The 72,089-nt window shown below is 39.2% G+C and overlaps 1 protein-coding gene across 1 annotated transcript; it reads right to left on the minus strand.

Moving 5' to 3' along the window:
- Positions 1-13,034: 13,034 nt before the first annotated feature.
- Positions 13,035-30,538, minus strand: LOC128524394 (protein FAM171B-like). The gene is made up of 8 exons (XM_053496961.1): positions 30,269-30,538; positions 19,000-19,233; positions 18,046-18,138; positions 17,794-17,949; positions 17,524-17,694; positions 16,835-16,951; positions 16,592-16,715; positions 13,035-14,871 (listed from the first exon to the last, which is right to left on the minus strand). The coding sequence occupies exons 1-8, from the start codon at positions 30,450-30,452 to the stop codon at positions 13,665-13,667; spliced, it is 2,286 nt and encodes a 761-aa protein (XP_053352936.1). The 5' UTR covers positions 30,453-30,538; the 3' UTR covers positions 13,035-13,664.
- Between the last annotated feature and the right edge of the window lie 41,551 nt (positions 30,539-72,089).

The raw sequence follows: 72,089 nt of genomic DNA on the forward strand, positions 1-72,089 counted from the left end.
AGTCTCCATGCATACAGTACAGTATGAGACACGTTCGCAGACACACAAACTCTCTGTGCACACACACACACACACACACACACACAAACTCTCCGTGCACACACACACACAAACTCTTCGGGCACACACACACACAAATTCTCTGTGCAGATACACACACACACACACACACACACACACACACACACACACACACACACACACACAAACTCTCAGTGCAGATACACCTTACAGTTTTTGCCTACTTGCAGACAGGCAAGTTTTCAACAACATAAACCATGTGAGCATCACCACCATCAGACGCATCTTGGGAAAACACAGCATCACCATGAAGCAGCTCTACAGAGTCCCATTTGAGAGGAACAGTGACAGGGTCAAAGGACTTCGAGCTGAATATGTACGGGTAAGTGTAACTGTCCTTTACATTTACAATACAGTATTGGTGAAATCCAGTAGCAGCTGAAAATGTACCATATCAGTACCACATGGATCCATTCTGAGAGCTACACAGGTACCTGTGTGATGGGGTGAGGGTTCTGTATGTGTAGCACTGTAGTACAGTAATATGTTCTCTTTTTTTTTTTTTTTTACAGAGAATCTTGGCCATGGATGGAGCTGCACAGCCTCATGAATTAATTTTCATTGATGAAGCACCTGTGCAAAACAAGACGACGGGGTCGTAATGTAATTGGCCAAGGGGCAATTGTGCACGTCCCAGGGCAGCGCGGGGGAAATATCACATTGTGTGCCGCCATAAGCCTTCGAGGGCTTCCGCATCATCATGCAAAACTAGGTCCATACAATAGCCAACATACTGTATACTCACATTTCTAGATGCTCTCCATAATATAGTTGTACAGAACAGACCAGATCATCCCAGGTTTGTGGTGATATGGGAGAGCCCACGTATGCACAATTGTTATGATTTTTTGTGTTTACAGTATAGTGTTTTTTCTATTACTGTATTAAGTTTTTTTTTTTTTTTTTGCTTTATCTGAATTCATGGTACTGCAATGTACAGTGCTGCAATGTACAATATTGAGTAGGCCTATTTGCTTTTTTGGTTATTTGAAAATGTGTCTCCTGAAAATATGCCTTCTGAATAAACAATGAAAATCGAAGACTGCAGTGTTTTATATAAAGTAGTGTGTTCCCCCTGATCTGAAAGTGTTTGCATATGATGCAAGTATGTGTCATTTTGTCAATAGAGTTACATTTTGACAAAGGAATGTTAGGTTTTGATAGCAGAGTTTAGGTTTTGAGAGTAGAGTTTCAATTTGGCACAGATGTGAATGGTATATTTTCCAGTGTTGTGTCATGTTTACTTGTGTTTAGAGTTTTGGCACAATAAGCGAAGTTTTGCAAAATGTGTTAAAGCAACGGGCAAAAACTGTAAAAAAAAAAAAAAAAAAGGTGCTTTAAAATCCATCTAAAATTCATTTTTCAGCGTGTATAAACCCGCGGTTAGCACTTTCACTTAACAAAAGGCAGCGTTTTGATCCAAAGGATGATAAACGCGTGCATCAATACCCCCCCCCCCCCCCCCCACACACACACACCCAGAGAAAAACAACAAATACAACCATATAGGCTACTCGTTAGATAAATGCTGGCTACTCCAACATGCCAGCACGCTCCGATGTGAGCCGATTTATTAGTCATAATTAGAGAACATATAGAGAGATAAATAACAAAGAGAAGGCATAATACGAATGTCTATACAGTACATAAAAAAAAGTATCAAATCCAACTATTAGGTCTGATTCTATTGCTACTATTTTTATTTATTTATTTTTTATCTATTTTAAACAGAGACGTCCGCTCTCTTCTTAATTCATCTAAACCCCCTACAGTATTTGCCAACAGCACACTGTAGCAATAACGGGGCTCCCACAGAGAGAGCAATCAACGGATCACATTCCAGAGACCGTCTCCCCGCATGCATTGTTGCCATCCCAATGATCTTATCTGGTCCGCGATCAGAAAGGAGTGTCTGCGAAACTAAGCTGCAAGAAACTTCACAAGACAAGATGCTTTGAAGTTGACCCGAAATCCGAGGGTGTAAATTGGCGATCCGGGAAACTAGCAGACAGTTTTACAGGGTTCTCACCCCGAGCTGGGGGGAGAACCTATTACACCTGGACACTCTCTTGACCTGCGGAAGACATGCCTTTCAATGAACAAAGGCATAGGGCACGGACACTATTTTAAACATCTTTAAAGTGTGCCAGTAGGGCAAAATGTATTTACATATATTTACTCAGTATCTTTCATTCCTGTGTATATGTTTGATTATTCTGCATACCTTTAAAGGTGTAATCAGAATTTACAAACCTCTTTTATTAGATAAAGGCAGGAGTGAGTGGGTAAAATATATAATGTTTGATGTCAATATAAGGCTGGCTTTATTCCAAGAATGTTGGTGAACACGGGAAATTGGTAGCATGGACCGAGCTCATGCAAAATTACTTTATAAAAGGTATTAAAAACTCCAACCGGATGAGCCCCACGTGACAGCCTAAAAACCCTAAGGAGTTTAAAAAAAGTCGGGAGGTTAACATCACAACTGCAACCTACAACATCTTCGAAGCAACTCGGGCTTCCGCCCTTGCGGGTGCCTCGCTACTGCTGCTGGCGTCATCTGCTCTTCAAGAACTCTCAACAAGACTTTGTGCCAGAACTCCAAAGTCCAGCAACGAAGAAACCCTCAGGAGAAGTTCCAGAGCACAGCCATCGGTAACCAGGCAACCAACGCCTCACCGAAGGGCTTTCCCGACAGACGTCATCTCTACAACAGCGCACCAACCAATCAGCAATGCTGTGATTCCCTTTGCTGGAGGCAAACCAACATTTTGGATGAGAACAAAACATACCGCAAGTAAACAAACAAAGCTGCATACCTGGCTGAAGTTGGTGCTCGTTTCATAACTAAACCGTAAGATTAAACCCAAGACTCTGCTCTTGTGACTTTCGTTAATCTAGTAAATAGTACTAGAATAACTTCATTCATTTTCACCTTCCAAACTATGTGTGTCTGTTTGTATGTGTGTGTGTGTGTGTGTGTGTGTGTGTAGTAGTGTAGTTTCATTTATCATAGATTAGTCAAATAAATTTTCGTTTCTTTACAAAGATCTGTTGTCTTGGTCATGTATTTTAAAGTCTAAACATTTGCCCAGATCTTGTTACCTTGCTCATAATTACTAAATACTAGATTTTGTGTTATCTTCGTTGGCAACGTGATAAGCAGAATACACTAAATTGTGCTAAGCAATGGACAGGTAGTCGATAAACTGTACATTATAAATTTTGTTTCAGTTAATCAAATTAACCCAAATCGTTAAAGATTCGATACAACTCTTCTTGAACCAAATCTCAATGGTGAAGGATGCGTTGGCATTGTGTCTACATTAAAATGTCTACATTTATTGGTGGACAATGCGACCGTCATTTGTTGTCTTTATTATGTAAACCCTACATATAATGGTGGAGAATGCCCACAGTCCTTCATTGTCATTATAACGTTAAAACCCTACAGCACACAGTTTGATAAATTCACACCTATCGTGAATGAAAGGTAAGAAGAGATTCCGCAGAATCATCTGACACAATGCTTGCTCTGAAGGACTATACTTGACACGAATATAAAGAATAAGAATTATATTTATAATAAGATATAAAATTAAATAATACAATTATATCAAATAAGAACTTTATCTAAAAGCCAGACCGACCAAATTTCTCATTCACTACTGAAGTAGTTAAATATGCTTATACTGTAGATACGGAGTTTACATTTAAAAAGTACAATCGCAAGTAAATTACAAACTGCATGTAATGTTATAAAATGTAAATAAAACAGTATTGGACACAAATATATGATATATATATTATCTTTAATACAGATTTGTTAATGTTATTTAGCCCAAATAAGCATTTAAAAAGAGGAGGTGTAAGGGTTAACCCCTAGAGGGCGCCAAAGCGTCTGGTTTGTGTTATGTTGATTTATGTTTGTAGTTTTGTTTTAGTCGGACTTCAAGTCCCAGACTGCACCTCGGTCAGGTGACGTAAGCATTAACCAAGGAAAAGTAATTAGGTTGATTATAAATAGCCTGACTGAAGCTCAGTCAGGCGTCTAGCTTTTGTTGTTGTACTTATTATTATGATTTATGTCTGTGTGGTTTTCGTTAAGTGTTTTTAGTAAAGCGTCATATGTGCTCTAAGAAAAGAGCTTAGGTTTTGCTTTATGTTTTGACTTGAAAATAAAGGATAAGTTTGAACCAACATCTTGCCTCCTGCAATTATGCCACGACCACACACACGCCAATTGAGGAATCATGACAGAAAGCTAGACCGTAAAAGTAGCATAGCGGAGGTCTCCCCCCAGATGTTTTTTGGGGGGGAGCTATTACCAGCTGGCGGAATGGCTGGACGGCAGCGAGGAGGAAGGAGAGAGAGAGCTGTGGCAGAGCTGGAAAGGCTGCAGGCTTGCCGAACCGGCGGACTGGCTGGAAGACAGTGAGGAGCAGAGAGAGATAAGGGCGTGACAGAGCTGGGGAGGCTGCAGGCTCGCCATTCGGCGGACGCCGTTTAAAGGTGAGGCAGCGGGGAGATACGTGGTCCCAAGCACCGACCAAGAGGCACGGGCCGAGGAGGTCTGGCAGGACGGTGGCGAGGATCAAATGGGAGACGTCTACACGTTGTTGGCGCAGCAAAATAGGGAGCGCAAAAGCTCCAAAAGCTGCTCGTCCAGGTTCGGGAAAGCCAGGCTGTAGTCCCGGATATTCTCCCTCTCTCTGATCTGGACGACGCGCTCCCTCTCCCGCCTCCGCCTCACGGCGACAAGGACCTTGCACTACCGCTGTAGGGTTTTGCGATCCGATATGGCACAATTCCCAAACCAGACAGTGATGCAGCCGCTCAGAATGCTCTCGATAGTTCCTCTATAGAAGGTGGTCAGGATCAGTGGTGGAAGCTGGGCCTTTCTCAGTCTTCTCAGAATGAAGAGACGCTGTTGAGCTTTCTTGTGTAGGGAGCTGGTGGAGGGACCAGCTGAGGTGCTGCTGCATGGCGACAAGGACCTTCCTCCACCACCGCCGCCCCTCTTCCTCATTGAGGACAACGTGCCGCTGCTGAACGGTGAGGGCGACACACTCCCTCTGCTCGAAAGCAAGGGTGGCGAGCCGTGGAGCGACTGGGAGAGCATCGTCCTTCCTCCACCTCCAGGCTTCGCAGGCGTCGCTTCAGCTCCTCAGCCGCCGAGTGCAGCGGACGTTGCTTTGGCTCCTCAGCCGCCGAGTGCAGCGGACGTCGCCGAGTGCAGCGGACGTCGCTTCGGCTCCTCAGCCGCCGAGTGCAGCGGACGTCACTTCGGCTCCTCAGCCGCTCAGCGCCACGGATGCTGCTTCTGCTCCGCCGCCGCCCAGCGCCGCGGATGTCGCTTCAGCTTTGCCGCCGCTCAGCTCTGCCGCCGCCCAGCTTAGCAGGCGTCGCTTCAGCTCCGCCGCCGCTCAGCTCCGCCCAGGCCAGAGAGTGATACACAAGATGAAGCAGCTGTGGAGGAGGACACTGCTTGCCATGGAGTTGAAATGGATAGACCTTATGCAGAAGCTGCTGAGCCAATGTTCACTAAAGAGAGCCATGAAGACGTAACAGATCTGAGTCAAGAGGAACAGGGAGACACAGGTTTAGGAGGAGTAGATACTCAAAATGATCTCAAAAAATTAGCATATTTCATCCGACCAATAAAAGAAAAGTGTTTTTAATACAAAAAAAGTCAACCTTCAAATAATTATGTTCGGTTATGCACTTCAAGTTCAAGTTCAAGTAGGCTTTATTGTCATTACAACCATATACAGTTAGTACACAGTGAAACGAAACAACGTTCCTCCAGGACCAAGGTGCTACATGCAACATAAATTTACAACATAAATTAACAGAGACACTAAACTAGCTAACCAAGAGGCCTAGTTAACTGGCTAGCAGAGACAGGACAGAGAGACCTAACATAAATTACAACATAAATTAACAAAAACTAACTAGCTAAGTATAACTATTTTAACAGACAACATAAAGTGCACGTGCAAATGTGCAAACAAGAGCAACAACAAAGTGACAGTGCGCAACCACAACATAACAGAACATAAAATATGGTGTTGAGGTAGTGGGTAAACGTAACAGTTACAGAACATAAAATATGGTGTTGAGGTAGTGGGTAAACGTAAACATTCTTTAAAAACAGCAGCAAGAATTGAGGAATTAGTGCAAAAAGTAGTCCAGTAATGATCATTGTGCAAAAGATAAACAGTGAAGCATTTACAGGTTGGTGTGTACGATAATTTGGTGGTGTAGGTCAGTGTGTCTGCACTTGTGTTGATTAGTCAGTCCAGTCCCAATATTTTGAGGTAGTTGAGTTAAGCTGTGTGATAATGTTTGTGTTAGTGTGTCTGTGTGTGTGTGTGTGTGTGTGTGTGTGTTTGTCAGTCCAGTCCCTTTTTGTTGAGGAGACGGATGGCTTGTGGAAAAAAGCTGTTGCACAGTCTGGATGTGTGTGCCCTAATGCTTCTGTACCTTTTTCCAGATGGCAGGAGTGTGAAGTGTGTGTGAGAGGGGTGTGTCCGATCAGCCACAATGCTGGTGGCTTTGCGGATGCAGCGTGTGGTGTAGATGTCTTCAATAGAGGGGAGAGAGACCCCGATGATCTTCTCCGCTGTCCTCACTATCCGCTGTAGGGTTTTGCGATCCGATATGGCACAATTCCCAAACCAGAATTGCAGCCGCTCAGAATGCTCTCGATAGTTCCTCTATAGAAGGTGGTCAGGATCAGTGGTGGAAGCTGGGCCTTTCTTAGTCTTCTCAGAATGAAGAGACGCTGTTGAGCTTTCTTGTGTAGGGAGCTGGTGGAGGGACCAGCTGAGGTCCTTCTCTAGGTGGACACCCAGGAATTTGTGTTTTCGACGATTCCCACAAAGGCGCCGTTGATGCTCAGCGGAGAATGGTCGCCTCGTGTCCTCCTAAAGTCAACAACCATCTCCTTTGTCTTGTCAACATTTAAAAACAGGTTGTTGTCTTTACACCAGTCCGATAGCCTCTGCACTTCCTCTCTGTACGCTGACTCGTCGTTCTTGCTAATGAGACCCACCACGGTCGTGTCATCAGTGAACTTAATGATGTGGTTCGAACTGTGTGTTGCTACACAGTCGTGAGTCAGCAGTGTGAACAGCAGGGGACTGAGCACGCAGCCTTGTGGGGCCCCAGTGCTCAGTGTGTAGGTGCTGGAGGTGCAGTTTCTGATCCGTACTGACTGAGGCCTACCGGTCAGAAAGTCCAGGATCCAGTTGCAGAGGGATGTGTTCAGGCCCAACAGGTTCAGCTTCCCAATCAGTTGTTGGGGGATGATAGTGTTGAATGCTGAGCTGAAATCTATGTACAGCATTCGAACATATGTGTCTTTCTTGTCCAAGTGTGTGAGGGCAAGATGTAGTGTAGTGGAGATGGCATCGTCCGTTGAGCGGTTAGGACGATACGCAAACTGCAGTGGGTCCAGTGAGGAGGGCAGCAGGGTCTTGATGTGTCTCATGACGAGCCGCTCAAAGCACTTCATGATGGTGGGTGTGAGTGCAACAGGACGGTAGTCATTGAGACAGGACACAGTAGACTTCTTGGGCACGGGGACGATGGTGGTGGCCTTGAAGCACGTGGGAACGACGGCGCTGCTCAGAGAGATGTTAAAGATGTCGGTGAGAACATCTGCCAGCTGTTCAGCACATTCTCTGAGCACTCTGCCTGGGATGTTGTCTGGTCCAGCAGCTTTACGTGAGTTGACTCTGCGTAGAGTTTTCCTCACCTCAGCTGTAGTGAGACACAGCACCTGGTCGTTCGGAGAAGGGGTGGTCTTTCTCGCCGCCACGTCGTTCTGCCTGTCAAACCGAGCATAGAAGTTATTCAGCGCATCTGGAAGGGAGCCGTCACTGTCACAGGCAGTTGATGTCGTCCTGTAGTGAGTGATGGCTTGTAAACCCTGCCACATGCGCCGTGTGTCGCCGCTGTCCCTGAAGTGATTGTGGATTCTCTGGGCGTGTGCGCGCTTTGCCTCTCTGATGGCCCGAGAAAGTTTGGCCCTTGCTGTTCTGAGGGCCACCTTGTCTCCCGCTTTGAAGGCAGAGTCTCTGGTCCTCAGAAGTGCACGCACTTCCGCAGTAATCCACGGTTTCTGGTTGGGTCGTGAGATGATGCTCTTGGAGACAGTGACGTCATCGGTGCACTTGTTGATGTAGCTGGTCACTGATGACGTGTACTCCTCCAAGTCAGTGAAGTCGCCGTAAGTTGCAGCCTCCCTAAACATGTTCCAGTCAGTGCTCGCGAAACAGTCCTGAAGAGCAGAGGTGGCTCCTGCTGGCCAGGTTCTCACCTGCTTCAGAACCGGTTTTGAGCGCCTGACGAGTGGTCTGTATGCTGGAATTAGCATAACAGAGATGTGGTCTGAGTAGCCGAGGTGGGGGCGGGGCTCTGCCCGATATGCGCCAGGGATGTTTGTGTAAACAAGATCCAGCGTGTTTTTCCCTCTCGTTGCAAAGTCCACATATTGATGGAATCTAGGAAGCACTGACTTGAGATTTGCATGGTTGAAATCTCCAGCAACAATAAACAGTCCATCCTGGTGTGTATTTTGCAGTTCACTGATCTTTGTATACAGTTCCCATAGCGCTTCCTTAGCATTAGCGCTAGGTGGAATGTACACTCCGATAATGAAAACAGTGGTGAATTCTCGTGGTAAATAAAAAGGTCTGCATCTAACAATCACAAACTCCACTAGCAATGAGCAATAACTAGAAACTAGCACAGAGTTCTTGCACCATTTCGTGTTGATGTAAACACATAAGCACACCGCGAGTCTTACCGCACAGAGCTGCATTTCTGTCGGCGCGAAACGAGGCTAGCCCGTCTAGCTGAATAGCGGCGTCCGGTACTCTGTCGCTGAGCCATGTCTCCGTGAAAACAAAGACACAGCAGTCTCTAACCTCACGCTGTGCAGCCTGCTGGAATCGGACGTATCCAGTTTATTGTCCAGGGAGCAGACGTTGGATAAGATGATGGACGGGAGAGCTGCCCGGCTAGGGTTCGTTTTTAGCCTAGCACAGACTCCGGCCCTCTTGCCGCGCTTCGGCTTCCTCGCGCACCGCTTCCGATGACCCTTCCTCCGGCCTCCGGCATCAGGCAACGCCGAGGCTTCAAGGCCAGGTTCACGCAGCAAGCCGAGGTCGCGTAGCTTTTCCCACAGCTCATCGTCGATATCATTAACCGGGTTATTTAGGTTGAAAAGTGTCTGGCTGTTGTATGTACGGACACCAGTTGCGAAGATATACATACACATAGAAAAATAAACGCGCTACACACAAAACGTAAACAACGTAGCACCATTTTGGCTCCGGAGCGGCCGCTGCGTGCTACTGCCGCGCCGCCATCTTGGATCACTTAATACTTGGTCGGGAATCCTTTTGCAGAAATGACTGCTTCAATGGAGGCAATCAGCCTGTGGCACTGCTGAGGTGTTATGGAGGCCCAGGATGCTTTGATAGCAGCCTTAAGCTCATCCAGAGTGTTGGGTCTTGCGTCTCTCAACTTTTTCCTCACAATATCCCACAGATTCTCTATGGGGTTCAGGTCAGGAGAGTTTGCAGGCCAATTGAGCACAGTAATAACATGGTCAGTAAACAATTTACCAGTGGTTTTGGCACTGTGAGCAGGTCTGGCACTGTGAGTACAGTGTCTACTGGTAAATTATCGCTCTCTTATCGGATTTGCTAAAATGAGAAGAACTGACTGAAGTTCACACCATCTTCCATGACTTTTGACTTGGCACACAACTTACTAGTATAAAAATATAACGCAATACAGAAATAAATGCTTTTTAAGTATATTATTTAAAGTTATTTAAAGGGGTCACTTTCTAACTTCATGATCCTTCCTGATTTTTATTTCTTTCCACATCGTAAAGGAATGCTGAAGGCTTCCAAATAATGCATTAATCTCCTTTGAACAGTTATTGGTGAGATGTTTCTGCTACTTATGCTCTGTAAAGACTTCATAACGCCTCTAATCGGAGGTGCTGTTAAATGGTCATTTTTCAGGCTGATAACTCTAAATGAACTTCTCGTCTGCGGCAGCGGTAGGTTTCGGTCTCGCCCTCCTGGAATGGCCTTCATAAGAGCCAGTTTCATTATGGTGCTTGACGGATTTTGCAAATGCACTTGACAATACTGTTCTTGCAAGAACTATTACAGAAAGGCTGACCTCTGTGTCTTAAAATAAAGTAAAAGTCAACTTTATTTTCAATTCTGCTACATGTACAGTGCATACATATAGAGAATCGAAATTACGTTTCTCTCATCCACAATACAAATAACACTTAAGGGAAAAAAAAAACCTTAAATAACACAAACTTAGAAAAACAACAGAGGTGAGGTAATTTAGTTACTTTCTTGCAAAAAGGGACAGTTAACAACACAGACGGCAGATATGGAGAGAAACGAAACAGTGCAATAGGAATTTTGCAAGTGTGCTTATTTTAGTTGATTAAAGTGACAAGTGACATAATAATGAGCAATATAAACCAGTAAACAAAACAGGGTATAAATACAGTATGAACAAGGTATGTACATTTTTTTATGTTATTTCTTGGGTTAAGGTAGTGAAAGTACCAATGGTGCATAAAGCACAAAGTAACAGGTGCAAGAGTGTGATTGAGTGTATGTGTGAGTGTGTGTATGTGTAAGTGTTGTGTGTCTGAGTGTCTTTATGAGTGTGTCCGTGTGTGTGAATTAATGGAGTCAGAGTATGGTGGTGGGAGAGGCCTAAAGAGCACAGGGAAGGCAGAGCTGGAAGGGAGTTGAGCTTCCTGATGGCCTGATGGATGAAGCTGTCCTTCAGTCTGCTTGTCCTGGCTTGGAGACTCCTTAGTCTCCTCCCTGATGGTAGCAGACTAAAGAAGCTCTGAGTCGGCTAGGTAGGGTCACGGGCTAACTGTTGTTTTTGTTGTTGTTACGTAATTACCCAATTCCATATGTGTTATTTTATATTTCTGAAATCCCCAGTATTGTTGTAGAATGTAGAAAATAAATCACTAAACAAAAACAAAGAATTTGCTAAATATATTGGGTCATATTAACAAAGGAAATACCATTAAGACAAACAACATATAACACTATAAAGACAATATTTTATCAAGTCGGGGGTCATCTTGATGCAGTCAGTGTAAGATACACCACTCATCAGTGTAAGCTGCTAGTGACGCAGGGTCAGTGATGATGAACCAGTGCCTGCTGATGATGACCAACACCTCTCCTCTTCTCTACCAGAGTGAAAATGATGCCAATCAAACTGAACAGGTAAACTGGAATAAAATCAGTAGCAGCATCAACTCATGCTAGTAATTATTATTGTACTCAATATTATTTCAAAATAATATTTTCCCAGCCTTATTTGGAATAAATATTGTCTACAATAATAATTAAAATGAGTAAGTTTACTAGCCTAATTTTATTCCAGTTTATCTGTTCAGTTGATTTTTTTACGTCGCTCAGGTACAGAAGGGGAGAGGTGTTGGTCATCATCATCATCACTGACCCTGAGGCTGCTGTATTCAGACTCACTGTCCCTGACCGTAATGTTAGAGCTGTCAGAGCCTGTGGAACTGTAATTTCCCCTCACGCCAAAGGCAAAATCTGTTAATTGGAAGAATTTCACAGAATCTGCTTTTAAAGCTTTTTCTTCTTGACACGTACATTTTCAGCTCCACCTTTTCTTTTTCTTTTTTTCCCCCAATTTTCATCCATGGCAATTAATCACTCTTTGCTGTATCAAGAAAGGATCCAAATCAGGAAGGGGGCGTGGTTTTAGAACACGTATGGAATAGGACTAAAATACATTCCCATGCACACAAACTGTGCCGCTTTGGGCCGGATAGCGGGGAAAAAGAGCTCAGAGCCAACAATAGCGTTCAGCACAAAACCTTTATCAGCCTTTTTCAGCGTCACAAAATTATAATACAAAACATACAATAAAAGTAAAGAAAATAATAAAACAATAGAGCGTCTCGGTGGGGAGCAGCACACCTTAGCTCATGCTCTGTTCTCTCCTCCTCACGCGCACATACAACTTAGCGCAGACCTCCTTACGCGCACACCTCCAGAGCGCACACGCGCAGCAACTCATAAAGAGCAACATACTGTACATACATAATGTGATATACAACATAGTTTTGGCCGTTACAAAACACATGCACTTTATCGGCGGCGCCCGTACGATTAACGCGACATATTATAGTTTCCGTCATTTTTTTAATACATTTACATACTGACTGGGCCGGCCACATTGACCAGCGGCCCACCGGGAGAACGGCCATTCCGACACTGCCTAGCACGTTATTGCTAGCCTTAGCGGCGGTCCGCGGAGCAGGTATCCAGGGAAACTAATCGATGTTAAAGGATCAGCCAATAGGCGCGCAGGTCCAACCCACTGGCGCTGATTGACAGAACGACTCATTCTGCTGAAAGGTCGCAATATGAAAGAAATAGGCCATCGTGAAAAACGGGATTTTGAAATAAAAACTGTTTTCGAAAAATGACATTTTGAAATAAAAACAGCATGAATTAAATAAAATGCCTTTGCAATAATCTGTTATTGGGAAAAATAATGACCATGAAATATTATTTCATAATAATAAGTAAATTTATATAGCAGAGTGCAATATATTTCATAATAATAAGCTTTTTCCAAAAGTTCTATTATTTCACAATATCATTCTCATATTACATATACAGTATGTGTCTTATTTATTCATAGAGTTATTTATTTTATCATGTCCTATTTATTTATTTCATTTTGAACACTTTGGAGTTCCATAAACTATGACTTAACGATTCAGCAATTAGTTAAGTTGCAATTTATTCAAATACAAAAAGCAAAATGTAACACTGACACAGATTTTGTATATACAAACAGTGTTTATTTTTAATATAATTCCATTATTGCAGATTATAGCAAAGTATAACACGAAATGCCACCATAGGTGTTAAGCATGCAGTAGGCCTTTTTATGTATTGATGGCATTAGGAAACATCTTTTCAGAAGTAGCCGCCTTTTACCTACAGTAAGCTGTATACTTAAGATTTCTACACCAAATGGCTACAAACGTCTGAAATGTCAATGTTTTGGCCTGTTTTTTGACATATTAATACAAATAAACCAAAATTGTTATAAAATAGTGCATTTGAAAGTACTGTATATACAATAGAATGAAATAACTTTCATATTTAGACTGCTTTTGAAAATTATTATTGGAACAAATAGGAATGTGTAGAATTAATAGTCTTCGAATAAAAAAAATGAAAGAGGAGCTCAGCATCAGTTGCATGGGTTAAGCTTCTTATAGCTTTTATGGATCGTGAAATGATACATGGCATGGGTACAGACAAAAAGAAAGAAAGCTATTGCAGGTTAAAGAAACAAAAGATTGCATCATTTGCAGGGATAATACGATAAAAGAACAAAAAAAAAATCAAAGTTTAAAAAGAAGAGCTTATAGTATTGTTTTATGTAGATCAATGCAATATTTTAAGTTTTATAATCTTTATAGTCTGATGAGAAACATTTTTAACAATGTGCTTTTAGTTTAGCTTCATAAGTGGTCTTTCCTCCCTCAGGTGCCACATGGTTTTTGGTTTTTCCTTGGTCTTCCTGAGCCTTTGTACTTGAGGACTTGGCACAATTTCACTGCCCTCATATGACAAGTTATCATCATAGTTCTCCTCTGGCAAGTAGGACACTGTTCCACAGCTTTTCTGGTGTGTGTTTTTGAATGAGAGCTCTTCTGGGGTGCAGGCTGTGATTGTACCACTTTCACAGCTGCTCACTTCTGCATCCTGTGTGTAGATTATCTGTGTGTTAGTTGTGTTTCTTTTTGTTTGGCTTTGGCTTTGCTTTCTATGCTGCTCATTGAGGTCGACACCTGAGTCCAGGCTGGTGTCATGACTGTCAGTTAGTAAGAGGTGACATTTCTGAAGGTCTTTGATGGAGTGGCAGACCTGTGCAGCAGGCTTTCCTTCCAGAGAAACAAACCAGGCTTTTGGATGAGGAAAGGGTTTACTTCTAGACAGCTCCAGCAGTGTCTGCTCAGAGCTTCCTTGATGAGTACCATAGGAATTATCCATCAGTGAAGCTTTGTTCAAGGTGTCTGGGACAGACACAGACTCTAACAAGCAGCTCCACCCTTTAGTTTTGGACTCACCATATGGTGCCTCCATAGTTAGCACTTGCTGCTTGCCATCTGAGAGTAGTGCCATTTTTGTCAGTGTTTGCTTGTTAACTGTTTGGTCCAGGTCATTGTACTGGAGTGCCTTCCTAGGTAGCGTGGCGGACCTGCTTCCCGATGCTTGATCTGATGATGTGATGTCGTGTGGAACCTGAATCAATGCTACAGTCTGGTTATACAGAACTAAGCTTTGTGGAAGATGCATATTTTCATGCAGAGATACTGGTATCACAAGCTTACTATTGTTAATGGTTTGTGGTGTCTGTAAGTTTTTAGCAGATTCCTGGACAATATTAACTTTGTTTTCATGATTTCTAACTTCTCCCTGACCAGTTTTCTCATTATTCCTGTTAAATTTCCTTTTTATCTCAGGGTGATCTCGCCTACTTGCTGATGTGCTTTGAAATGCTGCTGAACGATGCTTGTTTTTGCGAGATATTGGAGCCTTTAAAGAAATGTCCAGCTGCTCAAAGCTGTTGTTTCTAGTAGTGGTCTGTTCCTTCTTCTGAGCTGCTGTTTTTCGGCCATGGACTCGCTTTCTTTTTCGCTTACAAAGGGAGTCTCTAAAGGAAAGAAATATATAAAAGCTGAAATAAATACTTAGAAAAACTTGTGTACTATATTTAAAAACCATTACATGCTGCTTAGGTACTCTTAGGTGGCATATGTTGAGAAAAACATCTAGCAGTTTTCAAATTGACACACAAAATGTGATAAGTATTTAATACATTGCAGGCTTCCAAACACACTCCTGCTTAAAGCAAAAAAAATCAGCAAAAGAGTGTTATAATATGGCCCAACACACAGTGGACTTACTGTTACCACCATGGCATTGATTATTTTTTCAGTAACAGCACCGAGCAAATTGATTTTATTCCTCCTATACCACAGCAAATGTATTAAAGCACTACAGGGCAGCATGGTGGTGTAGTGGTTAGCACTGTGGGCTCACACCTTCAGGGTTGAGGGTTCAATTTCCTCTTCAGGTTTGTGTGTGTAGAGTTTTTGTTCTCCCCGTGCCTGGTTGGTTTTCCTCAGGTACTCCGTTTTTCTCTCATAGTCCAAAGCCTTACAGATTAGGCTAATTGGCGTTTTAAAATTGCTCATAGTGTGTTTGCATGCACACGTTTTTGTGCTCTGTGATGGATTGGCATCCTGCCCAGGTTATACCCTGCCTTGTGCCCCAACAATTCTTTATTAGCATTATTAGGGTCAATGGCAGTCGTATAATGCATTTCACTACATTTCGTACTGTGTATGTTTGTGTATGTGACAAATAAAATTTGAATTTGAATTTGAATTTGAATTATTAGAAATCAAATAAATGAATTCTTTGCTGCTCAGGTTCATCACTTTTCATGGTAATGAATTTTTTTTTATTGCAAACTCTTCCTTTTAGTTCTTCCTTTTATTTTTTTTTTACCATAGCTGTCAGAAATGAATCATATTGAAGCAGGGAGCAGACATGAAGAGATCCTGACAGAGAATGCCAAACACGATTAATATTTCTTATGAGTGTGTGTACATTGAATGGGATCAGATTTTTAAAAAATGTCCCGTTGTGTAGGCATGGCAGGGGGTCTCGTTGGCATGACACGTTGTCTCTGTAATATACAGTACTGTATTTAGATCCACTATTTTACTAAATTAACATGAGAACATTGTTGTAAACCTTGCACCTGGCAATATTGTTAGAGCTGATCTTACGAAATACTAAACTCCTTCTGACCAAACAGATGTGAGAATTCAACAGCACTGTGGCATTAAGCCATTATATCAAATCACCATTTAATAACAGATTGTTTTGTTTGGTCAAATTTTGGTCCTTAAAACAAATGTACAGATGTTCCCTGTCTAATGAACGAATTCCATTTTAGTTGGATTTGTTTTTTAGTCCGACAAAGTGAGTCTTATATGGCTTTGACACAAATATACAATGTAATGCATACCAGTTTACTTGACTAAATCTCTGTCCCCTTTCCACACAAAAAATGTAACTGGGCCTAAGGAAAAGAATCTAACACGTCAAATAGAGCAGTGTTGTTGTCACCCAAAAATACAAAAAAAAACATAACATTGGTATCTGGTGCACTGCAGTCTCTATTTTTTGTAAAATACATGTTATTTGTTCACATCTACGATTGTTTGTAGATCTGCGGTCCGTTTGTATCTGCGGAAATTCAAAACTCAAATGTTCGTAAGTCAGGGACTACTTTTATCTGATTTAAGAGTGAGGAAAAGTATGGCAATACACATGGAAAATATATTAAAAAATTACCTTACCTACAATAGCAAGACACCACAGCAAGCAATCCAACAGCAATAACTAACCCTCCTCCTACTACTGGAACAAGAAGGTTTGCATTGTATGAAATGAAGTCCAAAGCATTTCCATGTCCCAGGTAACCTAGATTTTTGAGAAAAAAAAATGTTTATGTAAAAAAAAAATCTAATAATAAGCAACTGAAACCTTACACTATGACTATAAGTGTTCGACAGCAAATGTGGCAGAAACATCACTTCTACCTGCAGATGAGGGGAAAGGAGCAGCAATCCAGTAGTCCAGATGGGGAGCGGTGTAATCCCAAACCAAGTGTCTGTTCTCCATTTTAACTGTTCCCAGACCACGATTCACCCATGCACCTGCATAGACAAAACCACCTATTTTAGTAGCAATTCACAAGGTTTATTGGGGTGCACAATGCCTACATTAACTTTTAAGGACAAAGTCTTATAAAGGTTCAATATAACTGAGGTTAAACAACTGTAATAAGCCTTTAAAATGTTCTTTAGGTTTATGCTAATTTTCATGAAAGGCTCAGGTGAGTGTAATGCAAACGTATTAAGTAAAATGTTACTGTCATTTCATTCACAGCTTCAAACACAAATCGTAATAAAATTTTATTAATAAAAAAAGAAATTGTACATTAGAATAGGAATCTTTTCTGCCTTTACCATATAATGAATGCAAAAATCATAATACATAAACTTACACAATATTATACGCATTAGAATTTAATATTGTATCAGTCTTTATTTATTTGACTTCCATCCTTCCCTGCTTTTAATTCATTCATTCCTTCCTCTTTCACATTTCCTTACTTTGTCTTACTTTCCTTCACAGGCATAAAGACTAGCACTGGTCTCCAGAGTAGTAAAGAAAACAAAGGCAGAATATCATTTACTATCGGCAATCCAGGGAAGATGAAACCTACCAGTTTTTCTGTCAAACGACCAGGCCGGGACATTATAGGAGAGCTGTGATTGGCTGGTTTCAGCAAGAGGCAGTGTGATCTGTACAGGGCCTGAAATCTGCACATCTATTCCATTATACATAAGCTGGACATTAACTGCTGCAATCGGTTTTAACTCAACACTTTTATATCCTGTCAATATAAAACATAGACATATAAAGTATACAGGCTATAAAAACTGTTGTTATACTAAAACTTGCACATTGATGTATAGACCAGTTTATATCACACCTGACTTGCTCATGATGAGGCCTGTGGTGTTGGGGAAGAAATGTTTCTCTGCAGGAAGACGAGGTACAGTCAGGTAGGCTGTTAATGAGGAGATGTTGCTGTCTGGTAGAGAGAGCAGCCTCTTTGGAAACTGCACATTTGCAGGAGGCACAGTGTCTGGTTATAAACACGTAATTTAGATAGATTAACATGTGTAGCTGGTAAGCAACATGATATGCACTACGTCATGGCACAGAAATCATAGCTACACACCAGACAGTTTGCCTGTTATGACGACCAGATCTTCAAACAGCCATATGTTTCCTTGGTTTTGGTAGAAAAGCGGCAGTGTCACTGATGAAAAAACTAAAAAATAGGCACACAAAATCTTATCCATCATTAAATTAATGATCCTGCATGAAGACACTTTAAGCACATTATATCCCAAGAATGAAGAAGAAGTGTGTCGAAATATCCTATTACTTTTGCTGGCCCTGCTTCAAACACTTAAGAATCAAGGAGAATTAAGGAGAACTGCGTGGAAATATCATATAACGTTGGCTGGATCATTACTGGGGCGGGAGTGAGCTGATGATGCAAATAAGCAATAAGGCACAGCTCTCGCTGTTATTACAAATCCACAGTCATTTTTTAAACACTTTAAACCTCATGTTCTGCTTGATACTTAAAACCTGTCACAGGGATCCATGTTATTTTTTATTTATTTATTCACTATTGCAACAGTTATTTGCTAAAAGTAATAATTTTGCGTTTAAATTATTAGTGGGTTACTTTAATTATTTTAAAATATAAATGTACACACTAAACCCTATTAATATGAGCCAAACATATTTAAAAAGCAGGTAAACAATGATTACTCACTCACTCACTCATCATTTATGCTTTTTCCTGTATTTAGGGTCGTGTGGGCCTAAACCTATTCCAGGCGACTTGGGGCATGAGGCGGGGTACACCCTGGACAGGGTGCCAATCCATCGCAGGGCACACACATACACACACTCACACGCTCAATCACACACTATGGGCAATTTGGCAACGACAAACCTAGTTTGCATGTCTTTGGACTGTGGGAGGAAACCGGAGTACCTGGAGGAAACCCACCAAGCACGTGGAGTAAATAATGATTGTCAATTTTTTTTTCATAATTAATCATGCAAATATTCTCATACTACCTTGACAATGTGGTTATGTGTAATTTCTACTTACGTGGTATTTTGGTTGTTTTCCACAGCAGCGGAGTTTGGATGTAACTATCTTTTCTGGCAACCAGTACGAGAGGCTGGCTGTGTGTGTATGGCACCTGGAGCACGGTGACGCCATCCTTGCCGGTCATAGTGGAGTTGATAAGTGTGTAGTTTGCAAACACTTCTACGACTGCATGGCTCAGGGGCTGCTGACTCACTGCATTCTTCACCTGAACCCTGAGGGTGAACGTCCAATCTAGAGCAACAGAATCATGGTTAGAGATTTTAGTTATTTTCCTTGCTTTGTCTACTAATACACACTTATTAATAGTAGGTATGACTTGTTTTCAAATCTATTAAAAACGATTGAATCACAATTTACATGGATGTAATATGTTGCGTGTTGGGAATAAACAAAAGTGTGGAGCCTCGAAAAGCTGATGTTTACAGTACTTAATCCTCTAGTCCATATTGTGACCTAAGCCTTATTTTAAATTTAGTTTTGCTCTTCCTCTGTTAGACTTAGCCGTGCTGTGTATGTGCATGTTCTGAGTTGAATGTTGGTAGAAATGAACCAATTAGCTTTCTAAATGGATTCAGTAGGCACAATAGCCCAAACGCCTAAACGCCATGCTATTAGGCTGAAAGCTGATTTGATACATGATCAACATTACCGCTTCAACAATGCCTCTACCAGCAATTTCACAAAACATCCAAAAATAAATCCATCATGCATTTTTAATGAATACTCCACTTGGACAGTTGATGGAGGGGAAAAAATTACTTCACTGCCCACACAATGAAATCAGATAGGATGACTCAATGTTGTTTTGTCCTTCTCACCCTCAGTAATGCCTCGATTGGTCATCGTCCTTCCTTTTTTATCGTCTTATTTTATTTTATTGCCATAATGAATGTGATACTGTGTTGCTAAATACTTACATTGAAAAGGATGTTTTTTTTTTGTATTACTTTTGCCCTTTGGTTTGCAGATGTGAAATTTTCATTCTTTTATAAATTTAAAGCTGTGGCGCAGTGGTGGATAGTATCAAAGTAAGTGTAATCAGTTACTGTAATTAAGTACTTTTTCAGTGATGGATAAATAAAATCTTTAACTAGTTTTCTATATAGCAAATGATAAAAAAACATTATGAGTATTTCCACAAATTCAGCTTCCACTAGCTGTGATAAAAATCTATTTGAAATGATCCAGACTTTCCATACATCTAATACAAATACATGAAACACTCACTCACCCTTATTTATTCACTCACTATACTCCTTATACTGTATCCATCCCCTGGATGGAGTGTAGTATATTGCAGCGCACACAAGCACACTTACTTACACACTAGGGGCAATTTGAAAATTCCAGTTAACCTACTCTGACGGTCCCTAGACTGTGGGAGGAAACCAGAATACCCAGAGAAAAAAGACTAAACACAGGGAAAACATGCAAATTTTACACACACACACACACACACACACACACACACACACACACACACACACACACACACACACACACACACTGGGTGGGACACTGATAATTCTACGTTCAGTATTTATCAAAGAAAGGAAGACTGATATTTCTGAAAATTCAATATCTTTGGGGAAGTTTTTCATAGAGAAAGCCTTGAAACCAAAAGTGCAAAAACATAAAGTTAATTGACTCACTTACTCATGATGATGTTAACTGACTTCAGTGTCAGACTAATTTAATGATCTTATCGGACCTGAATGCCCAGACTGACATTAGAACCTTCTCACACACTGAGCAGATTAAGCAATAATAAGCCATAATAAATAACTCAATTGTTAATTGAAATATAAAACTTCTACTTTTAGTGAGGTAGTTTTTTTTCTTTAGGTATTTCTAATTTCCTACATGATTTGCATAGCCACAGGGAGAATAAAGAAATGTACTCAATAACATAAGCATTATCTATACAAAATAACATACAATAACACTAAACCGGGTGTCCAGACATGAATATCCATTAAAAAGTGGTGAGGAATAAGTGCATCAGAGTCATGAACTTCTCACTTTGTCTTTTAAATGTTAACATACATTACAACTTACTTATTTTAGTTTTTTAGTTTTTTTAGGTTTACAAAAATTCACTGTATTAGCATTGTACATGACAATGAACTTTCTCATTTAATAACATCATTTGAAAAAATTGTGATCTCCAATACAGTATAAAACACAGCATGTGGTTAAATCTGAGAGATAAATTATAGAATGATAAGCAGGGTAGTAACTTGTATATATCACAGAGTAGAAAAATACTATAAAAGAAACACTGAACTACAGTATTACGCCGGCTTTATTTAAAGGCCATGGCACTCAGTGTAGAACATTTAGTAGTTGCATGACTTCCCACATAGTAACAAATAGCAGTGAATTACTCTTTTCGACACTGCGGTTAATTGTCACTAATGATTAAAGACTATTTCTTGCCAGTTGTCAAAAAAATTCAATACTAGCATTAGTATTGATTTATGTGGATTTCGCATGCTACATGACTTTCATAACGAACCCCAAGTGTAAGTTGTTTATCAGGTCTCCCATAGGAGAGAGAGCAATAACAAATGTTTAATTCATTAGTACTTTAGAGAATGCAAACTCATCATATTCTTTCACAGCCAGCATAAAAAGAAGCTAATGCCTCCGAGTGGCGCACTGGTAAAGCGCTCGCCCTATCATCCGGGGATCGCTTGTTCGAACCCCGAGTGATGCTGTTTTCCTCTCACAGCCGGAGGTCTAGAGAGAGCTGATGGGCCGAGCTCTCTCAGGGGGGAGGGATGAGAGGTACTTGCACTCCCACGTTAATCACGGCTCTACAGCCAATCAGCCGCTTTCCTCCGAGTGTGTTACTCCCTAATGGTGCGTGAGCAAGCAGTTTGAAAAGACGGGATAGTCTTCGCCCTCCCAACTGAGTGGTAGTAGTAGCCTTAATGTGGGAGCCCCCTAGGGGAGGAATTGGCTACGACTAATATTGGGGAGAAAATTGCCCCCCCCCCCCCCCAAAAAAAAAAGAAGCTAATGATCTTATTGTATGTCAATAAAAAGAACACTACAAAACTAATTTAATTAATCTAGTTAGACTATTAAAAGATTGTAAAATCAATCTTCGTATAGATGTACTGTAGTGACAGGACTTGCTAGAACTAATTATGACAGAATTAAAAAAACTGTGCCAACTATGAAATATACAAAAATACACACATACACACATTTATGTAATTTATCTATTTAAATAAAGTGATACTACTACTACTAATAATAATAATAATGATAATTGATTGTTTTAGTTTATAGTCTATTTTATTTCACACAGTTAATTGTTGATACCACTTGAGGTTGTAATGGTCTCAAAAATGTTTTTCTTGTTTTTCTTCTGGACTGCATACACCAAACTGCCATAACATTATCACTTCATAGGCACCCAAGGTTTATTTATGCATGTGTGAAGAAAAGGCTAGCCTACCTCCTACAATCTGACAGAAAAGCAAATGTGCCATCACTAATATTGAAGAGCATAAGCAAAATTTATTGAGTCAGTACACAGTCAGTACACATATACTTACTGTACCATAACAGAAGACAATAATGCCAAACTTGCCATAAAGCAGTTTTTGATCACATAGACTTATGGCTGGGTATCTGTCTTTAACACTTACATACTGGCATCTATAGAGTAAAAGTCTGTTAAAAGGGAAACGTCAGTTGGTTAATATTATACTGGTAGGATTTTATTTTTCAAGTAACATATTTAGTGTACACAAGCTAATTTCATGTTAAACTGACAGCTATAAAATAAATATATACTTACTCATGTTCAACTCATGTGTGCACACACACACACACAACTATAAAATGCTCAGCAATGGCTTTAACTACTGCTTAGCAATGCCACTACTTCCTACCCACAAACTCTGCCAATGCTGAAGAGGTAATAAAAGCAACAGATGGCATAATAAATGTGCCCTGGAGTGAAATCTTGACAGATAAACAATAGTCTAACAAATTTTATGACGCTCCAGTAAAAAACGGTTTGTCATGCATGGTGTAAAGTCTTTGTGTAAAGATTACTGGTTGATTTGTAAGGTGAGATTTCTTTGCTGCACATGTGCTTTGTCTATCTATGGGTTATTGCATCTCTTTTTTTGGTCTGTCTTTTTTTCCTCTATCACACTAAATGTGTCAACCTAACACTACCAAATGTCATCCTTGTTACCTTTCTATGATGTATTTCAGTTATTATCAAGCCATCCTGGTGGTGCTTGAGATAAGCTTTTATGTTTTATTGCATTTGAATGGCCCAGTCCTAAGTGCTAGGTGAAAGTATTCTCTTATTAGATTATCCCAGATCTGTCTCCAGTTTTTCATTTTTTTTTTAATGAGAGCTCTTAATGCTCTTTTGCTTTGTTCCTTTCATAATACAGTCTATACAGTGCATTGGGAAAGTATTCACAGCGCATCACTTTTCCACATTTTGTTATCTTATTCTAAAATTCGTTAAATTCAGACCTTCAAGACAGGATTGTCTATAGGCACAAATCTGGGAAAGGTTACAGGAAAAATTTTGCTGCTTTGAAGTTCCCAATGAGCACAGTGGTCTCCATCATCCGTAAGTGGAAGAGTTTGCCAAAAGGCACCTGAAGGACTCTGACCATGAGAAGCAAAATTCGACAAAAGGTCTAATGAGACTCACTGGCCACTCTACCACATAGGGCTAATTGGTGGATTGCTGCAGAGATGGTTGTTCTTCTGAAAGGTTCTCCTCTCTCCACAGAGGACCTCTGGAGCTCTGACAGAGTGACCACCGGGTTCTTGGTCACCTCCCTGACTAAGGCCCTTCTCCCTCGATCGTTAAGTTTAGATGGCCGTCCAGCTCTAGGAAGAGTCCTGGTGGTTTCAAACTTCTTTCACTTACAGATGATGGAGGCCACTGTGCTTATTGGGACCTTTAAAGTAGCAGAAAAGTTTCTGTAACCTTCCTCAGATTTGTGCCTCGAGACAATTCCTTTGACTTCATGCTTGGTTTGTGCTCTGACATGAACTGTCAACTGTGGGACCTTTTATAGACAGGTGTGCGCCTTTCCAAATGATGTCCAATCAACTGAATTCACCACAGGTGGACTCCAATTACAGTAAGCAGCAGAAACATCTCAAGGATGATCAGGGGAAACAGGATGCGCTTGAGCTCAATTTTGAGCTTAATGGCAAAGCCTGTGAATACTTATGTACATGTGCTCATGTAAACCTTTTCGTGTTGTGTGTAAAATTCTAAGGTGAAAAAAATGAATTTAAGACATTTTAGAATAAGGCTGTGACATAACAAAATGTGGAAAAAGTGATGCGCTGTGAATACTTTACGGATGCATTGAAGGTTAGGTTTTGTTGACATCTCTTTATCTGATCCCTATGTATAGAGAGATTGGGATTAAAAATTGGAAAATTACCTCATATCGTAACAAAACAGGACTGAACACACCAGACTGACTGAGGAAACTGTAGCCAGGGTTTATCCCTGCCAAGATTAGTTTATCTTTTACAACTGGCCTACTTACAGGAACTACAGATAGATTCATTTCCTAATTATTGAAATTATGCGGCATTCTTTAGGCATCATTAAATTATGGCTAGGTTTAGATGGAGTTGGATTAGTTTAATTGAACTATGCAGATCTTACTAGACATCACCTATTTGAACAAAAAAGAAGACAAAGATATGCTACATTATCATGCACTTATTGGTGTAATATATTTTGTACGTATATACTGTATAGAACCACTCTGCTTTAGTGGGTAGTGCTTAAGCTTATAAGGAGCTGAGCTGCTCTTTCCTGCTTTATCACTCCATCATCCTGTAGATCAGCAAATCAATATTCTTAAATTGCTCTCATATCACTGGAGCTCACCTAAGGAAATGGCTAAATCAAGTATAATCCTCTCTGGGATCCGCTTCAGTGGAAAAAGGATACTGAGAGTAATTCAACTAAAAAAACCAAGGCAGCAAAAATGCTATTTTGCCATTATTTGATCCGAAAGAAACAGGGTGGTTTGATCTATCAAAACCCATACTTCCCAAAGTATTCAACCCATACTTCAACCCATACCCAAGTATTCAACCCATACTTGAATTGCTGCAAATGTACATCTAATATGTAGTTTATTAGCATTATATAAAATTACATTTTATATTAATATTTAATTATATTAATTATTTAAAAATATTATTTATCATAATGAGTATTTATACACACAATATATTTATATATATATATAATTATGTTTAATGTACCCAGGAACACATAACATGAATAAATCCTTACCCTTAGCCAGATATCATCACCTTTACAACATAGTCTTGAACACACACACTCTCTTTTTCTCTCACACACACAGAGGGTGGAGATTTAGATGTCAGAAAAGATGAAAGGAGACTAATAACGACTTTATGGTATTTTACAATCCCATTTGCCATGAAGTCACTTGCATTGCTAGAACATGAAAGTGTTGTCTGTATTTTGTACTGACAAGACAGTCCTTTTCGTCAGTCCTTTAAGTTTGACAGAAACCATATTGTTAGTTAAAAAAACCTTGTTAAAAAAAAAGTCTAAACAGGATCTTTTATATCGTGTCAAAATCCAACTCTTACGTGCATAGTAACTTCATATAATCAGTTTATTAACTCTAAAAACAAATTTTGTGAAAACACTTGTAACTGTATTATAAAGAACTACAGCTATAGCGAGCAAAAAGGCATCTCAGTATACACAAGATGTTGAACGGACAACAACAGCAGAAGACTAGATCAAGTTTCATGTCTGTAAGCCAAGAACAAAAAGCTGAGGAAGCAATGGGCACAGACTCACCCAACTGGACTGGTGAAGACTGAAACAGATTTGATGAACCTTAATTTTTGAGGTACATATAAGGTAGGGTACGAATTTGGCTCTAACAGCATGACTTCATGGACCAAGTATTTAATAATTATTCCAGACCATGTGAATGACTTCATGGTAGAAATTTCTAATTTCTGAAATTTTCTGATGTCTATTTAAGCATAATAATGGAAAATTTCACAATGGAAAAGTCATCTCAAATTGGTTTCATGATCATGATAGTGTGGGAACAGTGTTATTTAATGGCTTTCATAGTTACTAGAATTTAATCCAACATTCGAATGTGCTATAACAGGAGATTCGCAGCATGATCTGTAGAAATTGCATGATGCAATCATGAAAACATGCACCAGAATCTTTTAAGAATGTTTTATTCCCTGGCCAGGGTTGTATTCTAGCATCAGTCAATAGTCAAAACGGAGCAATAAGACTTGGGGTTAAAAGTCGTTGTTGTAAAGGATAGTGAAGGTATTTCGTGAGCTGTACTATACAGCATTGTAAGAAACAGCAGATGGAGAGCAGAGCAGGAGGGGGTGGTTTGGCAGATTCAGGCTATGCACTGAGCTGTTTCCAGGGACAAAATTCAACACGATTACATAACTGTTAGTCATGCAGTATGCTGTAACAGAATGGTGAACAGAATAAAAACCCATCAATAGCTTGGCAAAAAAACTGTTAGTGTTGGACAAAACATTATAATCAAAAGATCTCATCCATCCATCCATCTAGGAACCTCTGTAGTCCAACTAGGGACCATGGAGGCCAATGTGACCATTGTATTTATTCCCATGACCATGATAGGACCTCGCTTGTGTAATAAGTATGTCGGAAAACAAATGTTGTGTATATAGTCATGTGTAAAAATTACTGCCCCGCTCTTTTTTTTTTATAGAATTTTTTTTTTTTTATAATTTTTTTTTTTTTTTTAATTTATATGATCATTGGCATCTACTGTACAACCTCAGATGAACAACAACTTAAAAAATTAAACCAAAAGGAAGAAAAACAAACAGCCAATATTAGGTACCCAGTTACTGCTTCTACCAGATCTAAAGGGGTAAGTTGTTGCCAGGTGCTGCTAATTATCAGCCCTTGATTAACTGATTTTCAACAAGTGTGTAGACCTCTATAAAAGACGTTTTGCCTGCTGGTGTGGAGCATTCATGTGTGTGTTAACACAATGCCAAAAGGGAAAACCATAAGCAATGTTCATAGAGAACCATTTGTTGCTACACATCAATCTGGAAAGGGTTATAAAACCATTTCTAAACAACTTGGAGTTCAACATTTTACAGTGAGAAAGATTATTTACAAGCATTTAAGATGGTTGCCAATCTGTCAAGGAGTGGATGTCCCAGCATGTTGACCCCAAAGTCAGACTGGGCAATGCTTATTCAGAAAAATATTCAGAAAAAAAAAAAAAAGTTCACAGTCCAATGCAGTGGAAAAGACCTCTGAGACAAAATAACGTCTGGGATTGCCCTTGCGATTTAAAGGCGGAGAGACAAGGCTGTTACATTTCACTGTGAGGTTTGTTTCCTGATTACTCAGATTTTGGCCACATGATGGCAGTGTGGGGAAAGGGGACAGATTGAGTTAAGTGGATTGCTACTGTATGCTTTACATTGTATATTCATGTTAAAGGCATACAAGACTCACTTGGTTGGACTTAAGAACAAATTGGACTTACAAACATGCTCCCTTAACAGAAATCATTTATAAGTCGGGGACTACCTGTAATTGAGACCAAAGTGGAGATGTTTGGCCTTAATGCCCATGGCATTCTTTTGCAAAACCAAACAGCATTTCAGCACAAACACCTCATACACACTGCCAAGCGTGGCAGTGGAGGGCTGATGATTTAGAATTATCTTGTAGCCATAGGAGCTGGGTTCTTTGTAGTCATTGAGTTTCATTGAACTCTTCTGAGTATTTTAAATAAAAATGTGAGGCCGTCTGTCGACAGCTTAAACCTAGTCAAAATATTGTCATGCAACAAGACAAAGATTGGTTCGAACCAATGGAAAGGCAACAGTACTGTAACTCAAATAACATCTTGTTACAACTGAGGTATGCCACAGAAAGCATCTCTGAAAACACAACACAAAGAACCTTGAGGCAGATGGGCTACAGCAGCAAAACAACACACCTGGTGCCACTCTTGTCAGTTTGGAACAGGAAACTGTGGTTACTATTCAATCACCAAAATTGGACAATAAAAAATGTTGCAGTTTTGATGTCTGCTGCGGCATTTGGCTGTTAGCATCATATCTTAGCAAGAGTCATATCTTAGTCAATATCACACAAGTGGGACTGTTATGCTGAATATCAGCATGGCTGTAATGCAGCCAAAGTCATCATAGCCTTGCTAATATTCACTACAACAGCACAACCCTAAGTGCTCATGACCAGCAGTGTAATTAATGAGTGATGGAACACCTGTGATGCAGAATCATACATATACAAAATGGTAAACGTCCTAAAGGTTTTGTGTTCTATATTAGCACTCAGAGTCCTCATTCTGAACTAACTGTTGTGTAATTTTACATAAACAACATAAAAGCATAACTCCATCCTGTTTTGTATCAACACTTTAGGCTTCTGCTTCTGCTGTAATGTGTGGAGGATATTTTCATGGCACACTTTGGACCAATTGAGCATCATTTAAATGCCACACCCTACCTGAGTATTGCTGCTGACCATGTCCATCCCTCTATGACCACAGGATAAAGAGCTATGTCACAAACCTAAAGTATTCTCAAACGGGTTTCTTAAACATGACAATGAGTTCACTGTACTCAAATTACATCGGTAGTCACCAGATCTCAATCCAATAGAGCTCCCCAGGGATGTAGTGGAATAGAAGATTCACATCATGGACGTGCAGCCAGCAAATCTGCAGAAACTACATGCTACTAGTAGCATGTAGTATTAATTACCTTGATTGCACTTGATGCAATCAAGTTAATAAAGATCAAAATATGTAAGGAATGTTTGCAGCACCTTCTTGAATCTAATCAAAGAATTAAGGCAGCTCTGCAGGCTTAATGAAAAGGGGGTTCAGCCCAGCAAAGTCTAGCAAAGTGTACCTAATGAAGTAGCCAGTGAGGGTGTGCTTTCTTTATGAACACACCTATATAATTTGATGTGGCAGAGCTGCTGAGGGGTTGCACAAGTCAGTGAACCCCTAGTGCTTGTCTCAAGCCTGACCACATTGCAGAGGGTTGCATTAGGAAGGGCATCCAGGATAAAACCTGTGCCACATCAAATATGCGGACTAGAAACGGTAAATCGCAGAAACGAGACAAAATTGTGTTTAAGCAAGCTATAAGCTATGTAAAATCTCATCCAAGTTATGCACCCAACTTTGGTATTGTATTTGTATTTTTTTTTTTTTAAAGAAGTGATTGTACTATTGGCATGTGGGTGATAATTACCAGAACACTGGCCCATTATTAATCATAAATCAATCTGGAGTATTATACTGTAAGACAATAATATAAGTATGAGGCAGACTGGTCAAGTGATGTATTTTAATTCCATATGAACTGACAAAACACAATCTCAGACACAAATTGCTGTTCTAAACTTGTTACTAGTTAATTTGCCTGTTTACCACGACATAAATATTGGATCAGTATCTTTATGTACAGTATGGGACAATACCCAAAGCTTTAATATTGTATTAGTATTTTTAAAATGAGAATTTCATTGATTCTTTCCTAAAGGCAATTTGTTTTTACTAAAAGCTCCAGTCTTTTTTTTTGCTTAAATCAATAAAAAAATTAATTAAATTAATTAGATCAGTGAATGTTGGTGTCATTGAGTTACTGTTTTTACTGTTGATTAGGGAAGCTGCTCTTAAACTGTAACATCAAGGTGTTGTGATGGTGGGAAAAGTAGTAGCACATGCCCAACACACTTTAAATTTTCCTCATTTACCTCAATATATCTAAACATGTTTAAGATAGAAGTGGTAAATAAATAATGGCAAAATATTACACATGTATATTGAGCAATCAGGAATGTAATCTTTAATTTTATGTGGTCTGCTGTGATTCATTATTCCTGTGATTTGTTGCCACCCTGCCCAGAGTAATACCTATTGTCCAGTTTCTTACATGAAGTTAAATAAGACAGTTGGCTGAGTCCCAAATGGATGCCTATTAAATATCCAGTGTAGCCTATAGCTTTGAGGATCGACAATTCTTTTTATTTTTTCTCCTACAGTATATAGAGTAGTGCACGACATGATGTAGAAAGCCATCTAGAAAACAGAAAAACAATCTGATACTGGTAGCCAAGGAGAGCACTTCCTGATTGTGTACTGTATATTTATTCTGTAATTAAAATTGAGAGTCATGCAAAACTTACTCTTTTGGCCAGAGCCTCCATCATGATGGTCCTGATGGTTGTGATGGTATGCCAGTTTGTCCTGAGTGCCATCAGTAAGACCGAGGCTGGCACCGGGCGAGCCTTTAAAGCCAGCCGTGACTGTGCCATCCTTACTAAATATAAACAATGGCAGCAAAAACAAGAGTGCGATTAGCTTGTCCATGGCAGGAAAGAGAAAAGGGAGACATAGTTGTGAGAGTGGTGCTATAACAGCAGACAGCAGTCCCTTCTTAATGCCTCCATTTAGATGTATTGGAGTGTGTGTGTGTGAATGCTGAGCAAACATGGTTAGGTTTGTTAATGCATGCTGGTGAGATCTATTTGCTAAGGGAGGGAGGGATAGTGGGAATGATGGCATTTTGGGATTCCATCTACTGGTTCAACCTTGCAACTACTACTGCTTGGTAATATTGTACAGTTGAGTTTATCATAACACTATCATTAAAATTTAAACTCTACATATTTTTTTATTAAAGTATTTTGCATGGTACCAAGCAATTGCTTTTAAAAATAGGGGTAATAAGAGCAAAAATGCTAACCCTAGAAATAGGAATTAAAACAATTATTACTCACTCACTCATCATCTATCTGTATACAGGTTGGAACTTATCTAAGGGCACAATCCATTACAGGAAACACACACACTCATTCCTTCACACAATACAGGCAATTTGGGAACACCGATTAGCTTAATGTTCATGTCTTTGGACTGTGGGACAAAACCCGGAGTACCCGGAGGAAACCCACCAAGCACTGGGAGAACGTGCAAACTCCAGTTGGGAATTGAACCTGGACCCAGGAGGTGCAGGGCAACAGTGCCTATATGCTAATCCACTGTGCAGCCTAAAACAATCATTATTATCAATAATTAATAATAAAAAAAAAAATTAAATTAATAATTCTGTCTCACACATCCACATACAAAATACAGGATGCAGTTTTAAATGTAATATAACTTTAGTCAAGAATCTTGAATTCGACAACACAGTGGATATTGCATTTAAAATGTATGTACACTTGTTGCAATAGGTTGAATGTCAGATGTTTACAGGAGAGGGACAATTGACAGAAATGAAATTTAATATACATTTAAAATTTAATTTAATATAAAGTGTGTTACCAGCTTTAATGCACCTTTAACAATATTCAATTCAATTCAATTCAATTCAATTCAATTTTATTTGTATAGCGCTTTTAGCAATTTTCATTGCCGCAAAGCAGCTTTACACAGTCAAAAGAATTATTTAAGTTTGTATGAAATGTGAATTTGTATAAATCAAAATGGTCAGTTTGTCCCTGGTGAGCAAGCCAAGGGCGACAGTGGCAAGGAAAAACTCCCTGAGATGGTAATAGGAAGAAACCTTGAGAGGAACCAGACTCAACAGGGAACCCATCCTCATTTGGGTGAAACAGAAAGCAGTAAATGATCTGCATTTATACAGTGTGTAGGGTGGGAGGCAGTTCAGCTATAATAGCTGATGTTAATTGATGTTAATATGGAGTCCAGGTAGTTATTGAAGACCCAGGTAGACTTGTAAGAAGTTCCAGTCATGAACTATCGAACTGTCAAGTCCCCAGAGAAACAGTTGCCAACACCAGTCAAGGCCAGAACCATTTTCTAGGTAGAGAGAATCATTCCCAGACACCAGACGCATCCCAGAGAGACACACGGGGCATCCATGTGACGAGATCTTCAGCCAGAAGCGGGGCACCAGGATGGGTGAGACAGGTCCGGAGGGCAGAGGGAGTCTGGATCACTGGCAGCTCAGGAACGACATGTGTAGCTCGACAGAGAGAGAGAGAGAAAGAGTGAAAGGGGGAGACAGGAGGAGAGAGGAAAGAAAAAGAGGGGGGGGAGAGAAGAAGAGGAGAGATGGCAGTTAGGTATGGTCAAAGTCACACAATGTATAATGTGAATGTATATTAACTGTAGAGTGCAAGCAGTGACTCCGGCAGGGCTAACTATAACAGCATAACTAAAAGAGAGAGCCAGAAGGAAACAAAAACATGAGGGCTTCCTGAGATGTAAAGCAAACAATCACCTCACCGTCAGCAAACCTGAGTGATCAATGAGAGTGAGGAAGACAGCATCCAAACATACCAGTTTGAATATTCTGATTTTGTAATTTCTCTAGAGCGATAAACAGCATTCTTAAAAGTATTATTATTATTATTATTATTATTTGGTGTTTTTGGTATTCTAAAATCCAGAATCTCCCACTTCAACTGGATGCTCTGTTGGGTTGAAATCTAGTGAATATAAATATTAACTTATTGTTTTCCCTTGTTAAACCATTAGGTATGCTCTCATGCCTTGTGGATGGAGCAGAGTCATCCTGAAGAAGAAAATGGTTTATAATAGAATAAATATGATCAGGATAATTTAGGAATAACTTTATTAAACCAAACCATGCTAGCAAAATGCCCTCCATATCACATGGCAGCCATTTATTCCTAACCTTTGTATACAATGCAAGGATATTTCAGTCACCTTAGCAATAAGATCTTTGTTTCTCTTTTATTATAGTATTGTATGCTGTGTATAAAGAACTGTAAAGTATTATACAGTATATAGTATTAGGATTGTGTTATGGAAAAAAATAAGAGAACATTGCATGATTTAATTGCGATATTTAATATTAAATTTTGTAATCCACATTGTTCATTATAAAAGCTATTAAAACCTTTTTTTTTTGTATTATGTTTTGCTCTGTTATTAACCAAACACACTTTAATATGTTGCTTTGTAGCATTCTTCAGTAATCAAAGTCCTGACACAAAGTTTTAAAGTACTAACACCATGTTGAGAATTTCATACTGCTGTGCAGTATGAAATATGTTAATGCAGTATATTAAAATAGGCGGCACGGTGGTGTAGTGGTTAGCACTGTCGCCTTGCACCTCCAGGCTCGATTCCCATCTCTGTGTGCATGGAGTTTGCATGTTCTCCCTGTGCTTGGTGGGTTTCCTCCGGGTTCTCCGGTGTCCTCTCACAGTCCAAAGACATGTAGGTTAGGTTGATTGGTGTTTCCAAATTGCCCATAGTGTGTGTATGTGTATGTGTGTGTGCCCTGCGATGGATTGGCACCCTGTCCAGGGTGTACCCTGCCTTGTGCCCTAAGCCTCCTGGGAATACAGGAATACAGGATAAAGCGGTATAGAAGATGAGTGAGTGAGAGTATATTAAAATATGACATAAAATGAAGGAACTACATACAATAAATGCCTGACTAAAATGCACCACTACACACAGCCACTAGAGAGAAGCATTGTAACATGTTCACTCTCCAGCTGCTTCCAAACCTGTTTGTGAATTAAGCTGAACTCAGTTGTTGTGTGATTTATTACAAGCGGATTGCACAGTGGCTAAATCAGCAGCAAATATATCAACCATTCAGCTGTTTCTCATTTTCTTTATAAAGAGATGAACCAGCAGAAAAAAAAAAACCCAACAGCACACTAGTTCAAGGAGACAGGGGGCCTGGACCATTTCTGAAGTATTTTTCTGTTTGCTGCACCTGCAAAAATGCATGTCGACATAATCAGACTCAGAAAAATGGCTCTTTTAAAACATTTCAGACCATAAAAAAGAGGCTTAGAAAAGTCTTTGTAATGCACCACAGAGCATGATACAAAAAGGACGGTAAGTTGCGTTAGGTTTTAAATTTTCTGTTTACTCAGGCTTTGGATCCGCAGCTACCGTGATCAGGATCAAGGTTTTACTGTTAACAAATAACTGTAACTGCTTACATACTGGATATTAAAGCAAAGCAAAGGAAAGGAAAGGCCACAGTAGAATTTTCCTTATAGAAACACAAAGGAATCTATTCATAAGTTAAGCAGGGTACTAAGGCAATTTTCTCAGCCTGTTCTTTTCTGAGTGAGCGGCACCACTGCAGAGGACATCAAGTGCTTGAGTAAGCTGATTAGAAAAGCCAGCTCCATCACAGGACTGGCTTTGGACTTAATAGAGGCTGTGACAGAGGACGGTAGTAAATTTGCTGATAACTTGTCAGCATCTTCCAGCACTGAGACACAATTCCAGTCATCTCCTCTATGATTCAAGAGCATTTTCAGGTGCACACTCATTTTGCCAAGGGTATTCTGCCAAAAGTTATTGGGAATGCTATCTGCTAGGTGCCTTCAGACATCACGGTGTTTTCCCTCAGCAACAGGACAGTATCTCTGAACAATAACTCATCCCACATACAACTGTGTACTTTCTGTAAGAGCTTTAAACCACAATCAATAAAAGCCCACGTACCACTGCTTTAGTTTGATGTCTTTTTTCCCTATCGGCTGACAGCCAGTCATAAGTCAACAGTTTTGTTACTTAAAGGCATGCCAAAAATTTACTTTCACTTTTTGCATAACTTTTTGCAATAATAAGAGCTCCTAAAGATTAAACAACCAACCTTTCTTGCTGTACATACTGTAATTTCCATGTAACAGCAGTGATATTGAAATATAAAGTGCAAAGACAGAACAGATTAATAGCATATGAGCTGTCAATACAATCTTAAAAAAGCTCTAATCTATTGTAACTGCTTGTAACACTGGGCATCAGGTGGAAGTACATCCTGGATGTTATATCTGTCCATTACGGAGCACCACATTCCTACCTAGAGGCTATGCCGAGTAGCCCATCCTTTATTTATATGGAAATTGGAAGAAACACTTGCACACTTTGGATTAGAAAATGTCACGTTTAAGTAATAAAAGCAGTCAGTTTTATTGAGCATGTCCAATGAGATTCCTGTTTTTGGTTCAGTATGTTGTTATATATATATATATTTAATAAAGTATATACTGTATATACAGTACAGTATATCACAATAAGTATTATATGAGGCAGAGTACAACACAGTACAGATGGAAAAAATATAAAAGTCTTACCTTACAAACCTTTCTATTATAGGATAAAGGCAGGAAAGTCTGCTTGAGGTAAGACTCAATAGTGTTTTTTAACATACTGTAGTGTAATTACTTGCTGGCTAAATCCGGTTGACATAAAATGTTAATTTGCCCCAATTTTATTTATATAAATATAAATGAGTGAAATATTGGTCTAACACAGACCAAGGATACTGTAAACTTGACTACATAAAAAAAAATGTATTACTACCCTGAATCCTCTTTTAAGCACTACCTTCAGCATATAAATGACATTACTGAAGAAAGGATTTAGGAATTAGTCTGTGTAAGTCACATTAACCTTACTGGATCCACCACTCAGCACTTGGCCTTGAATTATCCCTATTCAGCAGTTTGCTAATATCAGAATAGACATGATATGAGCTCGTCATAAAGTGCACTCTTCAGCTGGCCCTTTCACGGCCCCACAGGAGCATTAGCGTTTCCCAGCATCTTCATTCCTGATTATTTTCTTTACTTTGACTGGACAGTCTGAGTCCATACATTGCCTGGGGATGAATGATGGAGCATATCTCAATTGGATACCCACTTCCAGCAAATGAGATGCTGTAATAGCTCATTTTTCTCTGCAAATTGCCATCTCTGCTGGGACTATTTTTTTTATTATTATTATTGTCGGGTTGGAGACTTGTGCCAAGTCTTCTGTGACCCAGATAGGGTTATTTTTAAATGTATCAATTTTGGAGATTGGTGCAATAACGAAAGGAGGTCACCTGTGAAATTTGTAGGGTAAACACATATTGGAGTAAGTGTGCAAATAGTTTGTTGAGGTGTACTGTAACTCGGGCAAGGTTTTTTTTTTTTAATGGCATTGCATGTTAATACAAATAAAATACATTATATTTTAGGGAGCCCCAGTTATCTGCTTCATCTCTATCAATTAACTGCTGTTGTTTATTGATAAATACTTCAAACAATTAACATTATTGTTAACAAATGGGGATCTTGGCTTATTGCTCAGGATGGCCCATGTGGTCTGCTTAGGATGCATGTGGTGACTTGGGATGGTTCCACTTGACCATGAAGATGGACTCGTACTCGGCTGATGCAGATAGCTGTCCTCTGATGATTCGTGACTGCCGTCGCTCAGTAGTTCAGGACCAAAATTCCCACAAAAACAGTTCTGTATGTGAGACTCCAGTAATTAAAATAGACTTCATATTAACATTTTAACACTTTTTCTGTTATACTAAATGTCCAGTCACATAGCACTCAGTATGACTGAAAATCAAACCCTGCTATCTAATATCACCTGATGATGGATGGGTTCCCTGTTGAGTCTGGTTCCTCTCAGGGTTTCTTCTTATTGCCATCTTAGAAACTTTTACCTTGCCACTATTGCCCTTGGCTGCTTGTCATGGACAATAATAATTATGATTTGTAGATATTTCCTTGCACTTTTCAATCTCATTTAAAATTACCATGCCTAAAAACCGGTATATAAATAAAAATGAATTTTTGATTGCACATAAATTGCAGAAATAAATAAAATGTTTATTCAAGGTAAATGCACTTAAAGCGGATGTCAAATAACAGAAGAATAATCACACTGGTTACTTTAATAGGAACACCTGTAAGTATCCAATCAGCCAATCATGTGGAAATGGTGCAATGCAGATGCAGGTCATGGGCATTTTTTATGTTCAAATTAAATGGGTAAAAGCAGTTTTTCCAGAAACTGTGGAGTTGCATTTTATTTAATTTCACCTTTAAAAAAAAAAAATAATCAGTCTTTAGGTTTCACACAGTATTGTACAAACAAATAAAACACAGCATGCACAGTATGCTTGCTTACACACTTTGAAAGGAGATTTGAAGAGTGGTCAGACTCAGTAACTTAATTAACCAGTGTGGGTAGCAGAAAAGAAAACATGCACATGTCAACTTGTGAGGTGGATGCTGTGCAATAGCAAGAGCAGCTTGGGATCTACTTCTGTCAGCCCAAAACAGCAATGTGCTTTGGTATGAATCTGTGGAAGTGTGCGTGGGTGTTAAGACGAAATGTCAAAGTAACTTGAAAAATCAGCTAATTCTAAAATGTGACTCAGCATGTTTCTAAATGGCTTGTCATCCTATAGAACTACTATTTGATTGTTCACTTTAATCCACAAGTTATTTAAGTTAAGATTAAATAATCTATATGTGATCAAAGTGCATATATAGTTTGTTTGAAATTGCAACTTTAATTTAAGAGTTTTTTTTTTTTCATTTAATTTGGGTAAATTATTTAGGCATAATTTTTATACAGCACTCTGCAAAAGTTTTAGGCACTCTGTGTTTTTTAGTACAAACTTTCCTGTTTTTACATCTTTGTTTTTTTGGACTTGAGTATGCCAGAAAAGAAAGCAACAAATATATAGAAGCCACTTTTCAGACAAAAAAACAAAAAAAAAAAGCCCTGGAACAATTAAGCAGGTGCAACAATTAAGGTCCTTAGTAGAACTGTGAGTGGTTCTGCAGGATGATCAGTAGGTAATTTTCTTATAAAATTGCACAAATTGTGCCTGAGACAGAAGGGTCCGCAAAGTATTGTCATACCAAATACTGACTTTGTTTGATTAATTACTGTTTACTGGGTTTATTTGCTTTGTTAGTGTTAAAATATGTATACATAAGACTAGTAAATTTGACATAAATTTATTTGATTCAATTTGTTTTTAGATACACACTGTCGAAATGTCTACAATGTTTTTTAAGTCACGATGAAATCTTTAAATACAATTTTTTTTTTTAAAAGACTGAAACTTATGATCTCTTAACCAAAAATTGAACGCTAAATGTTTTTGTTATTTTCTATTGTGAAGAAGGGGACCTTTTTGCGCTTTACTTGTAAAGACAAAGTTGAGTCTTTGATAATAACCTGTATAAATAAATGCATTCATTCATCTTCAATAGCCATTTTATAATGGATCTGGAGCCTATCCCAGGAACACTGGGCATGACAAGAGAATACAGTCTGGATGAGATTCGACACCATCTTGGTGCTTCACACACATGGCACTTTGTGTACTTATCTTTAAATATATATTTAAGCATGCCATCATTTTAAAAGTCATCAACCTGGTACGGAAGTACATATTTGTTTTTTTATAGTGAATTTGAATCGTAGTGTGTTTAATCAAACTATCTATATAAAGGGCAAAATGCTATCAAAACAATATAAATTATTAGCACTGCATATTTTGTATTTATAGTGCTTTTTACAGTAAAGCTTTCCTCAAATCAGCTTATTAAAAGTATTGGTAATTTTTTTTGTACAATGGTTTGTCATTAACAAGAATAAACAATATATGTTCTCATATTTCACAGTCGCCTCTTACACAGTGAAAATCCTATTTGAGTCACATGACACCATTTTGCAGAATTTTGAAAAATAGAGTAGATGCCAAGGCACTGATTTTACATTTGACAAACTGATGTCTCTCAGTTCCCCTTTCTCACACCTGACAAACAAGCCTTGGCTTTGTGATGGGACTTCTGGCCCAGTTCGTCTCGACAGATGTGTCAGCTATTCCATTTTCATGAGCTCTTTGGGACCAAGGCCCTGAGGTAGACATGTAGTGCGCTATTTGTCTTCTCGTGTGTTCCATTAAGCACTGCTGGCTACTGAGTAGTTCCTCCTAGAGCACAGCACTTTGCCAAATTCAGTCTACCCCTACATATGACAAAGACGAGGGAATAGTTGAATCTGGTGCCGAAGCAAGTTATTAATGGCATGAGATGTCGCCATTATAGCACTTACAATTTATGACCAATAATGTGGAGTGCAAAGCTCCACATTTCTTCTCCTAATGCTGACTACTCCTGACGTCATTGTTTTGCACCTAAAGTGTAAATTTTAATTTCAGCGATGGGTGTCAGAGGATAGTTCTCCATGACCTCAGTGGAACAGCATTTGTCTAAAGAGCTAAAAAACTGCTTCAGGCATTTGCACCAGAAAAAAAATTACATTTTCTCCACACTAATGAAAATGAAAATGGATAAGGAGAAGATAAGAGGAAGATAAGGGGAAATTATTAACACTCTTGGCCATGATGCTGTGAGTCAAGGATTCAGGATCGTTAAAGGGTTTTTTCTTTTTCCTTTTTTAACACTTTCGAATTTTTTACATTTCCCATAATTGGAAATGAAGCAGCTTGAATTTGCTTGGTTTTCTTACAATTTCTAATGTAAGAATTCTCAGGGCACTATTTCAGAGCACCATGTCCAAGAGGAACAGAATGCAGAATTAGATTTGCCTAAAGCAAGAGTAGGTAAAGCTCAAAAAGTGATGGAAGGTTGTCAGTATTTCACACAGTGTTCCTGTATTATTTATGAGAAACAATTGTTTGCAAGCAAGACCTTAAAGTAAATGTCATAATAAATAAGCTAACTGACAGTAAGAAAAAAAAAACTTGTGATACACACAGACAGACTTTATGGATCCCTGTGAGGGAAATTATTGTGAGGTAATTATTTTATTAGCAATGTCCTGTTGTTGATGTAGATAAACTACACTCACCTAAAGGATTATTAGGAACACCATACTAATATGGTGTTTGACCCCCTTTCGCCTTCAGAACTGCCTTAATTCTATGTGGCATTGATTCAACAAGGTGCTGAAAGCATTCTTTAGAAATGTTGGCCCATATTGATAGGATAGCATCTTGCAGTTGATGATTTGTGGGATGCACATCCAGGGCACAACGCTCCCGTTCCACCACATCCCAAAGATGCTCTATTGGGTTGAGATCTGGAAACTGTGGGGGCCATTTTAGTACAGTGAACTCATTGTCATGTTCAAGAAACCAATTTAAAATGATTCGAGCTTTGTAACATGGTCCATTATCCTGCTGGAAGTAGCCATCAGAGGATGGGTACATGGTGGTCATAAAGGGATGGACATGGTCAGAAACAATGCTCAGGTAGCTTGTGGCATTTAAACGATGCCCAATTGGCACTAAGGGGCCTAAAGTGTGCCAAGAAAACATCCCCCACACCATTACACAACCACCAGCCTGCACAGTGGTAACAAGGCATGATGGATCCATGTTCTTATTCTGTTTTTACGCCAAGTTATGACTCTATTATTCGAATGTCTCAACAGAAATCGAGACTCATTAGACCAGGCAACATTTTTCCAGTCTTCAACTGTCCAATTTTGGTGAGCGAATTGTAGCCTCTTTTTCCTATTTGTAGTGAAGATGAGTGGTACCCGGTGGGGTCTTCTGCTGTTGTAGCCCATCCGCCTTAAGGTTGTGCGTGTTGTGGCTTCACAAATGCTTTGCTGCATACCTCAGTTGTAACGAGTGGTAATTTCAGTCAAAGTTGCTCTTCTATCAGCTTGAATCAGTCGGGCCATTTTCATCTGACCTCTAGCATCAACAAGGCATTTCCGCCGACAGGAGTGCCACATACTGGATGTTTTTCCCTTTTCACACCATTCTTTGTAAACCCTAGAAATGGTTGTACCTCAAAATCCCAGTAACTGAGCAGATTGTGAAATACTCAGACCGGCTCGTCTGGCACCAACAACCATGCCACGCTCAAAATTGCTTAAATCACCTTTCTTTCCCATTCTGACATTCAGTTTGGAGATTAGGAGATTGTCTTGACCAGGACCACACCCCTAAATGCATTGAATCAACTGCTATGTGATTGGTTGATTAGATAATTGCATTAATGAGAAATTGAACAGGTGTTCCTAATAATCCTTAGGTGAGTGTATATCGTAACATATAATGTTACAAAAATCATAAATTTAAGTAAAGGTAAAATGGCATTTAAGCTGCATTTAAATATATGTTCATTTCATTTAGTAGTTGTTTTAGGAAAGGCTGCTGTTTTCAGAACTATACAACCTAATAAAAAAATAAGTAAATAAAGTCAATTGGACCTTGTAAATGGCCTGTCCAAGCTACACACACAAGGAAAACACTAAGCAGTCTACTTTAGGCTGGTTCACATATAGGTAATTTGTAGACAGTAAAGCAGCTGTTGCTTAACATGTAAAATCTTTAATCTATCTTTTAATAAGGAATTAAAATTTCAGGACGGGGGACAACTTGATAGATGATTAGTCTGCAAAGCATCTGACTGTCAAGAACCATAAATTAAATCATCCAAATGAGATGAAATCAAAAAGAATGAGTTTATAGAGTGGTTGTACCTTGTTTGAAAATCTTAGATAGTCTTTTAATAGCGAACTTTATTGTATTTGTTCCCTTATTGATTGGTAGTTAATTGGCAGGTTCATAAGTAACCTGACCTGACAGGCTGCTAACAGTCTGCGGATTACTTACTGACCACACCCGCTGTGTTAGCAGAGCACCAAACATGGTAAAGGAAAGGGTCCTTCTTGTCCCAGTCACTATCTGTTTACCCTTCTGCATTCTGGGAAGTGGGTAGACCATAAAAGCATGCACAGCTAGACTAAAGAATAGATTTTACTCCAGTGTCGTGGTGCAGTTGAATCAATCATAACATAAGCATTAGTGAGTGGACGCACTGAGTAGAATGTTTTTAAGTGCAGTACAGCATTTCTCATTTATTATAGGTCTATTTTCTACATAGTTCTACAGCATTACATGATTACATGTTATATGTTCTCATTGTTTCCCTTTTAATGTAAATCTATTGTGTATTGGTATAACTATTTATAGCTTCTTTTAATGGCTGGATTGAAAAAATTCTACTTCAATGCCATACAATACAGTATATCATTCTCTTCATGGTCTATGGCTTCATATAAAAATCAACTTAATCAAACAAATTAAAGCCTCTCTGGCAGGTGATAACTGGTATTCATTGTAACTCTACACAAGATCTGAGAAGTGATAAAAGGATTTCATATCACAGCAGGATTGCCTTCTAGTTATAAACTGGGTAGCCTCTTACTGTTTTGGGCTTCCTTTATACAGTAGCTTACAGGTTTGGAGTCACTGACAAAAAGAAAGATTTCATTTTTGTTGTGCCGTTGGGAAACTTGAAAGTTCTCCAGGGGCTCAAATTTAAAATTTTAGTTTTCTTTATAAGTAAAATAAATTTTACCAAGACCAAAAGTGCTTTAAAAATGGAATAAGGCACGTTCTTGCAGTGAGTGCAGTAAAAAATGAGGGGGGCAATTTTTCCCCTCTCATTTTAAGTGTGTAGACATATGTTCTATCAGTGCCAAGGAAGCAGACATGCTTTTGTCTCCCTGCTTGCATTCACTAATCCAAGAAAACTAAGAAACATCATGTCCAAACTGAGGAGCGGAATACTCAATCAGTTTAGCCTAGAGCAAAACAAGGCAATGCTTAGAAAGTGATGGACAGTGTCAATATTTTTCAACAATGTTCCTGTATTATTTATAGGATTTAAACATTTGTAAGGAGCAGTTTAAAAAGGAATGCTGACCTGAATGGATGAATGTCATATTATTTTAGCATAATCCATGAAATGTTTATTAAAACACATTTTAAGATTGCTTTTTATGCTGGTGTACAGAAGTAAAAAATGATGTACCATCGCAACATTAATTTATTAAAAATATAATAGTATTTCAGCTCAAAGTAAACAGACATCTTTGGAAACTAAAATCTCTTTTTCAGTTGTGATGTATTTCTTTTGAATATCCAGTGAGCCAAAGGCACATTGGTTTTTTAAGTAAAGGAAGGTGTAACTTTCTATCTTTCCCTCTGTGTGATAAAACAGATAGTGAAAAAAACAAAAAACATAGACAGAATTCATTTTATAGGTCAAAATTTCATAAGCCATTGGTTAATTACTGATGGTGTTGTGATGAATGCAGAAAAAAAAGTCTAATGATTTGTATAATTTTCACTCCTGTTTTTAATAGTGCTTATATCAACTTCAAAGGGCTGTGCCAAAAGAGCATAAATATTTAGCTAATTATGAAATAATTTTCCTTTTTGTGTTGTACTGAATTTGGGTTTGATTATCAGCCAGGTTTGATTCTCATCTCTACAGTACATGCATGGAGTACACATGTTCTTCCCATGCTTGGTGGGTTTTCCCTGGGTTTTCCGGTTTTCTTCCCACAGTCCAAAGACCTTCAGATTAGGCTAATTGGCATTTCCAAATTGCCCGTAGTGTGTGAATAAGCGTGTGAGTGTGTATGTGTATGCTCTTCGATGGATTGGCACCCTGTTCAGGGAGTACCCTGCCTTGTGCCCTAAGTGTCCTGGGATAGGCTCCAGCCCCTTTGCGACCCTGAATACAGGATAAAGCGGTATAGACGATGAGTAAGTGAGTAAATGAGTGTTGTGCAGAATTTAAAGAAAATGCTAAAAGAAAAAAGATGTATTTTTTTTATTTACATTAGGAACCTGTGATTTGAAATGCCTCAAAAGTACAGTAGGTGTGCCATGTATGCCTTTCAAAAGATTCTATTTTAAAAGGTTGTCTATGAAAAAAAACTTTAAGGGAAGTAAGAAAAGGGATGCTGTTCACATTGTCATTAGTTAATTAAAAGGACAATTTATTAGCATATTATCGTGTCATTAATTAGATTTTTTTTCTTCTGCTGTACTGCTGTCTCAGAAAGTAAATCAATCAGAGTAGTTCATTTTAATCACAGAGCTGTGGAGAGTTGCAGATTTAAAAAATGTAATTAAGCATTAGAAGTCTAGAAATGTGCTTCTGTTGTTTGTAATTACCCAGGAATAATCAGGGATTTTAGAACTGTTTTAATGGGAGAGAATTTTCATTATGTTCTCACTTTTTTTTTTTTCATAGGAGAACCAGTAGGCCGTTAGTAAATGCAGAAAAAAAAACGTGTGCAGCCTGCTAGATTTATGTATTGATGTACAGAGGTGGGAAGTAATGGGTTACATTTACTCTGTTACATTTACTTACTGTAATTAATGTTTTGAAAAAAGTAGTTTAACTGCACCATACTTTTTACTATTATCTATGTAGATTTGTGAAGAAGAAATGCTACTCTTACTCTACCACATTCAGCTACCCAGCTACTTTTCTAACCATTTATTCTACAGAATAGATATTCTTTATTTTTGCCAGAGAAATGCAGCCGACGGATCTGCCACATGACTGTGTTTCACCAATCAGATATAGCAACAATAATCACCTGACCCTGTTTGACCAATTAGCCACAATAACAATAACCACATGTAGTCACATGACCACACACAAACTGGCTGCATAGCTTGAAAAAAACAAACTTCAGCCGTAGTAGACAATGAAAAAAAATTGCAGGGGCATTGCATTGCTACAACAGAAAAGAATGAAGACCCCTGGCCTTATATACAGAGCATGTTTCGTTTACACACAGTGCAAAAGAAAAGCTTCATAATGCCGTGTCTTCTCTGTCTCTGGCATTTCAGCATATAAAACTCCGACGTCTAACCTGAGGAAACATTTCGCGGTTAGGATAGCTGTTTTATTTAATGTTGCAAAGTTAGAATTAGCACATTGGCCAGAGACTAAAAAAATGTATGTTTCTTACTGTACATCTGTTCTACTGGACACAGTTTATGCTATGTGAGACCTCTTGTACACATGTTCTAATGTTATTTTCTATCTGCTGAGTCATTTGCAGGGCAACTGAATAAACATGTACAGTATATCTTACCCTGGAAATAGTTTACACTGTTCAAACATAAACATGTTACCTACAGTAGGTATTTGTTTCAAAAGCTTTATGTTGTAAAAAAAATAATAAGATTAGAAAATTTGTGTTTCTTGTTCCGTATTTTCAATCATTTATTTTATTATTTGGAAATGTAAAAAATTATACATTATTTTATCATTTTAGGTGAATAACTTTTACTTTTATTTAAGTAATATTATTTTAATATACAGCTATTCTTACAATGTTTGGCTACTCTACCCAGCTCTGTTGATGTATTGGTAAAAATAAATAAGTAAATAAATGAATAAGTATGTGTATGTATATATAAGTAGAATTTTATATATATATATATATATATATATATATATATATATATATACAGGAGCTATGCACGTGGATTTGTCTACATTCGTGTTTGTCTTTGTGATATGTTCAGTAACCAGCTCTACCCTTCACTCTGTTTGCGGTCTCCTCAGTTCTACTGATTGAGTCTTGCTGCAATGGTTCATCTGCAAACCTAATGAACAAACCCAAAAAAATTAAGTCTTGAGTCTTTTTTCTTTATATTAAATTTAATTAAATAACATTTTATATAATTACATTTAAAAATTAAATTGACAGAGTGCACATTGCCCAGATACAGTATAACAATTGTCTGTTAACAACCCCAGAAGCAACCACATCTCTCTCTCTCTCTCTCTCTCTCTCTCTCTCTCTCTCTCTCTCTCTCTCACACACACACACACACACACACACACAAAGTACTGTGCAGAAGTTTTAGACATGCATGAAAAATGCTATAAAGTAAGAATGCTTTCAAAATATGTATCTACATTTTTTGTCATTTTACAAAATGCAAAGTGAGAGAACAGAAGAAAAATCTAAATCAAATCAATACGCTACCCTTTGGGTTTAAATCAACATCAATTCAAACTTTCACAAAGTCAAGAAACAGGCAGTGGACCATAGATGCAATGGCTGGCCAAGAAAACATAATGCAGCAGATGAAAGACACATCATGCTCACTTCCCCTCAACATCAGAATTGGCGTAAACCAGTGGGACCCAGGAACACCTCTCTCTCTGAAGACATCTGGCCAGAAGTGGTCCAAAGGTCATACCTCTGACATGGAAACAAAACTAAGTGATTCAACTATGCACAAAACATAGGAACTTGGGTGCAGAAAAAGGGCAACAGGTGCTCTGGACGACTCTAGTCAAAATCTTAATCGTGTAACAGGAGGCAGGTTGTTGACCAAAGGGTGAGTGTCTGTAGGCAACCATAAAGCATGGTGAAGGTTCCTTTCAAGCTTTGGGCTACATTTTTGCAAACTGAGTTAGATATTTGTTCAGGATTTATGGTGTCCTCATTTCTGATAAATAAAGCAGAACAATGATTCCAAACATACAACCACTGTCATTTAGAACTATCTTCAGCGTAAAGAAAAACAAGGAGTAATAAAAATGATCATTTACCCTCCACAGAACCCAGTGAAAAGACAGATGATTAGAGGCAGCATACAGTATATCCACAGAAAATCTGTGGTTAATTCTCCAAAAGGTTTAAAATAACCTACCAGCCAAGTTCCTTGAAAAACTGTGTGCAATTGTGCTTAGTAGAATTGATCACAATTATGGTTTGGTTTGGATTTCCATTTTGTAAAGTAATTAAAATATATCTATAAAATACACTACTGCTCAAAAGTCTGGGATCACTTTCTAACTCGGTTGTTCTTAATTTTAATTTTTTCTACATTGTAAAGGAATGCTGAAGGCATCTAAAATGTGCAATCTTCTTTGAACAGTTAATGTTGGAATGTATCTGCTTTTTGAAGCCTTCATAACGGCTCTAATCTAACGTGCTGTTAATTGGTCATTTCTGAGGCTAGTAACTCTAAATTAACTTCTCTGCAGCAGAGGTAGATTTTGGTCTTGCTTTTCTGGGAAGGTCCTCATAAGAGCTACTTTCATCACAGTGCTTGATAGGTTTTGCAAATGCATATAACTGTTCTATATATATATATATACTCAACAAAAATATAAACTCAACACCTTTGTTTCTGCTTCCGATTTTTCATTAGATGGACTTAAAGATCTAAATTCCAGGATGGCCTTTTATTGTGGGCAGTATAAGGTACACCTGTGCTCTACTCATGATGTCAGATCAGCACCTGTGAGGTGGGATGGATTATCTCAGCAAAGCAGAAGTGCTCACAATCACACATTTAGACTGATTTGTGAACAATGTTTGAGAGAAATGGTAATATTGTTTATCTGGAATGAATTTTAGATCTTTAAGTCCATCTCATGAAAAATCGGAGCAGAAACAAAGGTGTTGAGTTTATATTCTTGTTGAGTGTATATAAATACGCAGCTTTAAAAAAAACAGAAAAAAAACGTATAGACCATTGCAAAATATTTTTTTTTGTCTTTTTTATTTTCTTACAGGTGCATGTATTGGTGAGATTACCAGTTTTGTTTATTTTTTTCTTGTGAACTGCTGACAATATTTCTAAATTTAAAATATAACTATTGTTATATAGAGTTTTTTTTTTTTTTACAAGAAATGCCATGAGCTTTAATAACAAAACAAAATAAAACAAAATTTAAATAATTTGTAACCAAATTGTGTTAATGCTTTGGCTATATAACATTAAGAAATCAGTTTGTGGTGGAATAACACCATGGTAGATTTGCCATTACAGCTTTCATACATTTTCATGCTGTAATGATGGACACTTTGTCTCTTCTGTTTGTCTTTTCACACTGGACTCCTTTGGGATGTTTAGATATTGACCAACAGTGTATCAGACAGAAATAATAGGAAAAAAGTGAATGAGTTTTTATAGGTTTACCAAATCTTGTATACTTGTACGCACATGACATAGCAAAAGAACAGATAGATACTGAAGATAATGCAGTAACAGCAAAAAAAAAAAAGGTTAGCATTAAAAAAAAAAAAAGTCAGACACATTTTAACTCCCACTGGTGTTTCCACAGCAGTCTTTTATTCCTTTGATGAAAGCATTAGCATATGTGAGAGCAGCTAACAGGACAAATAGCCACAGGATGCCTTTCCTTATGATATATAGGTACAACAGACATTTCTGTGATCCAGTCTGTGGGTGCAAAAAGAAAAAGATTAATTTATCCTAGCATGAGGAGGTACACATTTCAGAATTATGAGGTCAGACAACTTAAATGTATAAAGGTAAAGTACATGAAAACAGACATACATGAAATCACGGCTAATAAAATGTTTTCAGGATTTGTTTAGCACTAAGAAGAAGAGGAAGGGGCAACGTGTTTATTTTTTCATTGCAGCTTACAATTCATTGAAGCATGTGAGCACATAAATAGACTTTTAGTCAGTATTTGTGAAAAATGACATATTCAAAAGCTAAATTACTGTAGGTGTGAATATACTCTATAATTACACTGCCTGTTTGTTCCTGGTGTCATCAGGCAGCACTACAGCAGTGTACATGACATGTAGATATTAAATTACCATGTCCAATGTGTCTATAAATTGGCATTTCCAAGCCAGTAGAATTTCAGGCTATAAGCCATTAGAATGCATTTAAGACGTTTTCTATTGTAGATTACATACAAAAGTCACCTTTGGGTTTAACTGAGTGAATATTTAAGGGCTTTCCACAGGATAATTACTGCGGTAATTAATATGGTTCAGCTGGCAACATTAATTTAATTTAATTAAACCCTAACTGATGCAGTGATTAGTTTCTTATTTCTTAAATAACCATGTCAAAACACCTATCCTGGTCATGGCAAATACCTTTCCTTACTGTTTATAATAAATAAAATCAAATAATAAAAAACAACAGTAGAACTCGCAGCCATATTTAATATTTAAAGTCAGAGCATTTCCACATGTACAATATGGAAAAAACTCAAGGGATTGGGACTAAACCGCTGTGTAGCTGTAAGAAAACTACTTATCAGCGAGCCTAATCAGGGTAAAAAGGCTTCAGTTTACTAGAGAGCATAAAGAATAGACTGTGGAGCATTGAAAAAAAAAATTCATGTGGTCTGAGGAGTCCAGATTTACCCTTCAGGGTTTCAGGGTTATGGGCACATCAGGGTAAGAAGCAATAAGGATAAAGTGATGCACCCATCATCCATAGTCCTTACTGTACAGGCCTGTAGGGGCAGTGTTATGATCTGGAGTTGCTTCTGTTGGTCAGGTCTAAGTTTAGGAACGTTATGTACGGAAAAAAAAATAGGCCAGCTGACTATGTAAATATACTGAATGACAAGGTTTTTCCATAAATGTTTTTTTTTTCTTGCCAACTCTGATGACAAGAAGCAACTTTAATTGGATAATGCAGGTATAATACAAGCTATTAAATATATAATGACCATCAGTGGTGGATTTAGATATGGGCAACAGCTGCCAGTTGTGGCACAAAGCAAAAATAAAAGCTCAGAATGATAACATTTGTGTGATTGGTTTCCTATTGCGGATATAGGAGTAATGTATAACATATAATTTAACATGAATAAAACATATTGTTGACTAAATAAGGTCAGAAAAGGTAAAATTAGGTGCCCAGTAAAGAGGATAAAAAAGAGAAATGGGCAAAAAAAACTAGGGTATGCAGCTACTGTATATCATCACTTTATGAGTATAATGTTATGTATATAATAGAATAGTATTTTATCTCACTTAAGTTTGTTATATCACATCAGTTTGCAAAATTTATTTTTTTGGGCAAGGCACTGAATGGGAGTTTACCCAGGGTGACATGCACAAGAGAACCACCACTGTTGACCAAAGTAACAAATAGAACAGCCCCACGATGTATCTTATGATATGGTGGACCCCAGCGTATCTGTATGCTAATTTCATGAGAGCTTGTGTATTCCAAGAGGCTGTGTATTGTGTATTCCAAGAGGCTCTGGAATGTACAGCATATTGACCTTGTGTATTTCAAGAGGCTCTGGAATCTACAGCACAGCATATTGTGTGTATCTGTCCTGAGTCTGTGAAGGACGAACATGCATTCCAGAACATTCCAGGCTTATACTGTAAATGGCATTTCCTAAATTGATGATATTGTGGCGGGGCGGGGTTTTGCTTGGGAACCATCATGCTTTGCGGGATGGGGCTGTTATGTGTTCACCCTGTTGGGAGAAGGTGTTTGGTTTAGTGGCTTCAGCCAGGGTATGTGTGATATGTGTGTGTGGTTTATGCTGCTGGTTTAAACTGTGTGGATTGAATAAAGTACTCCCAGCCATTGCATTGGGCAGCAAGCAAACTAACTCGTCTCTCCACCATCCTTTCCGGCGTGAAAACGCTACAATATGATTGTTAATGGCACCACATTGTTCATTGTGAAAAATGGATTAGATTGATACCAAACATGCCCTTAGGGATTTTACTGGTTAAACATTCTTCAGAAAATTAAGGATCATTTCCATTTGACTAGTCTTGCATCATCTACAAATCCTCAACACACCTCAACATTATCTTAAAAGTTTTTATGATTCTTGGTACTATAACAGCCTGTACCAACAGACCTTTAAAATTTCACTTTAGCCTCAGAGGTACTGTCTGTAAGTCATATTACTGAAATCACAGCTTTATATTTATACACCTATTTTAATAGGTATTGTTTCTATAGTAACAGATAACTCACCAGGAATTGTATGGCAGACAGACATAAATGGGTTTTACAAAACTACTTTTCCATATGGCAAAAGGAGCATCCAGTGTCACTGCTTCACAAAAGTCAGAGTTAAAGCTGTTTCAGACACAGGAAAGAAGAAAGGCTTTACAGTTTCTTTGTAAAATGACAGGCTGACTGTGAGGAGGTAAAAGAGAGGCTGGTGAATGAATTACTGTTTATGGATCTTATTAGGGATAACAGGACCAGTTTCCTGGCTGTCAGCAACATGAAAGGATAAAATGCATTGCATGTTGTTCTTTAATAAAGAGATAAAATGTCATTAGAAAAAATGAAGAAAAATAAAGCTACATTCCGCCACATAATCTTCAAATGAGCTGAAAAAACAAAAGTGATTTTATATACACATTTTTTGGATATCAATAATTGAGTGTGTCAATAATTTTGTAAATGCAGGGCCAACATATTGTGGCGTTTTTACGCCCGAAAGGATGGTGGAGAGACGAGTTATTAATTTGCTGCCCAATGCAAATGGCTGGGAGTACTTTATTGACTCACACAAGGTAACCAGCAGCATAACAACACACACACATCACACATATCCTGGCTGAAGCCACTAAACCAAATACCTTTCCCCAACAGGGTGAACACATAACAGCCCCTCCCGCAAAGCATGATGGTTCCCAAGCGAAACCCCGCCCCCGTCACACTGCCCCCACCCGAGCTGTGACCGTCCCCGGTCACCATGGCTCAGCCCAACAGACGTGACGGTGGCCGGCGCCGGCGTTGGGAACGCCGGAGTCTGGTTGCGGAGGAAGAGGGCCCGTCGCCCTCCTCCTGAGGCGGACTGGCCTCCACAGCATTCGACGATGCCCTGGCGTGGGGCTGATAAGGAGCCAGACGATCCCGGTGGAGCACGACCAGTCGCGACCGCCCCGCCAACCGCACCCGGTAGACCACGTCAGAGAGCTGTGCGACGACCGTGCAGGGGCCCACCCAGTGCGACATAAGCTTAGGTGAGAGCCCCCTTTTCCTTCCGGGGGAATACACCCAAACTTGCTCCCCAGCAGCAAAGTCTCGCCCCCGGCTGTGCGTATCGTACACACGGCGCTGCTTAACCCCGGCGTCCGCCAAGTGTCTACGCTAATTCGTGGACACGGAACAGTTTGTCTTTTAATAAACAAAAATACTCCACACCTGGTTTCGTGGGTAAATCCACTTGTGGGGGGGACCCGAACACTAGATCCACAGGCGTGCGCAACTCGCGACCGAACATCAACGCAGCTGGCGTCAGCTGCGAGGACTCCTGCACCGCTGTACGATACGCCCAAAGCACGAGAGGCAAATGCTCGTCCCAATCTTTTTGCCGGTCGCTGGTAAGCACGGCGAGTTGGGTGGTGAGTGTTCGGTTGAACCGTTCCACGAGGCCGTCACTTTGTGGATGCAGGGGCGTGGTGCGGGTCTTTTTTACTCCGAGGCGCTCGCACACCGCCGCAAACACCTCCGCCTCGAAGTTACGCCCCTGATCGCTGTGCAACTGCTCCGGGACGCCGAATCGACTGAACACCTCGTCCACCAGCACTCGAGCCGTGGTGGAAGCGCTCTGATCTGGAACAGCGAACGCCTCCGGCCACTTCGTAAAATAATCCATGGCCACCAGCACATAACGATTCCCGCGATCAGAGACGGGAAACGGCCCCAGAATGTCCACGCCCATACGTTCCATGGGCGCCCCCACTCGAAAGTCTTGCAAGGGTGCTCGTGAGCGCTGGGTAGGGCCCTTCTTTGCCGTGCAGACATCGCATCTGTGAACAAAAAGTTCGCTATCAGTATGACAACCCGGCCAGTAGAACCGAGCACGCAACCGCCGCAGTGTCTTAGTTACCCCAAAGTGTCCCGAACCTGCGTGCCCATGAACCATCCCCAGCACACATGCCCGCAAAGTCCGCGGCACCAGCAGCTGAAAAGATTCGCCAGCGCCACACGGCCGTTCCCACTGGCGGTAGAGTAAACCCCCCCCGCAACGCTAGTCGGTGAAACTGCGAGTGGAGAGCTTTTTCTTCTGGACCCAGGTGGGCAATGGCGGCATAATCCGGTCTCTGGCCCGCGTTAACCCAACCTAATACCCGCTGCAGCGCCGGGTCCTTCTCCTGTTCGACCATTAGCTGCTCGCAGTCCATCTGTGGCACAGGCGAAACGACCACCGGCGATGGTTTAGGTGCCGCAGTGACTCGGCTGCACGCCGGCTCGGACGGCCGATTACCGACGGGGGCTTCGGAAGACTGCGCAGGGAGAATGTTCTGGTTCACGGGGGTCGGGGTGTGTTCGCTGTCGTGACCACCCACACGCTCTTCAGCCCGCTCGCAGTGTCGACAACGCTCCTTGCTACACGGCCGGCGGGATAAAGCGTCCGCGTTACCATGCAGTTTTCCAGCTCGGTGCTGGACGGTAAAGTCATAGTCCTGCAACCGCTCTAACCAGCACGCCAACTGCCCCTCGGGCTCTTTAAAACTAAGTAGCCACACCAGCGAAGCGTGATCGGTCTGCAGCGAGAAGGATTGCCCGTATAAATATGGCCTAAAATGTTTTAGAGCCGCGACGACCGCTAGCAGCTCGCGCCGCGTGACGCAGTAATTCTTCTCCGGTCCAGACAACGCGCGGCTGAAGTAAGCGACAACACGCTCTTCGCCCCCGGCAACCTGAGACAGGACGGCTCCCAGCCCTACATCGCTCGCGTCCGTGTCGAGAATAAACGTACGAGCTATATCAGGATACTCGAGAACGGGCGACGTAACCAGAGCTTCCCGTAACCGAGTAAACGCACGCGCGTGCTCCCTGTCCCAGCGAAACGGCTGGTTCTTTCTCGTGAGCGCGTGCAGCGGGCTGGCGATCGTAGCAAAATCCCTCACGAACCGGCGATAGTACGACGCTAACCCGAGAAAAGTGCGCAGCTGCGACACATTTGACGGCTCAGGCCAATTCCGTACCGCGGCAATTTTGGCTGGATCGGTGGCAATCCCTCGAGCGCTAATGACGTGTCCCAGAAAGACAGTTTCTTGCCGCAACAACTGGCACTTTTTGGGATTGAGCCGCAAATTCGCCCGCCGGATAGCTAGAAACACCTCCCGTAGGTTAGCTAGCGCGACCGCAAAATCCTTGCCGTGCACCAATAAATCGTCTAAGTAGACGACACAACGGTTGCGAGGGATCTCTGCCAATACTCTCTCCATCAACCGTTCGAACGTAGCGGGAGCGTTGCAGAGGCCGAACGGCATGCGCCGAAATTGCCATAGCCCTTGTCCGATAGAAAACGCGGTTTTGGGTCGTGCTTCCGGGGCGAGCTCTACTTGCCAGTACCCGCTACGCAAATCCAACGAGCTAAACCACGCCGAGCCCGCAACGTGTTCCAACGCATCATCTATTCGCGGCAACGGATAAGAATCTTTACGCGTCACCTCGTTTAACCGCCGGTAGTCCACACAAAACCGCCACGATTCGTCCTTTTTACGCACGAGTACAACGGGTGAAGACCACGGTCCGGATGCTGGCTCTATGACGCCCGAGTCGGCCATCTCACGCAGCTGCTGCTCGGCTATAGCTCGTTTAGCTAACGGGAGGCGTCTCGGATGTAACCGAACAGGAGCGGCGTTACCTGTATCGATGTGGTGCTGCACCAGATCGGTATGCGTGCACTCGCGCTCATCCACTGCGAAAATATCTGCGAACTCGTGCAAAAGGGACTTCACAGCGTCGGTCTGCGTCTGATTTAGCCCCACACTGCTACGCTGCATCAGCTCGGCCATTATTTTCGCTCGGACAGCTACCGGATGTTTACACGGCGCGTCCACCGGAAGTTCCGCCCCCTTGGTGCGTGCTACTAACCCGTCCGGCTGCGCTTTGGGCACTAGCAACCTAGCTAAACCGAAACTACCACGCAGAGTCCCGTCCGCGAGATTTAGTACCGCACCCCACCTTTCCAAAATGTCTAATCCCAAGATACAATCATCCTCTATATCCGCCACAAAGAATGGGTGAAAAAGAATGATTGCACCTACTTGTATTCGCACTGTGCGACAGGCCCGTATCCTCAGATAACTCCCCGACACGGTGCGAATGTTCACGGCCGGGTCCGGCAGCACACGACCGCGCTCTCCATGCTCCAACAATCCCCCGCGCAGCAGCGAAACTGTAGAGCCGGTGTCCACGAGCGCCCGCAGCGAAACGTTGTCCAGGCCGCAGTCCACATAGACCCCGGCGCGATTTCCGACACGTCCCGACCGGAAGTTAAATCCGGCAGTTGGGGAAACAAAGATGGCTGTGGGAGGCGGTTTCCCCTCGGCGCCCCCCGAAGCTAGTTTAACGGCTGCTGGGGTACGCTGTCCTCCGGCCGGAGAACGTTGCAGCGGTGGTCTGGCGGTCCCTGGCCTCGGCGTCGTCGCGGAAACTCGGAGGCTGGGTCGAGGCCTAGCCGTGACGGGTAGCCCTGTCCCCGGCTAGGTTCACCTACCCAGCGGCCGCGAGCCACCGAAGATCGCTCGGCTCTCTCGCCGCGGTGTTCACCCAAGATGGGCTCGGCGCGCTCGGCCTCACGCAGCGCCTCGGACAGGGACGCCGGTGCCGCTAACCGGAGGTGCTCGCGAAGCCGGTACGGCCGGACTCCCCGAAGGAACGCGCGACGAGCTAGCTCCTCCAGCTGGCCGTGCCCGAAATCCAGATAGCCCTGGCGCGCGAGAGATCGCAGGTCCATGGCGAACGCCCCTAGTGGCTCAGAGGCGCTCCGCACGCGGGTTGCCAACTCCTCGCCCGCGGCCTCGTTACGATCCCCTGCGCCGAAGCGGAAACAGAGCGACTGCTGCAGCTTCACCCAATCCCCCCGCTCATCAGCCCGGAGATCTTGCAACGCCCGCAGCGCGTCACCCTCCAACGAGAGGGCCACCCGGACAGCTGTTTCCGCCGGGGACCAGCCCGCGAATTTGGCGGCTAGCTCTACCTGGGCGATGAACGCGTGGGGGTCGCCGGCGCCGTTGTAGGCCGGCAGGCGTAGCTGCAGGTCGCTTCGCTGGCGGACGGAACACGGAGCTGTAGCTTGCTCCGGCGTCGGCGCCATGTCACTGGAGGAATCCGCTCCGAGGTCTAATGCCGGAACCTGGAACGCGCCGCTCCGCTCCGGTCGCCGCTCCTTGCCCGCGCTGGCCCCGTCAGGGAGGGTCTTCCTCCTCAGCTGCTCCGCCACTCGGCGGCCTCTTTGGATCCTCCGGATTTCCTCCGGGGTGCGCTCTAACTCGCGACTCTCCATCCCACTTCTGACACCAATTGTGGCGTTTTTACGCCCGAAAGGATGGTGGAGAGACGAGTTATTAATTTGCTGCCCAATGCAAATGGCTGGGAGTACTTTATTGACTCACACAAGGTAACCAGCAGCATAACAACACACACACATCACACATATCCTGGCTAAAGCCACTAAACCAAATACCTTTCCCCAACAGGGTGAACACATAACAGCCCCTCCCGCAAAGCATGATGGTTCCCAAGCGAAACCCCGCCCCCGTCACAATATAAAGCCAACCATATTTGAATTAGAATTATCTGCTATCAGGATGATAATTCAGTCTTGAGTCTGCCCATCGAACTGCATTCATTAATCAGTAAAAGGTGTTCCTATCCGATCCTGTTCGGTACATATGGGTCTATTTACTTGCCACGCAGCATTCAGAGATTTTCACTGTGCTTTGACTTTTGAGTAATTTAATTATCTAAAGGAGAGGACGTAAATGGATTTAATTAGAGCTGTCCTCTGTATTGACTCTCCAAATCAACAGTATAGATGGATTTTAAGAGAGTGTTTTTGAATCAGAGGTTGTTGTACCCACAGACTAAACCAATTTGCCTCCTCCAGCTCAGCTCCAATAAAGCACCCAGCAAAACTGCTTTAGATCGAATTCAAGTTTCAAGCGATGTAATTGCCTGTTAAAGTCGATCTTACTGATGTTTTTTGTTGATTTTATGGTTCATCTGCCCTGAAACATAGTGGGTCAAACAGCAACTGCAGATACAGATACAGGTTGTGCCACAAGTATAGACACTTTTGGGTGTTGTTGAAAATGAACTTTAAGCTGTTTTCTAGCTTAGGGCTAACATTTTATGTGTGTAACTATTACCATCAGTTACTAATTATAATTAAATTAATCACGTACTTTAACTAACAGTTGTCCTTTAAACATCCTGACTGCATGCTTGAAAAGTGCTTGTGCCATTTACATGAAGAATCAAACAGGCTTAAATCAATGTTCAGCCAGTTTAAATAGGTGCACGGAAGACCATTTGCAAATTAAACCAAAATGTTCTTCATTGCTCCATACGGAAGTGGAAAATAATTAAATAACAGTCCAGAAGAGGAAGTGCTGCGTACGGCCTTACTGTAGGCACAAGGGCATCACAGCTGTGCTGATATTTAGTACAACAGCATGACTTCAAGTGTGATATTGCTTTTATACAACACCATATATTATCAGCAGATTACAATTTGTTTATTGATTTAACCCGTTATTATTGGAATAATAATAACAATTAAAACAATTGTTTTAGAGCTGCACACCAATTATGTAATTACTCATTGTTAAAGTGTTTTTAATTTTTTTTTACCGGTAATATGTAGTCAAAGGCGAGAGAATAAAAACATGGAGGTGGTGGACAATTCTGTAAATCTATAGGTTTTTAAAAAAAATATAGCTATTTCCACTCTGCCTCAGTGTGTCATCTAACTTCTGAGTCTCCAGGGTTGAATCCCAAATAGTGTTAAATAAAATGATAGTGCAATATGTAGGGTGTGCAATCTCTTGTTTCACACAGCAAGTAGTGCCCTTGATTAGGGGTTAGAGATGGATTTGGGATTCAGCCTTGTGTTAGAAAATGTGTTATTGTTAAATGCAATGTGTTAGTCTTGTTGCTCACCTTAGGCGTAAATAAAACAATAATTCGGAATGACTTGTTTCGACAGGCAGCTGCTCTCCCCTCTTTCTGGTACTTGGACCATATCAACTTACTTTCATCCATGATGGTGACTGACAGTTAGTGTAACGATTTTTAATTTTTAACGATTGTTAGGACACCTGCGATGTTGAGTGACACAAATTGTTAAACATCCTAGTGCTGTTATGTTTTATATCACCGCTCCTAAAATGCCTCTCATCCAATCAGATTACTTGGTCGGAACTACGTGTTAGATAATGTTACTTATACCACATTGCTTTTGACAGGTCAGAATGTGTTGATTCGCCTTTCTCCTATTAATTCATGTTATCCAAACCTAAAAAATAAATGTCTATAAAAACAAATGAATAACAAACAAAAACAAATGAATAATCATTGATGTTTAATAAAGCACATCATGTGCTCATTACATATTATTCTTCAATCAAGGTTTTGGGTATAAAACCACATGAATTGTTGTATAATGCTTACTGGATGTCTAAGAGAAGCAGAGAACTACTGTATTGTATAAACCTGAATCTTTTCAAGGGGGGTCTAATTATACACAAGTCAGCAAGGACATACTGTATGCAGCGGTAAAGTAATTGCTACAACTCGCTCATTGGCTGATATGCAAGCAGGAGGCTAAAAATAGATCGGCTGCTTCCATAGAGTGGCCAGGTCCAAATAAAATGATATGAAAGAGGTCAGTCAATTCAGGTGTCACAGCAACACTTGAGATTAATCACTGCCATCCCGGAAATTCAAGAAATCATACGAACTGTCCTGGGAATTTTCCCCTTCATCTCAGAGTGCTTTTTTAATCTTTCTATCTCTGTCTATTGCACACTATGTTCTGCCCCCACACCCCCTCAATCCCCTCACCATGCGCACTTGCTCAGATTTCATTTCACACAATCAATAGTATATTTCAAATCATAGTGACATTTATGGGACAGTGCAATATATTTTCTTGTCTGTGCACACCTAAAAAAAAAAATGCTTTAAAAAAAAGTGTAAAGTGTAATTATTGTGCATGTGGGGTTTCCAACATCTACCGTCATAACTACCCTCAAGGAGTCAAATCTGTTTATCAGTTTTGGTATTAAACTATTTATAATATTTTTTTCCGGCTAAATCAGTAAAGATACAGTAAAGCCTCTAATCCAGCAATAAACAGATCCTGCTTTGATGATATACTGTACATACACATCAGATTCTTTGGCCAAAAGTATAAATCATTATTATGACCATTGATCCATACTATGATTGACTTCTACTTTAAATGATAGTCTTTAGGTATGCTTGGTGTCCACATGACCCAAAAAATTCCCTACAAAAATGAATTTTGTATAGTACAGTATGATGGCCAGACATGTTACTTTAACTGTATCATGGCAAAGTGTAAATTTTTTTTAATACAAACTTTTATATTTACATTAATGCACTCACTCACTCATCCTCACAGCTTTATCCTGTATTCAGGGTCGTGGGGAGCCAGGAGTCTATCTCAGGAGACTTATGGCACAAGGCAGGGTACACCCTGGACAGGATCCCAATCCATTGCAAGGTACACAGACACACACTTACACACTCATTTACACACTATGGGCAATTTGAGAACATCAATAAACCTAACCTACATGTCTTTGGACTGTGGGGTGAAACCAGAGTACCCGGAGGAAACTCAGCAAGCATGGAGAGAACACACAAACTCCTTGCACACAGAGACGGGAATCATGCCTGGCCAGGAATCGAACACAGACTCTGGAGTCACCATGCCACCTACATTAATGCAATAATATTAATAATAACTATAAAATGTATGATTAGGCTTTGAATATGTAGAGCATCCACTATACAAGTCCATCATACAAGGAGGTGTTACTATAAAAACACAAATATTATGCATAACAATATGCACAAGTATAAGTGCATAAATATAAACTATTATTTATGATACAGACAGAAATATTATCAGAGCTGCTGTTTATTAATAGTTATCCACAATTGTTGTGTCAAGAAATCAGCTGCACTGTTATATATAAAGTATTAAACCCGATTTATGCTTCTGCATCGTGAGGTTTTGTTAATGAATGAAACTGAGTGGGAAGTGTTAGAGCTGAAGCTAATAGATGCTGAATAACATTTACCTTTACTAAGATTTCACTCTGAGACATCCAAAACTAGTCTCTTCTCGACTTGGTCCATATTCAACTTTCAACGTAATAAATAAATGGAAGCATAGAAGAAGATTAAGCCAAAACTGCAATACTACAGTACCAGGTGGACCAATTAGAGTTGTTTATGTTGCCATGATATGTAGTTACATTTCTGGAGAGGAGCATGTCACATACTGTATGACTACACAGCACTGATTTGAGATCAACTGTGTAGATATGATATACGTAGAGGCATAACTCAGGCTTTATAATAAAGAATCTTCTTGATGCAGAGAATGCATCAAGATGCAGAGGGTCACCATCATTTGGGTTCAAAAAGTCCACTGTGTGGTATGTATGTCCAAGCACTTAGCTATTGCTCTGATTCTTAAATTATTTTGCCTTCATAAAAACTTACTGGGGAGACCTGACTCATTGTGTCAGCAAGGTCGGCACCATGGAAGGCCCATAGGGCCAGGCACCCTGCCAGACAGCCTTGGCCCACCAATCTTCACCCATCCATGTTTTGTATAACAGAAATAAATAAGATTTAATTAGTTGTCACATGTACCTTAAATTATAGTGAAATTGTTTCACATATCCCAGTGTGGACGCTGGGGCCAGGATACAGCACCCCAGAACCAGATAAGATTAAGGATCTTACTAAGGGTCTCAACAGTGACACCTTGAACGCCCAACCTTCCAATCATTAACCGATTTGAGGCACCTCTGCCCACTGTTTTTTTTTGATAAATATGCCTTATCTAAAATGAAATATAAATAAAAAACTAAAGCCTGGTGACATTGTTACCGCTTATTCATATTGTTTGAATCTAAAGCTGAAACTTCAATATTTTTGCTGGTGTTTTGATGTGATGGGTATTATAAAATGTTTTGTTCAAAGAAAACAAATACCAGTGTAAGATCCCAGTGTAGGTAAAAAATGTTACACCGATCAGCCATAATAGTCTTAGTGTTAAACAGTAAACTGGTGACAGGATTATGGGCACTGAAGACCCATCTATGCCCATGAATGGCCCATCTGGCCTGAATACACAAAAAGCCAATGCAGCACAAACCACAGTAAAAAAGCTCAATGTTACTCATGAAAGAAAGATATCAGTGCATCCAGTGCGTGACTACCTGCCACATATGTGACTTAGCAGGCAAAGAGATGTTGACCCAGCCTCCAAACTTCTCAGATCTCAATCCAACCAAGCACCCATGGAATGTGATTTTGTACGTGTGTAAAATATTATTTTCTTTCACTTAAAATCTGTCTTTCTTTCACATGCAGTAGGAGTTTATTTTGGCTCACTTAAATCTTCATGCTCTCTTAAGATCTCTTGATCTCAAGAAGAAATGCTGGGAGATGGTTAATTCTGAATTGCTGTTTAATTCCCAGTCTAAGCAAGTTAATCAGAAGAGACCTTCTTCTAGTCTCTGATGGTCTGGTTTTGTTGTGCATTGACAGGCTTTGAGCTCATCTGAGATCTCTGTGGATGGAGAGAGAGAGAGAAAAATATTTTTGTGTATGCAAATTAAATAAATGAATGTATTTATGTTCAATAAAGAGGCACTAATATGATGCTATATAATTTGCCTTGTTGAGCAGCAGGGCTACCTTGGCCTGGCTGTAGGACAAGAGTCTGTACTGTAGTGCCAGTTGCCTGTGTTTTGATACTCCTTTGACGCAGCAATTGCGCAGTGGTTAAGGTCAGCCAGGCAGAACATTGGAATACTGATCGGAAGGAACCAGGTTCAAACGACACCACCATGGAACCACTGTTGTGCACTTGAGCAAGGTCCTTAACCCTAAACTGCTCAGATATGTAATGAGATAAAAATCTAAGTCGATTTGTATAAGGGCGTCTGGCAAGTGCCGTAAAATGTAAATGTACTAGATTGTGAGAAACCCTCGTGCATTTCATATCAATAAGTGTCCTGGATTGAAAATTGTTTGATTAATTGCTATTGTAAGCTTATGTCGTGACCCAAACTTCTATTGCCCCTCATTTAATCTGTCCTGGTGCTGACCCTGAGCGTCAGCATGTCAAAAGCACAATTGATCATTGTTTTTAAAATTAACCCAAACATGATTTGGGCTTTTTTTTTTTTTTTTTTTAAATAGAACTTGGGACAATAGCCAATACAATTTGAATTTATCGAAGAGGATCAGTCTTGTCTAATTATTGTTACTAAAATTTTTAATTATTGAGAATTGGTACAACTAGTACAAGTATAAAATACTGATGTCACTGACAAACACTGTATATTTAGATGAGGCTCCAGCAATTACAGACCAGAAAGTGTGAAAACAGTAGCTCCAAATACATTCCATGATGCATTTCATAATGGTACTAGAAATTAAAAGTCTGTTCTTTGTAAACTAGATTTCCTCACATCTCAGAGTTTGCATGTTACTATTAATACAACAAGATGTTATAGTGAAACAGAAGCAGTGCTCAGTGCTCCATCTATAATTAGAGAAAGTGTGGTGGTCATGTTCCTCCACTAAGTGCAATATCATGTCATGGCTTGACCCAGGGAGACTTGGAACAGGTTTGAAAACAATTTGGCAGTGACACGATCAGATGACTTTCAGAACTTCTTTTTCACTGTGTCACTTGTGTCAAGTTTATTTAGGATGAATCTATAATATGAAACTTTTTGTATTCACAATGCAAAAAGGATAAAAACAAGGAAAAGCTTCTGGGGAGTGATGTGTATACTGTATCAGTTTCAGTTGCAATAATTAAGCTGGATTATTGGTGCTATGGGAGGCAAAGTAAAAGCATTAGGGTGTTTTTCATGTAGAGTAGATGAACATGAAAGAAGATCTGTGGGTACATAATTTTTTCACTGAAATTATGTGTTGTGGTTTAAATGGTGACATATTATACAGTTTTTTTTTTTTTTTCATTTAATGGGGAAAGCAAATGTACACAGGAAAGACTTTAGCTAGCTACCAAACCAAGATGCAAAATAAATGCATTATAACGAGTACGTATTAAGACAACCTATCATAACCCCAGAGATCTTTATCTGGTTATCACCCTTGATTCACTTTTAGTCTTTAGAGCTTGTTTTAATTTTTGAAGATTGTAACTCATTTACACAAGAGCTTTGCTCCTTATAACTGTACATACAGTAGGAGCATATGCTTTGTACCAGTTGTATCCTTGTTTGACCTGAGAATATTTTGTACATCTATTGATTAAATCCAATGCATGTAGTTAAAATCAGTCGCATTGTATGAGCCTTAAAAAAAAAAAAAAACCTAACTCCCATATTTTTTGTATTGTCCCCATTGTCTTGCAAATTTTGTTCACTCGGCTGTCATGCCAGCTCTGGCCTGTCATTTTTCAATGACATCTTACAGCAAGAGAAAAAGTGAAATTTAACACCTGCTTCCTCAAGACATGTAAAGTCAGCCAACTGCATCTTATCAAATTTCTGCTCAAATTCCTTTGTCAGGGTAGCGTAACATGCTCAGAGGAAAGTGATACTGACCATGTTTCACATACCTGAGCTTACAGATGCCCATGATGGAATAATACCATCTCTTTCAGTTCAATTTTGGTCTCTTTTTCCAGCCACAGATAGCTGTGGCATCATATAGGGTTTAAGTCTTGGTCTCTGGATGATAGGATGAACACTTTTCCACTTTTTCACCTCCATGATCCAATATGCTTTTTTCTCCACAATTTGTCTACATTTCTAAATGATGTACAGTCAAGTTATTACTGCATTATTGCAGAATTTACCTAATAAAGGCTGCTGTAACATTTATGGAGGAAAGGGAGCAATGGAAATGACGCTCAATGATAGGTTTGTCAATGTTGTATTTTTCAAAAAAAAAAAAAATCTTCAAAAAAAGAACAAATTTAAGTGCAGACAAATGTGCCGATGATGTACTCAATAATATTTATTATAAGTTCTTGTGTGAAGAAGGTAAAACAGAATATCTATACAGCAGAAATGTGTGCACTATTGATCTTGTTTCCTACAGTATGTAAAGCCTAAGGAAAATATCCTGCCTAAATATTTCAGCCCTTCTGTGTATCTCTATACTCATCTCTGACAACAGGAAGCACCTGCCTAATTGAAGACTGTTTAACAAAGTTACATTTAAAACCACTTAAAAGCTGATAATAGCCCGTATGCTGGACATCTGCATGTTGTTAAATTCCAACTGCCTATTACAGGATTACTCTAAAAATTCATTAGTCATTAGCCATGTAGCCCATAATATAAGTCTAGATAGAAAGCATATTGAATTAATTATTTTTGTGATACGCCTGATTAAAATATGGGGAAAAAAAGAGAGACATAATTCACAGATGTTTTAGAATAATGTTTTAACAACACCTTTGTACTTTGGCATAAATTAAGGACAGAGTATCACTATCACACACTTTCATAAGAGTGTATGGCAATTCCTAAACAGATAAAATAAAGTCCATTATTTGTGGGAGCTTTGTTACAGGATATGTAGAGGCAGATGGTGTTTATGCATTGCAGAATGGAGCAGACTTCCTTCTGTCACTTTGTTCCTACAGAGAATAAGCCAATACAGTGTTCATGAATGGAGCAGGAAGAAAAGAGGTCGAATTGACTCTTTTGTGCTAAATTAACATTTAGACATTTAAGAATACACTTTGTTTTAGTTAGACCTTTAAATATTAGTTGTATTTTTATAGATCTTGAAGTATAATTGCCTCATAACCATGAAGCACTGACTTGGAAATTGGAATTTTCTTCAGGATCAATTACCTACTGTACCTAATTACCTACCCACACCTACCTACTTACCAAACTATATTTGTCACAGTTCAATGATTGAGATCAAACACATATTGATGTTTCACAAACATAACCCAAGTGAATACAAAATACAGTTTTTAAATAATAGTTTCATTTATTAAGAGAAAAAAGGCTTTGGGAATTTTTTATCTTTTACTGTAAATGCCAGTTAAACTTAACTGCTACTGTAAAACATAAGCTATAACTCAATTCATAGAAAACCAAAAAGAAACACGAGGGTCAGTCGATCTGGATGAAGTTTGTAAACTGTTCTTGCAACTACAAAGCCCAAGTGCTAGCTGAATGCTAGTTCAAGAACAGGCAAAGAGCAGACTAAAAAAGAAATTTAATGCACACACATTACAGTATATACTGTTGACTGTATACCATATGATTTTTTTTAGGTTTAAATAGCAAATCTTTTTGTTTAGAAGTTTATTTGATTGTATTTAGTACTTGATTCATGTGAATATATTTGGTACATACTGTATGTGGTTAGTACTTGGTTAATATGTGATTAAATATGTTTTACCTAAAATCATGCTTACAAGCTATCCAAACTTACCTGGCTCTATGTGAAAAAGTAATTTGCCCTCTTGCTAGATCATGAATAAATTGTGATTTTTGGAAAAACTGAGTTGAATTTTACTTGCCCCTCTCAGGCCTTAAGCCAGACCTGTTGAATCAAAAAATCACTAACGTACCATTTTGACAAAGTTAAGCATGCTAAATGATCTAAGAAAACATGCCATAAAGACATTTAAAAACAGAGGAGAAACAAAGTAATTGTCATATATATCAAACTGGAAGGGGTTACAAAGCAATTCTAAGACTATCTATCTATCTATCTATCTATCTATCTATCTATCTATCTATCTATCTATCTATCTATCTATCTATCGATCTATCTATCTATCTATCTATCTATCTATCTATCTATCTATCGATCTATCGATCTATCTATTGATCTAATAAACTTTGGAAATCAATTTTGCGATGAGTAATATTCACATTAAAATAATCTAACAGATGCCTTGTATGTCAGCAAACCAGCATGATCACGTTTGCTGGATTTGCTGTGATTACTGCACCAAATGTGAAGTACCAGTCTCCTGGGGAAACAAGGGGACTGCAATCAGTGGCTTAAGTGAAACTTCAAAATACTGGGTGAGTATGTGTGCTTAATAGAGACTGCCAAAACACTGCATTTGACATCTGGTCACTAGAGCTGCTCTGAGAAGATTTGCAATTTCATCTGTCCAAAATGACCTGATATTACCTTGTGAAAGGGGTAACAGTTTGAACTTTGTAGATGGAACAACATTACAATGCAGTTAAACAAGCGTTCCAAATGACTACAAATTCTCAAGCCACACATATAAAGGTTATCTAGAAATAACATTCAAGAGATATTTTGCATGAGGAATATTTGAACTCTGAGACGAACAAAGGGGATTTTTTTCTATTTCCACCTTAGCGACTAGAGGCCCAGTTTTACAATGAGCCAAGGAAATGGAGTCAGTAGGTTTGAGACACATTTCACAGCAAGACAATAAGGCTGGAGTCATGAAAAGGTCTGCAGTGTGGCAAAATAACTTTTTTGCTGGAACTGTGTGCTACCTAAACACAATCTGTGTTATTTCTATCACACTTATATGTTTTTTTTCTTTGCTATGCATGAAAAAGATTTAAATATGAAAATATAATTGCTAAACAAAATTTAAAAGTTAAAACAGACACATTACAGGTTTCAAATTAAATGGATGTACTGTACAAAATATACAGAAACCACAAGTTCACATGTTAAATGAAGAACTGGAGAGGAAAAACAAGGGTAGCTAAATGCATTAATGAAGTCAGTTGCAAATGTTCTTGTGACTGTGGAATAAAAGCATAGCTTTAGATGTTCTCCAATTGGTTCCTCTAATGACAAAAAGTACTGACCTCTTCGTAAGCCCTCTCCATGGATACCATATTTCCACAAACCACTAGGCAGTCAGTCTAATCATACAACATTGACTCAGCTAAACCCTGGCTCACACACAGCCTTGCCTGTAGATTTTCATTTGAGCAGCCCTATATACTAATAGGATGAGACACTGCTCCATGAAATTACTTGGTATGAAGAAAATTGAATATTTAAGTTATTTAAATCCTTGCATATATCATCTTATTTTAATTACTCAAAAGCTGTAAGTAACAGAAAGGCAACCTCAAGATCGACAACAGCAATAAAATATATAAATGTGGTATCACTCAAAAAAGAATGCTATTTTCACAATATCATTTAAATGCTTTATCTAAAGTATTTATGGGAACAATAGAGTACTCCAGACATGGATGCAAAATGTTGCAAAATTTCTTTTTGATGTAGAACTGCTGTGGATTGTGATCTTCCTTGAGATATGACTAATAAAGCTGATGAAGATAAAAACCAGCTACAGTATTTGGATAGCCAGAGATGGCGTTGTCCGTGATTAAAAACTAAGTGCTCCTTAACTATACCCTAAATAATAAAACAAAATGATATTTATACTTTTTCAGCTTCTATGTTGTGTAAATGCTCTTGTGTAAATCTTACAAAATTGGACAAATCAACATAGAAAGACTCAACTGTTATTAACCAGAACAAATGTGGATCATCCAGTTATTTAAGTTATGGTGAAAATATGCAGTATCTTAACTTTAAAACAGTGGATTAATCAAAACCATATACTGTATGCAGCGCATTGCATTTTTAGTAAATTGTTTGTGTATGCCTTGTACTGTATAAAGAACAAACCTCATCTCAGGTGTGATGTTAAATAGGAGAGCATGTAGCTTTTGTTATTGTACTGTACAAACCACCTCCCTAATCAACATAAACCTTACAATTCCTGATACTTCAGTTGATACATTATGAATCATTTTTTGTAAACTGATCTTGTTATTACCTTTGTGTTGATCTTGGATATTTTTCAGTCATGTTAAAACAGTACAACTTTTCTCAGGCAAACATTATGTTGGTGAGTCACTTGCTTTGGTGAGCAATAAACACAACACTTATAAAAGCTGGAGTGGTACTGTAAGTGAATAGGCGTGAATAGGCTGCATTTATGAAAAACTACACAAAGAAAATTTTCTGACAATTGCTGGCAATAAAGAATGTCAGTAGATGACCTGATATTACTACTTTGCTCCCCACAGGTGTAAATGAGCCTTGGATGCCCATGATCCTGTACTGTAGAAAGTTTAAACGTAACAACTTGCCAAATTAAGACATGTACAGTATGGACAAAATTAAACAGAAATGAGTCAACAACAAGGCTTTAACATGATCCTCATTTAAAAGCTTGTCATTCTCAAGAACCCAAATAATGCTGATTAATTTTGTCTAATCATGTTTGCATCTTTTCCTTATAATAGCTTTTGTGGAATTCCAATGAAACACTGAAGATAGCTAATGTATGACAGACCTCATATGTTTTTACACTAAATGCTGCTAGAAAATAGTACTGTTGCAAACTAATATCTTTTAAAATTGAACATTTTGGCAGTGCTTTTTCACTATAGCAAGAAAAGTTACATTTTGTTCTTCAAGACCTGGTGAGGAAATGACATTTTATTACTGCTATTATATAAGTCACAAACCTAATTTTGTAGGTGTCCCATATGATTAAATATTAATGGATAAACTTACAAAGTGTTGCTTATTAATAAATTGGGGGCAGTGGTGAAGTCAGGGATTCAAGCCCCAGCACCGCTACGCTGCCACTTTTGAGCTCTTGATCAAGGCCATTAGCCCTATCTGCTCCAGGGGCGCTGTATTCTAGCTGACCCTATTGCTGTGACCACAGCTTTCTAACTGGGATACGCGAAAAAAATCATTTCACTGTGCTGTAATGTACATGTGACAAATAATTAAATCTTAATCTAAATTAATTAATAGTTGTTATCCTTGACAGAATAATGTGATATATGAAGAATACAACACTACATGAATAACTGTTTTTAAAAATTTACTTTATGATGGCAACAGTGACTCTATACTTAAAATCATCATTGTCATAAGATTTACATTTACATGGCATTTGGAAGATTCACTCTGAATTATTCACAGTGACTTTTAGATGTCTTTCTCAATTTGTTAAATGGACAAAAGAACCAAAAACTCTAATGGGGAAGTAAAATAGTAAGAAAAACATTAGACAACACATTTTAAAATATAAGTAGTAATTTACAGTAAATACAGTACTTCAGGGGTTGGTCCAGTAACAAAGCTGTTCAGACATCTGATCAACAAGTAACAGACAGTTCCATCAATACTACAGAGAATTAGCAATAACAGTGACAAGAACTTACTTCAATGGATTAAAGTAGACAAGTCCACAAATTCGAAATTCTACAGTAAGTTAGCAGTAGGGAATAAATTCAAGATGGAAAATCTTACAGCACATAATTGATACCTATGATAAAGAAAGATGCAATTTTTAAGAAAAACACTTAGTTAAGAACAAAAATCCCCCTTATAGGTAATATCATTATTATTATTATTATTATTATTATTATTATTAGTAGTAGTAGTAGTAGTTGTAGTAGTAGTAGTAGTAGTAATAGCAATGGTGGTGGTGGTACGTAGTAGTAACAGTATTACATTAGTACACATTTGAATGCTTAGTGAAGATGTGCTTATTGGTTTTAGGTAGTCAATCTGCATCTAATACTAATATCTGCATACTTCTTTTATGCAAAGGACATGCATTTTTTATGAAATGTACATATAAATGAGGGAGACAGCCTACCTTATTAGATTTATGTAACTACAGATGACCGAAATTGTTTAGAGAGGGATTGCTTAAAAAAAGATGGCAGCATTGTCATCCTTTAGCAGCCCCAGGTGCTATGTTTTGGCTCACAAGTGCCATAGTAAAATATATTAATTTATTCCCCCTGCACTTACTTCCGATTCATTTATTCCTCCTGCAGTGTGGGTGCACAAGGTGAAAACATAATTTGCCTAATGGGACCAAACATTGAATTAATTTTCATTTGGAATACAAAACTTTTCAATGCTTGATTATTATTTAATTATTACTAATAATAAGCAAAAAAGTAAACAAAATACTGCATGTAAACATCCTAAAAATTCTCGGGACATGATGTTAAATCTAACAATAAAGTGTAATAAATTTCTGCAAAATGTGAGAAAAACAGTATATTTTTTTGCGAAAAAGTTTTTTTCTTATTTTAATAAAAGCAATAGATTTTTTACATACCAATACTTGCTCATCAGGGACAATCTGGTCATTTTGATTCATATACATTTTCCCACATTTCATACACTTTCCATACTTTCCTTTTGATTCTGTAAAGCTGCTTTGTGACAATGACCTTTGTTAAAAGCGCTTTACAAATAAAATTGAATTGAATTTGAACTGCTGAACAAGAGGTCCCCGGTTTGACCCGCGATGCCACCAGGTCACCACTGTTTGACCTTTAAGCAAGGTCCTTCACCACCAAGAGCACAGACACAATTGTGTGTTGAGCTGGCGACCGACCTGTAAATAACTGCCACAGGCACATAGATAGAACCGTTCATCTATTTATGGATGAATAAAAAGTTAAACTGATTATTTAGCCTAGTTCTAATGGTCAGCAATTATTTTAGTTTCCTTATAAATTTTACATGCACGAACCTTGTAAATACATGCAATAATCAAAGCACTTCTGTTGAAATGTCTTATTTCTCACTTGTTTGAATGCAATAAGAATTAAAATATTTATATGCTATATAAGCTAAATATAGCACAATAGGAAGTTTTTCAAATCCAAATAAAAGTTAATGTATATGCAAAAAATATTGTTAATAATAATAATAATAATAATAATAATAATAATAATAATAATAATAATAAAATTAAAATAAAAAAATATAAAAAGTTTTTTTTTTTTTTGAACTCCGTATTTCTGTAAAATATTGTAAAGCTTTTGTTTAGCAGGTCGTAACTCATGGATACACGGAGGCGCAGGTGCGGTGATTTACGTGCACTTTTATTTACAGAAGTGAAAAAAAAATCATGCAGAAACTCTCTTAGTTTCTTTTGACTGTTAATTCTTTGATCGGTAGGAAGGGAGTAGGGAGCAAAAACTCCAGCCGACAGACGGAGGGCCGTGCCCAGGTGCGGTGAGAGGGTAAGCGGTTAAATGTCTTATTTCTCACTTGTTGGACCGAAGCAGAGATGTGACATACAGGCAGCAGGTGCACGCGGGCGCAGCTTCCTCCTTGCCAGTGCCTGTCGCCACAAATATAATGAAAAATATTTCACCCACACGCACACACACACACATAGAGAAAGCACGTTGATGCCGTGTTTTTTTTTAATTATGCTTAGATCTTATTGTAAATTATTGTGTATTATCATGCAAATACAGTATTTATGTTCTGATCATGTGTTTGGCAGGCACATTAAGTTGTAAATTGGTGGTCTGTAGAAGACTGTTGCAAACCAATTAACCATGATGAATGTAGTGCAGAAATATGAATGCCTTCAGGTATGCTGATAAAAGGTCCTTGTGGAAAATGTCATGCTGAAATTTATCTCATTTAGTGCTCATTCAGTTACCCCCCCCCAATCCACCCAGTTTTACCTAATTACCCACCTGCCATGTCTTGCAAAATGACATATTTGTAATAAGAGAGAGGTGTCTTTTTTTTTTTTTATTATCCATTCCAGAAATGTTACTGAATATCATTTGTGGCCTCAAAAAGCATTCATTAAAATGGATCTTCCTATAGACAGTAGGGTAGAATAGTTACAACAAGGTTCAGACCACAAAATATAGTCTTTGTTCTGTTTTTCTTTTTCATGTTTTTATTTGTATTTGTGAAAGCGTTTAATTTATCTAAAGATGTTCTATCATGAAGAAGTTTTAATACATGATTAAAACAAACATGGCGGCATTGTTGATATGATCAAACTTCAGTTTTAGCTTCACAGAAGGCAGTCATTATCTGCTTCAGACTAGCAATTACCTTCAAGCAAAAAGGCAAAAGTCATTACAAAAGGTTCGATCTTTCTGAGAATGTTGTCAGAAACATTTTAAGCAATTTCCTGACGAACCTATTTCAAGAAACGAACAATTGCCTGTAGTGGCTTTTGTTGCCAGTGTGGCTTCCCCGTAAAAAAAAAAGTAATAATAATCCGAATAAAAAAAAAAGAAGCAAATGTCTATTGAATTAAATAAGCATTTAACTTAAACTTTAAAACACATTAAACTTTCTTTCAGCAAAAAAAATAAAAAAATGTTAAAACACTATCGAGTACATTTGAGTTTTAGTAAAAAATTTAAGACCATCCGTTTTTTCCTTAATTAAGTGTTAGGATTTATACAGCACTTCACTCTGTACTTCTCAGAGAACTTTATTGTTTGGGCACTTTGCTGTTTTCTGAGGCAAAGACACTACATATAGGAATTTACTGAACTTACTTTTAGACTACATTTTAATTTTATTCAAAACTAGATGTGCCTGCAACTTTGTTTCACACGCGCATTCAAACAAATGTACAACACCTTTTGGTTTTTTTTGGACTTAACTACAATTTTTACGTGTTACCATGAAGTGCATGAAATGAAGGTGTGAGATTGTATTTATTAAGTAGATTTTAATTGCACACTCATAAGCACATATTAAAAAATGTAAATACAAAATCTGTGGAATTTAAT

Source organism: Clarias gariepinus, chromosome 5 (genome assembly GCF_024256425.1).
Source record: "Clarias gariepinus isolate MV-2021 ecotype Netherlands chromosome 5, CGAR_prim_01v2, whole genome shotgun sequence".
Taxonomy (NCBI): Eukaryota; Metazoa; Chordata; class Actinopteri; order Siluriformes; family Clariidae; genus Clarias; species Clarias gariepinus.

Bases quoted from the DNA above. Each gene is read 5' to 3' on its own strand.
- LOC128524394 (XM_053496961.1), bottom strand. From the start codon at position 30,452: ATGGACAAGCTAATCGCACTCTTGTTTTTGCTGCCATTGTTTATATTT. The intron at 18,139-18,999 runs GTAAGTAGAAAT...CCTATTTTTTAG, and splicing joins GAAAACAACCAAAATACCAC to TTTTTTCATCAGTGACACTG. The intron at 16,716-16,834 runs GTAGAAGTGATG...TCAAAAATCTAG, and splicing joins TCCTTTCCCCTCATCTGCAG to GTTACCTGGGACATGGAAAT.